We start from the raw sequence: 72,089 nt of genomic DNA on the forward strand, positions 1-72,089 counted from the left end.
TAGTGTCAAAGCCACAACTCACAATGCCACCGTGTTTTTACACGGAGTCCGGTCTCGGCCCGACCGGCTAAGCCATCTCAAGTGATACATATCCATATCCACAATTTAATTCAATAATTTCAATACAAATGCCACCATGTGTACAGCATGGCGTCCGATCTCGGCCCGATCGGCTAAGCCATCTCACTTGAGACATAACCTCTTTCAATTATTCACTCAATTCACATTTCTTTCCCATCTTTCATTACATGGCACAAATAGCCTCATTTATTAAGTAGTTCTTGGCACTTGGGAACATTTTACAATTCAAGTCTTTTCCCTTTTTATCCGTTCAAATAACATCATCATTCATGTCGATAAGTACCATCAAATAGCATGATGACATGGTAACCATCTAAAACAATTAAGGAACATGAATCTTTCAATCCAATACCACTAAGGCAAACAATTCTAGTATGATAAAGTTAGAACTTACACCCATTATTCGGACACCAGGAATTCGATTCTAGGAAGAAGAGAGTTAGCCATACATACCTCAATTGCGCTTTTTTAGACTCTACAATTATCCGGAACGCTTAGCAACCTCAATCTATTTTTGCAATATACAAATTGAATCCAAAATTAGGAAAATATTCATGGTTCTAGTTCACTTTTTATTTTTCCCATACTCTTTATCACATGCATGCAAGATGAACAACCCTCATACCCATGGACCATCTTATTAATACCCCATTATAGCTATGTTTGAAATTAAGAGCTGGGGTGATAAAGTCTTACCTTTTGGATGAAGAATTTGGTGCTCTACTTGAATATTCCCAAGCTTCAACTGATGATTGAAGATCAATTTGATGAAAACTTAGGTCCTCCCTCTTGAACCCTCTCTCTCTCTCACTCTAGAAATATCAGAAAATGAGCTCAAAATAGACCTAAGGGGTATTTTAACGGAATGGGGGTCGGGTTTTAAATTAAGAAAAATGGTGCCCCGACACAGGTCTGCGGTCGCATATGCGACCGCATAACGGTTATGCGGTCCGCAAAGTGACCGCAGAAATGGCCCTCAGGGGCTTGAACTTACAGCTCAGGTATGCGACCAGTATGCGGTCGGCATACTCGTTCTACGGTCGCATAATGCACCGTTGAACTCCCTCCGCAAAAACCCAAGAGGGATTATGCGATCGATATGCGGTCCGCATAGTGGTTATGTGGTCGCATAATCGACCACAAAGCTGACCTCAAACTGGCCAACATACTGCTTCACTCTACAACCATTATGCGATCCGCATAGTGATTATGCAGCCGCATAATGGACCGCAAAAATGCGTTTTTCTGCGAAACATTTTCCTCTCAGTATGTAGGGTACTGTTTAGTCCAAAAAGTCCGAACCGAAGAATTTCTACTATAGTAATGTAGGAATCTATCTTGGCACCACAAAACCCCGAGTATTTTGGTTAAAACTTTTACGGGTCCTTACAGAAATGGCATATGTATTTTCCATATGAAGGCGATCACTTCTTGTTCGCATATTTGGGCGAATGCTCCTCCTTCCACCCATTTAGAGAAATAATCAGTTAAAACCAAGAGAAATCATACGTTACCTCGTCCCGCCGGGAGGGGGACCACGAAGTCCATTCCTTATTTGATGACGGCCAAGGAGAAGTTACTGAGTGTAGGTGTTCGCCTGCTTTGTGGATCATTGGGGCGTATTTCTGGCATTGCTCACATTTTTTCACGAAGTCTGCGACCTTCTTTTTCATGGTGGGCCAGTAATACCCCTCTCGTATGAGGCACCTAGCCAAAGCTCGATTACCGGAGTAAGCTCTACAATGGCCCTTGTGTACTTCTTCAAGGATGCGCCACGTCTGATTTGGACCTAATCATTTCGCCAGAAGGCCGCCATATGTCCTTTTGTACATATCGTTGTGAATGATGTCGCATCTGGCTACTTATATTCGCAGCTTCTTAGCCTCTTTTATATCGTTGGGGAGTACGCCGTTCTGCAAATATGTAATAATACGGTTGTGCCAGTCCCAAGTCAGGTTTATGGTTCTTACCTCGATTTGGTCTATCGACGAGTTGAATAGGTGGACCACATTTTGGTCTCCGGTTGTAATGTTTTTGGTGGTTGCTGCTAATTTGGCGAGGCCGTCCGCCTCGATATTTTGTGTTCGAGGAATCTGGTCGAGCTGACATTCATCAAACTCGGGTAGTAGTTGTAGATTTTGGTATGGTATTTTTGTAACCTTTGCTCCTTTATTTGGAAAGTCCTTGTGACTTGGTTAACCACGAGTTGAGAATCACAGCGCAACCTTAGCTGCCTCGCCCAGTATTTGAGTGCTAGTCTTAGTCCTGCAATTACGACCTCATACTCGGCCTCATTGTTAGTCATGTTCAGGCACCTTATGGATTGGTAAATCACTTTGCCTGTTAGGACTTCGAGTACGAGTCCCAGCCCCCCGACGTGTTAGATGCGTCGTCGGTGTATAGAACCCAGAGGTCTTGCATTTGGGAAGAAGCATGGACAGCTTCCTTTTTGACTTCGTGCAGTATATGCACACTAAAGTTGGCGTCGAAGTCGGCGAGGACCTGAGACTTTATCGTCGTTCGCGGTCGATACATAATATTGTGCTCGCTTAGTTCGATGGCCCATTTGGCCAATCTGCCCGATAGTTCGGGTTTGTGTAAAATTCTTCTTAAGGGGAAAGTCGTGACGACCGAGATGAGATGGCATTGGAAATACGGTCTAAGCTTTCGTGAAGTTATGACTAAGGCCAGAGCTAGTTTTTCAAGATGGGGGTATCTATTCTCGGTGTCGACTAGTGTCTTGCTAATGTAATAGATGGGAGATTGCATACCTTTATTTTCTTGGACTAAGACTGCGCTCACAACTACTTCGGACACAACAAGATAGACGAGGAGAGGTTGTCCTGGTTCTGATTTTGAGAGCAACAGTGGTGAGTACAAGTATACCTTTAACTCCTTCAGGGCTTGGATGCACTCAGGGGTCCATTGTAGGCCATTCTCCTTTTTGAGTACGCCAAAGAACTTGTGGCACCTATCGGAGGATCGTGAGATGAACCTCGAAAGAGCGGCGATAGGACCAGTTAGCTTCTTTTTGGTGGTCAAGTGCTCTAGTATCCAGTCGATGGCCTTGATTTGGTCAGGATTGACCTCGATACCCCGCTGCAACACTAGGAAACCCAAGAATTTCCTTGAGGCCATGCCGAATGTACATTTTTCAGGGTTCAGTTTCATGTCGTATTGCCTGAGTAAGCCGAATGCTTCTCTTAAGTGGTCGATGTGATCTTCTTTCCTTTTGGACTTGACCAGCATGTAGTTGATGTATATCTCCATCATTTTTCCGAGTTGTTATTTGAACATATTTATCACCAACCTTTGGTAAGTTGCTCCCATAATTTTCAATTTGAAAGGCATGACCCTGTAGCAGTACGTCCCTCAGTGGGTGATGAAGGTGGTCTTTTCCTGGTCCTCTTCCTCCATAAGGATCTGGTTGTAGCCCGAGTAGGCATCCAAGAAACTTAGCAATTCGTGCCCGACTGTCGCGTCGATGATCTGGTCGATATGAGGTAATGGAAACGAATCCTTGGGGCAAGCTTTGTTCAGGTCGATGAAATCTACACACATCCGCCACTTGCCATTCTTCTTTTTCACAATGACTATGTTGGCGACCCATTGGGGGTACTTCGACTCTCTGACAGTGCCATTTTCCAATAATTTTTTCACTTCTTCGCACATTGCGTCAATGATTGCGAAGTTGAACTTACGTCGAACCTGCCTCACTGGGGTAGAGTGGATTGACGTTTAATTTATGTGTGGTGATCTCCTTTGGGGTATCTGGCATACTTGCATGGCTAAAAGCAAACAAGTTCGCGTTAGCAATTAAAAATTCACGAAACTTACCCGATTCTTGAAGTTTGCAGCCGATGTGAGCTTTCTTGCTGTGGTCGTTGATGTCTAGTTGAACGGGGTCAAGGTCCTCTATGGTCGATCTTGTGGCCTCGGCTATATCGGGGTCTCTGATGATGTCCCCGCTGTCATGCCTTATCGACCTCGACCCTGTTGATTAATATGCCTCTTTCTCTCTCTCTCTCTCTCTCTCTCTCTCTCTCTCTCTCTCTCTCATTTGTTCGGTGGCCGTGTAGTCTAGAGTGATGTGGTAGCACTCTTGGGATGTGCGTTGCTCCCCACGTATGCTGAATATGCCCATGGAGTTGGGAATTTAATGACTTGGTACAAGCTGGAGGGTATAGCTCTCATGGTGTGTATCTGTGGTCGCCCTATTATGGCGTTGTATGTCGTGTCCTGGTCCATGATATGGAAAGTGGTCTCCAGAGTGTAGCCACCCACCAGGACGGGGAGTGTGATCTTGCCAGATGTTCGTTCAACTACATTGTTAAAGCATGTTAGTGTGATGTAGCGTGGTACTATCTTGTCCTCGAGTTTCATTTGTATGAGTACTCGGGGATGGATAATACACATGTCGCTCCCATCATCTACCATAATTCGTCTTATGTTGGTATCTAAAATTCGTAAAGTAATAATGAGAGCGTCATAGTGAGGGAACATGCTGGCAGCTGCGAGTACCAGGTTAATGCACTGCCCGTGAGGGTTTCGCCGAATTTCTTTAGCATAATGGAGGATACTTGTTCTTTGGCGAGATCATTGCCTTTCACGGCGGTGACGTAATGGGTCACATGATCCTCGGGGTCGGTTGTGCCATCGTATATTTTCAGATAAGGCGGCATTTTAAAGGTCTTTGGTATGGCATGTGGGGCAGCGCTATCACTGTACGGTTGCTCGACGAACCGACCGGCATCTCTCTTCGGCAATAGCTTAGGAGAGCCTGGTATTTTATCGACCCTTTCTTGGTGCTCTCTCATTTGATCCCGAAGTTTCTTGTTCTCGTTTTTCATTTCCTCCATCCTTTTCAGAATAGTTGTGAGAGCGTCGTCACCTGCATTTTTAATAACATTGTGAGTAATACCCGTCGTCGTGGGTGGAGGAGGACGATGATCATATTGCTCGTCCGCTAGTGGTGCGGCACAGGTTCTCGCCTTTACTGCAGCAGCATCCTGAACAGGCTTATGGAGGACGTTGGTCAGTGTGTCAGTTAGCCAAGCCTCAAGGAGCTTCTTCATCGCTGGTGGTGTCTCCTCTCCCACAGATGTGGAGGTTGTCTTGCCATGGGATTTTGTGATGTTGTAGTGGGGAGAAGGTGATCCACCTCACCTAGGAGAGGCATTGGGCGTTGTGTCATCGTTCACTGCTTCAGAGCTTTCATGGATGATGTCCATGAGGTTGGTTGGGAGGTCACTCATTATTCTCGTTGTTTCTTCTTTGTTACCTGCTATGTTAGATCTATGCATACAAAGAGAAGAAGGTTATTCTATTTTTTTTTTTGCGTCAGTAACCAGTGTCGGTTGTAGATCTAGAAGAACTAAAAGACTTAGCTAGAAAATCTCCACAGACGGCGGCAAATTGTTTGACCAAAAGTATAACTTTCAGTTAAAGTATTAAATTATGTAACAAGGGATTAAATCTAGTTAAGGATAATAACTCTAAATACTAATCTTGAAAACGTACAGTAGATGGGACAGACCCCATGAATGATTGATGACAATAAATGTAAAATATTCTCCAAGCCTAAACATTAATGGAGATATAACTAACAATAAATGACATTTAAGTAAATAAGGAGAAAGATTAACCCAATAATAAGCGGGTTGAATGAATATTTCTCCTGACAAAGATGAATGACAGATAGGTCCAAGATTCGTATAAACAATCATCGGATCTGGTAAAAAGGTAAGAATAATATGGACAAGAATCTTTATCAAAATGTAGTTTTTGTATTTTTGCAAGAGAGAAAGTCTTCTTCCCAAAAGTATTCTTATCAAAATCCATATTACATGCCCCTATCATTGCCACTTCTTTCTATATATCTGGGGCCGGTTTCCTAGGAAACCCTAGTAGTACAAATACAAGGAATATCCACTAGAATATTCCCTTTTAGTGCCTTATCCTGATAAATTAGCCGTTACAAGTCTTATCATCAATAGTCAATCTCGACCTCGACCCTTGTTGACATCTGGACTGCGATCCCTGTTAATATCTCGATTACGGCTCATGTCGGCACCTCGGCCAATGACTTCGCTACATCTTGGGCGAGCTCGAACTACTCTTTCTTTAATGCCATATTACGCTAAATATCCTAAGGACGGATTTTGGCCTATACAGTATAGAGTTGATGCTATTATTACTCAACCTATTTGTTAAGTTATTCATCGAAGTCTAGCCGATTGTTATACTTTTGCTTTTCAGGTATTTTTCTACCGAGTTGGTAAAGTTAATGCTACATTTACTCTACTTATCTATTAAGTTATTTATTAAAGTCTACTCGATAGGTATATTTTTTTGGGCTGTTTTAACAAAGTGTTTTCGAATTTTCAACTTCTTCTCCTATGTCATGCTAGCAGATTTCCAGCAGGCTGTATTTTTTATTCACCATGGATTGATTGGCACGTGTATTTGCTTGAACAAGCTATTTCCACGTTCGGATCTATGGCGTTTTACATTTATATCTAAGAGCCATCCAAGCTCCTTCTCGCTATGTTTTATTTTATCCTTGCAAGGAGATTGGACTATGCACTAAATTACTACCTCTCTACTAGCTCATGGAGCTGAATTGGTGCTTGACGCATGTATGGCAGGTATTTCCATCAAATCACCCCAAATTTGCTTCAAACAATTTCAAAATTGAAATAAAGTTTCCAAATACCAACACAAACAATTCATAATAGTCAATTTAATCAAATAACATCAAATCAAAAGGACCCACTTTATCTTCTTCGACTATTTCTAAGGTTCAACAATGAAGTTTTAAGATTTTGACAGTAAATCATCAAAATCTGTGTTTGAACTAAAACTTTAAGCACAAATTATCAACATTCAAATGATGAACTAAAACTTTAACCACAAATTATCAATATTCAAATGATTTTAACAATAATCGATTGTTAACTTCTGTTTGTCACCACCAAATAAGAATTTCAAACTTTAAAAATTGAAAAACTATTATGTTCAAGTCAAAAGCGGGAATATTTAACTAAGACAGTAAAAAAGGGAACATTCTGCCAAGAACAGTCCCTACGAAGGACACACCGTGCAAAATTTTGAAACAAAGTGGAATGGAGGGAGTTAAATTAACTATAAAATATAAGAAAATATGGCACGTATGACAACTAGGCCCAAATATTGACATAAAATAGTATGATGTCTTATTATTAGCACTCGTAGCCCCTAATAGCCTTTTAACTAAAACAAATTGCACCTATAGCTATTCTCAATATAATCACACATTATCTTCAACGTCTATCACTACATCCATTGCCCTTCCTCCATTGACTTCATAGGCGAATCCAGGATTTGAAGTTTATGGGTTCCTACCGTAAATTCAAATTAATATGCAATAATAATTGGGTTTACAGTTAGATATTTATAAATATTTAGTGAATTTCTTAATATAAATACAGAATCTACGCAAGAGTTATTAGGTTCCCGGAAACCCATATTCAATGCTCTAGGTCCGCCCCTGATTGACGCCATCAAGAACCACGAAACTACTGTCAAAAACCTAGCTCTATCGCTCTTCTCAAGTATTTTCATCTCACATTAAAGAAGACCAGAAGCAAAAACCAAGAGAAGAAAAAGAAAAGGCAGATATCAACTTTCCTTTCCTTCCTCTTTTTTGGTTGGATTGAGATGGTGTTTGGTATTGTTACTGTGATATGACTGATTATGGTGATTTTATGGTGCTAGTACGGCGGAGGTTGTGTGAAAATAGAGAAAGGGCATTTTTAAGGCACTGTATATCTATGTGTATCCCATATATATTACCCTATATCATATATATATATATATATATATATATATATATATATATATATATATATATATATATGATATACTGGTATACACACGTGATATACATTCTCGAGGTGATGTTTTTCAGGTCACTTTCAAATATGAATTTTCACTCCAAATATTCCAGATCACTTCCAACATATCTCAGATTTTATATATAGCTTCGTCTAGGTGCCTCCAATGAATCTCAATTACACTTACTCAAAAAACTGCTAAAATTCATATCTGAGTTCCAATAATTGCTAGCAATTATATATACATGTCAATTTCGCTAAAATATAATATCAATTAAAAAATTGGGGCTGAAAGATTTGGAACCTAAAAGCCTTTGCTTCAACTTTTTGGGCCTTCAGTCGGCCCTGCATGTTGAGAAAGCTACACGAGCAAAAACTCTCTAATTAGGTGAGGCAAAAATTGAGGTGAAGGGTGGCTTATTCAAAATGGGGTCACGGTCAATTGCTAAGCTAAGACCACTTAGCTAGAGCTTTGTGGGTAATGACAAGTATATTGAGTATGACTCCATCCTTTTGTATTTCTGTGACTTGTTATTGTCAAGGTCGTTCCAAAGACAAATGCATGGTATATGAGTTTGTTGTCAGAGATGAATCCCGAATTTAAAAATTTGTTTGTGACATCTCACTTGTCATAGAACCCACAATTCATTCATGTCAATGGATTCACGGGTTATTATATGCATTAATATATACGTAGAACCTAGGCCAAAGTTATTGAGTTTTACCCAAGCCTTAACGTGAATTGTTTGTTGCAGCCAAGCCAAGAATAATGGGAATGTTGAAACTAATAATTGCAAACATCCGGATGATGCAGCAATGAAAAAGCCATTCTTGTGCTAGTCGTCTTTTCAATCCCTTTCGATGTGTAAAGTCATTAAAGTTGCAGCAGCAAATAAGTCTTTTTAAACTGTAAAGGAGTTCATTAAATTCTTTTTAAATGAGAAAAGAAAAGAGACGCATATGGCCTTCCAAATGTGTGAAAATTATATGAATTTGTTTAACATTACAGCTAGCCTCGAATTGTAGGAGTTGCCTATGGAAATATGTTTCCATTTTTGGAGTGCAATAAGAAAACAATAATAACTATATTTTAGTTATAAACAAATTAGAAATCTACATAAATAACCATGTTTTTTTTTAATTTAAATGCATCTCATGTTAGCATTATACATAAAATAAAAATAAAAATAAAAATAAAAATAAAAAGTGCTAGAAGGTTTTTATATTTATTACTGGTTTAAGAATCTCTAATACGAAAAAAAGACTTCTAAAAACTATAGGACCTAATAATGTAAACATAATATCATGACTAAAATATACTCTAAATTAAATGATATTGCGTATATAGATCTTTTTCTTTCACTATATCTTTTCTTTTCGTTAAGTCAACATTGATTATAAGAGATTGTAGGTTTTTCAAGACAACTTTCTTGCATGTGACTTTAGGTTTATCTCGTTCCTTTTTGACACACCTTCCCTCGCTATGGTTTCACAAGTACCGATCAGTGCATCTAGAGGTCAACAAAAGACATTACTGTACTATCTTATGAGACATTTTCTCATTTTTATTATCAATGTAATGATACTTACACCTTCTAACGAACGAGATCATTATTTCTAATCTTAATTAACCGCACATTTGATAATCCAAATCGCGTGCGAGAATACATGGCACTTGGCTAACTTGTTAATAAATGTTGCCTTTTCTTTTAAAAAGACAACTCGCTTGTCGTTTTACCAAAGATCATCGCCATTTGTATGTTGAATCATTCCACTCATATTAAGGAACTTAAATATAAATATGTCGATTCATTCAACACAGAGTTAAATACCATCTGAGGGCGTGGTTGGATGGAAGTGATTTCTCGGTAAAATACATAAGTTACCTCATGAATTATAGATCAAATTTATGTTACACATTTTCTACGGATAAAATTTACGTTGAATATTCAACCTTTTCAAAATGCATTTAAGACACACTACTTTTTTCTTGACCAGTTTGCTAAATTATGTGTGATCTCACCCACCAATTAATTCTTGACAAGTGTCATAACTCAAGAAAAAAAATAAAATACTTAATTTTCATGCTAATTAATATTTTTTCTTTAAAAAAAAACAAAAATAATCAAAGGACCCCTCCTCAACCCGTCTCTCTATCTTTCCCTACCCTACTCTTAGTCAACTTCTCCATTAAAATTTTTTCCTCCATTAAAATCCACTGACATAATCCCTCAAATCATAGGTCCTCCATTTTCCTCCATTATCCTATCATTTCACACCCAACAGCTGCTCAACTCCTCTCTCACCACTACTAGCCACTAAACAACTCAACACCGGTCGGAGTTTCCGACTAGCTAGTCAAAATCGCTCCCTTGCCAATTCCAGATAATCGGATCGGGAGGAAACTGATACGAATTAAAATAGAAGAGATTGGAGCTACTGATGGAACTTGTACAATAGGCTTGAAATGTTGCACCGTGAAGTTAGCGATAGGCTGATTAGTTAACAAGTTTACTTCTTGCAATTTATCCACTTAGTTTGCTTTATTATTTAATTAGCCCATTGTAAGTTTTCCTTATTTCTTTTTAGTCCCTAGGCCCTTGCTCACGTTTTGAGCTATATGTATGAGCTCTATCCTTTCCAGAGGCTTATGAATGAAAACCCTTTTATTTTATTTGCCTTAATTTCATTTCTTCTTAGCTTTAGCTTAGCCTTAGTTAGCTTCTTATTCTCTGAAATTCAGCAATCGTAACAGAAACTCGCCGAAGAATTGTCAGATCTTGGCCGATTCTGCCGAATTTGACAGGAAACGGAGCTTCTCCATCGTTTTTATTTTATTTTTGTGTTTCTTCTTCTCACCTTTTTTGTTTCATCTGAAATGTTGGCCGGAAAATTAAAGACTCCGGCGACCCATAGTTTTGATTTCGTTTGTTTGTTCGTTTCACGGTTGCCTTACCATCAGAGCTCCAACAATTGCCAAATTGCTTATGTTATCGACTGAGATCTTCACATAATACCTTGCTTACATCTCCAACTTGAACAAATCCTTTCTTTAACAATCTGCCAACTGTTAATTTATGGAAATATTAGTGTAATTATAGGTATTAATTATCATTAGTGTGAGAAGGTAAAGAATATAAAGAGTAAACGCCATCCTTGTAGCTGAAATGACTCTCAAAATTTTAAAAAATAAAGAAGGCTGATATAGCATTTTGATAACGGAAAATGGCCAACAATATCCCTAACGTATTGAAAATAACTCAAAAAACATTCGTTAACCTTTTGGTCCACAATTGTCTCTAACGTTTGTTTTTGAGCTTAAACTAAACAGAATGGCCAACAATACTCCTAACATATTGAAAATGACTCAAAAATAACATTCGTTAACCTTTTGGTTCACAAATGCCCCTAACGTTTGTTTTTGAGTTTAAACTTAACAGAAGGGTCAACAATACCTCTAACGTATTGAAAATGAATCAAAAATAACATTCGTTAACCTTTTGGTCCACAAATGTCCCTAGCGTTTGTTTTTGGGCTCAAACTTAACAGAAAGGCCAACAATACCCCTAACGTATTGAAAATGGCTCAAAAATACCCTCGTTAACCTATTGGTCTTCAGATGCTCCTAACGTTTGTTTTTGGGCTCAAACTTACTCCTATATCTAACAGAATTAACCTGGTCAATTTTTTGATTTTAACTTCGCCACATGACATTTTCTTAACCCGCCACGTATATTATATGTATTAAATAAACCCACATGTATCTTTTAAAATACCCAATGACCCTGACCCGCTCTTACATATTTGGACTGTCGGCTAAAAATAATTACATTCGCTAGTTAAATATATTAAAAAATAGACATTTATTATATATAAAAATATGTATATTATACATTAATACAACAACAACAACAACCCAGTAAAATATATTATACATTAATAATTTAATATATATTTTACATCATATTATTTTTAGGAGAAATTATACGGTGTAGTTTTCCCTTCAAATTTTGCAGATCTTAACATGTTTAACAAATATAAATTTTAATTTGCAAACATAAAAATGATAATATTCTATTTATACGATTCTAAAGGAGAAGCAAAGAAACAAATGAAAAGGAAATTATTAAAAACCTTTAATTAAATACATATTCAACAACTTAGCACATTAATAGACTTCACATGATCTTTTCAATGGGAACTAATAGTGTTTTAATATATAACAATAGAGCTAAAATATTAGCAAAAACTATCATTCCATTGTCGTATTTGCTTAATAAAATCGAGTTATAGATCATAATTAATAGAAAAAACTACACCGTATAATTTCTCATAAAAATAATATCATGTAAATATATATTAAAATATTAATATATAATAATATATATTTGATATATAATCAATGTATATTTTTTATATATATTTAACTAACGAATATAATTATTTTTAGCCGATCGTCCAAATATATAGGAGCGGATCAGGGTCGTTGGATATTTTAAAAAATACATGTGGGTTTTATTTAATACAAATAATACACGCGGCGGGTTAAGAAAATATCACATGGCGAAATTAAAGTAAAAAAAATTGATCAGGTTAGTTCTGTTAGATATATGGATAAGTTTGAGCCAAAAAACAAACGTTGGGGGCTTTTGCGGACCAAAAAGTTAACAAGGGTATTTTTGAACTATTTTCAATACGCTAGGGGTATTGTTGGCCCTTTTCCGTTTTGATAATGGTTCAGACCCAAAATATTTAATTTCACTCGCCTCTTTTATGTGTAAAACATGCGCGCGTAAGTTGTTAAAAGTAGTGTGTCTTAGACACACTTTTAAAAGGTTGAGTGTATAAGATGATTTTCGTCCGTAAAAAATATATAAAAGTGATTTGGTCCATAATTCATGAGTAACTTATATATTTTGCCCATTCTTAATAAAAGGTTTTAAATTCAAGATTCGATAATAAATAAATCATTGTGATATTTAATATTTTATGTTTAGGGTCAATTACATCATCAACTCTCGTTGTCAAAAAGAAGGTAAATCGTAGCACAATATTTTAAATGATAATTTGAATGAGACACATCACTAACTCATTATGTCAAATCACTTAAAAGGACAATAACCCTATTATTTTATCAAAGATCATTGACCTCAACATGTTGAATTTTTTCATTCGACATATCATTTTGTGAAACTTAACTATTACAATATGTTGAATCATTCAACATCTTGAAATACAATTTTTTGCCAAAAAGGTAATAGTATTAATTTTTGATGGAGCTGTATTGTGAATGATAATCTAAATACTGGAATTGGATTTAAAGCAATTTTCGTTGAGAAGTTATAATTTTTTATTCTCCACGTGAATTTCTCCTCTCTGATTGTTATTTATTTTTTGGCCACATACTCCTAATTGAGAATACTTTAATCTTTTCAATTAAGAACTTTTAAGTGTTAAAGTTGATTTTGTAAATAAGCGATTAAATGAATACATACTTTTATAAAAGTGTTGAAATCGATAACAAATAGTTGTAGAGTTTGATCAAATAACATTCTTTTAAGTACTTTTCTATTAAAATAATAAAAATATACACAAAACTATTTACAGAATATATATGTTTAATTAAAAGCATTCTCGCATGGAAAGGACAAATGGAAGAAATGTAATCGAGAGGGAGTTAGGAGTAACGTTTTGAGAAGGATCCTTTGGGAATTGCAAAAAATACATGGATAAAATAAAAAAATAAAAAATACTTATAAACTAAAAAATAAAGTTGAAATGACCAACTAAGAGCCCATTTGGATTGATTTATTTTAAGTGCTTTTAAGCCAAAATAACTTTTAAGTCATTTTATAATGTTTGAATAGAGTAAAAAGGTGTTCTTAAGCACTTATTTTTAAGCTAGAATGATAAAAAAAAATCAAAAGCCAAAATCTAGAATTCCTAACTTATGACTTAAAAACTATTTTGGCTTAAAAGTCGCTTAAAATAAGCCCATCCAAACGAGTTCTAAATACCTTTGCATCATTTTGGCTTATAAACATTTTTAGTGTTTAGAAAACTATATTAAATAGTACTTACACATCCGATAAATGGCAAAAATGTAATGTCCGAAATTTTATTTCAAGGAAATAATTTGGGAATTACAAAAAATATTATGGATAAAATTAAATAAATTTTTTTCATAAAAACAAAAGCGCTTATAAAGCATAAACTACTCATAAAAAAATCATAAGTTTGAAATGACAAATCAACTAATTTTAACTTATAAATACTAAATCTAACAACTTATGATTAGCTCACTGCTTACCCAAAACACCCTCTAAATTATCCATTATAAATAAACTTTTTTTTATATTCTGCAGTCTTCACCAAACAACTAGTATAAGACCCGTGCAATGCGAACAATTCTAAAAAATAATTATCATGTCAAAATGTGATTTAGTTTATTTAAGCACATTAGATCATATTAATTTTGTAAAATTCTAACTGTCAGCTCGTTTCTTAACTCAATCTATGATAATTTTTCATAACAAAATTATAATTGATTAACTACTACAATTATTTAAGTAAATATGGTCTCTTAAATTATATTACAAATATACCACTATTTTGTTGATATATCACATACAATAAAATCATACCATATGGTATATGTTGTATGATAAGAATATATATATAATAAATACATACAATATATGGTTATATAATATATCATGTGCCCAAATTTAATTAATTAATTGGTATATTATAAAATAAAATATTAAAAATGATAAAAATTTATAAAGATGGTACCACTTGACTTTTAAAACTATTTATGCTATTATCGTTACAAATAAATCTTTCCAATTGTCTGTTATATGATTGTTCTAACAAATGTTTTAATTAAAATACTTTGAAAACGAATTATATAGTTAGCAAATAACTTGTATGGTTTTATTTTTATTTATGACATTACAATCTGCATATTATTCTAAATTGTTACTCCATGTTGTTGAATAAGGTTGTCACATTCTTAATATTACAGTTCACCACACCCGTTTTAATATAATATTGATATATATTTTTGTTATTCTTGAAATATACTCTTTTCGTTCACTTTTACTTGGCACATTTTAATTTTTCACGTCCCTTAAGAAATAATAAATAAAGTGCATAATTTACCATGATACTCATATTAATTGATGCATATTTTATTGAATTTGAAAAAATAATTTAAAATGAGTAATAAATAACCATGGGTATAACAAGATTTTTTTTTTGTCATTCTCTTGATATGCGTAAAGTGATAAATAAAAATAAAAATATATTTTTACTATTATGTCAAATAAAAGTGAACGGAGGAGGGATAATATTTTTAAAACTTTATTATGTAGTTCACAGTTCTCCACTTGTCTATATTCACAAAACAATTTCGCTGAATAAGCCTCTTTAAAAGTAATTTTGACTTTTCTCCTCCAATTTTCCAGAAAATTACGTCATCGCTGACGAAGCTCCATTTTCCACTTTCAAAATTATTATACTCCCACTACTACTACTACTACATTATTATTTTTTATTTAAAAGAAAACAGAAAATTTCAAAATTCATTTGGATCCACAAATCATTATTCTATCATGAGAGTTGAGACAACACTGAACACCGAATAATATATATAAACTTTGCATAGAATCTAAATACCTTTTTACTACTGTCTCGTCCTCTCCGTAGAAAGCATCTAAAAGGTATCTCTTTTTCTTTCCACTCGCCATTTGAACGCTATCTTTCCTGCAAATCTGGTTGCTTTATTTTTCCTATTTCTTTGGTATGTTTTTTACTGATTTCTCTGTGAAGTTTCAAAAAGTATACTTTTGTTTGGTTCATTTTTTGAGGTAATCTAATACGAGTATTAATTTAGTTTTGTGATTACTTATGTTAATTGCATTATGAACTATTGCTTAGTAGCCGCTTCTGGGATGATTTTTGTTTATTTTTGGACTTGAATAGCATAGAAGTTTGTTGTTTTATTTTTATCTTTTATGATTGATATTTCTGAAGAGGTTGACTTCTACATTTTCTTCCCAAGACTTCAAATCTAGCTTATTATTTTGCCTTTTTTTCTATAAATATAGATGTTATGACTTATGTAGTTCCAATTTCAGAAATTGTCCTTTTGCTGGATTCATATTTTAAGGTGATTTACGGTATGCGTGATTATGCCTTTTTGTTTTGTTTTTGACGATGGTGATATTCGAGCCAGCTTGTGAGCACCTCGACTATTCCACCGGGTACCTGCTACCTCCCACCAGCATAGGCATCTTGGTAACTCTCCACCAAGGCAAATGGAAAGAAATTACTTACTGTTTTTTGCCTTTACCGGGATTTGAACCTAGACGTAATGGTTCTCCTTGCTATTCATTGACCACTAGGCCACACCCTTAGGTACTATATGTGATTATGCTAATTGTACTATAAACTGTTTTCTATTGCTTAGTAGCAGGTAGGTAACTGCACTGCTGGGAGGATTTTGTTTTTTGCATTGAAGGATTCTTTGAACTTTTATTTGTGTTGCTTTGAGATTATAATTACGAATCAGTTGACTTCTGCATTTTTTTTTTCAAGACTTTAACATTTTAATCTAGCTTATTATTATTTTTTGCAAATGATGTTAAATGCTGAAAATAAATTGATGTTGTGAGATTCCTATTTGTGTGGAAAACGAAAAGATATAGATAAAGATAATTCATGAATTAACTTCTCAAGTTAGGTTTGTATTGGGAAAGGTTGATCTTCGTTGAAAAATATACTCAGGGAGCAACTAATTAATGACTAGAGGTGTATCCAAGATTTTAACTAGGTGCGGAGTACATGATATCCATCACAACTCTCCAGCAATTGGTACAAATCTAGTTTAAGTATATAAGTTGTCCTATATAAATCACTGATCACGCCCAACTCTAGTCCTAAAAAGGATAAGCGGTCCCTTCAAATATAATTCGGTCTAAGAGTCCGGAGTCGAATCCCATAGAGAACTAAAGCTTAGCTACAACTGCTCAATATCGCTAAGAAACACAAGTTCAAACAATTTTCTAGTTATAAAGATTGTGATTTTTATGTATAACTAATTAACTAACAAATATTAAAGTAGTAAAACTATCAACTAATATACTAACGGTTGGAAACAAGATTAAGGAGGTTTAGAGTTATGATTTCCCAAATTTTCGGAATCCTTCCCACCAGGTCTCCTGCAATTTTGCCCAAGTATTCCCTACTGATTGTGAGCACTTCAGGTGTAATTCTCTTCCGAGCAACTACAACAATTTACTAGATATATTCTCCCGAACTACGTTTGCTGGCACTATCTTACCGCTCACTATGACCATGTCAAGGCTTTGTTATTCCTAAACCTACCTTTAAACCCGCCATATTGATTCCTCACATACCTTAGGAGTGACGTTGTTCAACAACCACCTAAATATGTACCCTATCCCAAGCAATTCATAATAAATAGGCACTGTTAATTGAGAGCTTTTCAATTAACTAAAATAAGCACGTAGTTGAACAAATAGAGAAATCTAAAAGCTCAATTATAACAAAACATATCAAGAATTCATCCGACAAAAGGGTCCATCAAAACCCTAGAAAGAAATTTAGCTACTCATAGTCATGCTAACAACCATGATAATATTCGAAAGCATTCAAATAGAGATTGAGGAAGAACGGAGAGAAAACTCTTGTGATTCCTTGCTTCCAAGTGTTGCCGTAGCCTTCTTGCATCTACAATAATGTCTCCCCTCTAAAAAATAGGTTTAGAACCCCTTTTATACATGTTGGGGGCGTGTAGGGTCGCAACTACCAAGTCCTAACCGAAATAGGAAAAATTCTCGCTTGGGCGCCACGGAGGGCGCTTGGCGCAAATGCCGGGCGCCCAACTCTGACTTGTGCTGTCTTTTGCATTTTGAACAAAGCCTGGCTCAAACCTGGACGCTAAAAATTATACTCCCTCTAAATTCTTTCATTTTAGCTTCAATTTGCGCACAATCCTTTCATATCACCTCAGATTGACCCCTACACATATAAGTATCATTGTTAAGCTCGAGTAACAAATATTTGCACTAAAGTTAACAGGATCGAGGCATAATGCAAGGCAATTTACATGCAAAAACATGAATTTTTAGCCAAACATCAATCATCTATTGTTGTTTTAACTTTTGCCAGGATTTGGACCTAGACCTCATGGTTCTCTTCGCTTTTCATTGACCACTAGGCCACACCCTTGGGTGGTATGTGTGGTTATGCTAATTGTACTGTAAACTGTTTTCTATTGCTTAGTAGCAGGTAGGTAACTGCACTGCTGGGAGGATTTTGTTTTTTGCATTGAAGGATTCTTTGAACTTTTATTTGTGTTGCTTTGAGATTATAATTACGAATCAGTTGACTTCTGCATTTTTTTTTCAAGACTTTAACATTTCAATCTAGCTTATTATTATTTTTTGCAAGTGATGTTAAATGCTGAAAATAAATTGATGTTGTGAGATTCCTATTTGTGTGGAAAACGAAAAGATATAGATAAAGATAATTCATGAATTAACTTCTCAAGTTAGGTTTGTATTGGGAAAGGTTGATCTTCGTTGAAAGATATACTCAGGGAGCAACTAATTAATGACTAGAGGTGTATCCAAGATTTTAACTAGGTGGGTGCGGAGTATATGATATCCATCACAAATCTCTAGCAATCGGTGCAAATTTAGTTTAAGTATGTAAGGCGTACAGTATAAATTTTCAACTGCATATGTGTAATTATAGCCGAATGCAGTGGACTGGGCGTGAACCTACCTGCTGCCTGAACTCTACATTCGCTCATGTTAATGAGTTGACCTATATCTTGCAAATAAAGCTGAAAAATTTATACTGCACTTGTCATTGTCAAATTATTTCACGACTCTGAATAGGGTGAAATGTGCTTGATACGCTGAGAGCAATAAGCTTTATATTCTTGCAGGACAAATACAGAGGTGATGCAGAGGTACAGGATTTTCATTTGAAGGAGAGGCAGAGTACAAGAAAGTATTGGGCTTGTAGAGGGTTACACGGGGTATCGTTAACAATGGCTTTCAAGCCATTGGATTGGTACTGCCAACCAGTGGCAAATGGCGTGTGGTCAAAGGCTGTCGAAAATGCCTTTGGTGCTTATACCCCATGCGGAACAAACACTCTGGTTATCTCTGTTTCTCATCTAGTCCTTTTAGCCTTGTGCTTATACCGACTATGGAAAACGACAAAAGACCTCACAGTCCAAAGGTTTCGCTTGAGGTCAAATTACTATAACTACATGCTGGGTCTGTTAGCTGCTTATTGCACTGCTGAACCTTTGTTTAGATTGGTCATGGGAATGTCAGCCTTGAATGTAGATGGACAACCTGGTCTTGCCCCATATGAGGTAGGTCTCTTTCTATGATATAGTGTGTGCTTAGATTAAATATGCGGCTTGTGCGGCTTGTGAAGCTAATATTATGAATTTTAAAATTCCTTTAAGGGTATGAGTCCGGTATGCTAGTACCTAGATAAATAGATTTTCTATCAGAGGGGACGTATACAGATATCTATGTGTGAATTTTGCCACTTCTAACTTCTTGCCATATTATCATTCTTCAGATAATTTCTTTGACTATCGAGGCTCTTGCTTGGTGCTCTATGCTGGTGATGATTGTTCTCGAGACGAAGGTATATGTCCGTGAGGCCAGGTGGTCTGTTCGGTTTGGAGTAATATACAGTTTGGTAGGGGACGTGGTGATGCTTAATCTTATCCTGACTGTGAAAGAGTACTATAATGGGTATGTTGTTCCCCCACTTGGATAGTTCTTGAACTGATACAATTTATGAAGGTTTTTGTGTTTGTGTGTGTGTGTTGGGGGGGGGGGGGGTTCTTATTTTGATTTGACTTCCCTGTCACGCCCGCCCCCAGTTACGGTTTTTAGTGAGCGTGCTTTGCATTAGAGTTATAACTGCATCCTAAGCAAAATCTTTTGAGTCATCCATGAGTATATTTTCTCATTCAAGGGCTATGATTTTATCCCCCAACCCCCACCCGAAACCCTAACACTAAAAATAAAAAGAAAAAGGAAAAAAAAAAAGAAGAATAGGGGGAAAGAATTAAAAGTATAAGTAAAATCTCATTGTGAGTTAAGGATGGTCCCTGCTTGTCAACAATAATTCCTTCACGGAAAAAGAAAATAAAAAAGAGCAAGTCCTGAATATATGCTGCTGCTCTACTTCTGATGAAGGTCTTTATGGGAACAAGCTAAAAAATAGTGGGAGCTGAGCAATATCACTAGTCAATGGCTCAATGCCTGCCGCTTCCGGTTGATGTTTAGGTGGCATATCAGGGGTCATTATTTTCTTTGTAGATTTGAGTTCTAAAACTCTTAAAATTCTGATATGAACAGATATACTCACCAGTTTTGAACAATCTCATTCACATCTTTCTCTTTTCTTGCTAATCAAAGCTGTCTATCTTTATCTGCAGATCAGTACTGTATTTGTACATCAGTGAGGTTGCTGTCCAGGTTTGTTGCTTTATCATCTTTCATGTGCTCTAGAGTTCATATCATGTAAATAGTCAAGAAATGTTACTTGAGCGTATTTGTGGAGCATATGCACTAATAACATTGATTGTCTCCTTTCTCGTACAAGCCATAATGCGATAGTCATATTCCCAACTCGTTTTACCTCTTATAACTTTATCTTTAAGTCCTGGTTCTACAATAATGCCCACCATTCCTATTTTTATCTATCCCACAATACCATAATTTATAACCTGTGTTACCTATCTCTCTAGTTGCCCTGTCCGTTTAGTTTCCTGTTGGCATGCAGTATCAACTTTCCTCCTTTTTAGGGTATCCACTAATTCTGTCGACTTTCCTGTCAAAGTGCCTATGTTCGAGCTACCTACCCGAATCCGACCTTAGAATAAAAACAAGGGAAAGTAAGCTTAATGATTGGACTGAAGTTTGGAACTCGCTGCAGTTCATTCGTGGAGCAAAAGTTGCTTTACCTTATTGGAGTCTTAATCTAACTTACTTTTATCTTCTTCCATTTCACAATTTTCTTTGTATTTCATGCTTCTGGAATTTTCTCAGAACAGAGGAATTTTTATAACTTCCTGTGTTTATAGTTCATGAAATATTCCTGAATTCGAAAAGATGGCAGGGTTAGTCCTTTTCTGGTCTCTGTGTTAAAACTAGCTAGTTGCATAGTTAAGAAACTTCATTTTTGTGAATGGTTTAGGTTTTACTGATGAAATAGGAAAATTTGGAATCTGTGAGTACATTAGCAGTTATTTTCCCTCAGAATTGAAGCTTTTCTTGGTTTGTTATGATAAATTTACTTAAAGGGAAATAAAACACAAGTTCATCAAATAGGACCAAGAGCATGAGAGAATATAAAATATGTGACTGGCAATAAAACTCCTTTATGGTGTCACCAGAAGGTCCCAATACTTTTAAAGTAAAGTTTTTTCCCCTTGAAGTTGGTTATAAGCAATGGGTAGCAGACATTCTACTCATGCTACAATTGTGTGTAATTTCACAAACTATACATCTTTTTACATAGACAAATTCCGAAGTTTGATGTGCCAAATTTAAAATTGTTATTGCAACTACTACCTCGGTTTCAATTTTTGAGTCTTTTCTTTTTGATCTGTTTCAAAAAGAACGCCACATTTTTATATTTGTTAAGTTTTTATTCCAACATTCACATTTTACCCTTTATGCATTATAGGAATGACATGACATGTCTAGGACCAAGATTCAAAGGATAATTTTGGTATGTTACACACACTTTTCGTTAAGACCACAAGTTTCAAAAATCTTCTTCTAGTCAAACTAAGACACATAAAATGAAATGGATTGTATATTAGATGTGGGGTATATGTTCACTAATCGGTCTTCCTTGATATTCCTTATTAGCATTGCCAATATATTGTCCCAAACCATGCAGTGACTGTTTAGTTACCAATTCTTGTGAGACTGTTTTAGGTCTCGTTCCCTACTTTTGATATAAATTGACACTTGTTGTCATTCTAAACTATTAAATAATAAAAAATTGTTCTCGATTAATTTGAATTTATGCTTGAAATTACCAAGACTTCACAGAATGATGCCACTGAATTGAAGCCCAAATTATGAATTCTCTTTACACAAACCTGGATCAAAATATTATGAAGATTGAATTGAATGAAGCTTGAAAACTAGAGGAGACAAATCCATCATTCCATGTAGGCACCTCTATGTTTGGAGTGCGCTGTGTCTATCCCTGAGGCTAAATAGATAATTCAACTTTTCATTAGTAAGATAGTTAGTAATTTTTTAAGCATGGGATTGACTCAAGTTTTGATTGCCAATTTGCACTCTTGAAGTTAAGGGTGCATTCTTATGAGGGAATTATTGGATCGCATGGTTTTAACTTTTAAGTAAAGGATTAAACTGAGTCCAGTCTTATTGTTTCTTATGTGTAGGTATTGTTTGGATTGTTGCTGCTGTTTTATATTCCTAACATGGATCCTTATCCCGGCTACTCCCCACTTCGAAGTGAATCTTTCGACAACACTACATATGAAGAACTTCCTGAAGCAGAGCAGATTTGTCCGGAGAGGCATGCCAACATATTTGCCAGTATGTGACTAGATATTTTTTTAAGCACTTAATAATTTAGGTTTTAACGTCCTTCATAAGTTTAATTATGACATGAGCACAGATTTCAGCTGATATGGAATTCGGGTACTTCCCAACTGGGGGCAGATCCTGGGAACTTGAGTACTTGACCAGATCACTGATGCATCAAACATCCGTCTAGTAATGTGATATCTATCTATGGATGTATATGTCCACCTATGAACTTCAGCACACTTGCGTCTCGTTGATAAATTCTACTTTGACCTCTTCATTTCTTATTTCTTTGGTGAGAGGGGGTATGGGGAGCTTTAAATTAGTGTTTGCTGTGATGGGAGACTACAAATATGTTATTAGCTCCCAAATTGGTAGTTTCATCATGCACAGATGTCTATTCATATTGGGCATAACATTAGCTTCAAAGTGTAGAAAGAGTTGGATATAAGATTGGCACAGACAAAGGGATGGTGAACAAGTTGGAGGAAGGAGACACTTAAAAGGGTAAGCAAAGTAAATAAGGAGAATTCTAGGATTTCTAGAATCCCAGATTGGTTAAGGAGAGAACTTTACATAACAGTTCTTGCAGAAGGAAAAGCTGGTGTGTAAACCCATGCCTGTGGTGCCAACGAGCCGTGTCTTTCAAAAGTTTAAGTATTACTCTTCTCCAAAAATGGTTACTGGGGCATCAAAGTTCCACTTATATGGGGAACTCTTTTTTTAGTATGTCCTTCCTGCTAATACAATTGGTGTACCTGATGGTAACGTAGTTAGTCAGAGATGGCCGAAAACCCATTAAAATTTTGAATTTGATGGAGTCGATTCCATCCAGGTTCAAAGGCTGGCTTTAATTTTTTTTAGATAGTTAGACACAAATATGCTTGTACAGGTAATAAAATCAAAGGTTGACTTTAATTTGTGTATTGCTGAAGGAAGCTACAAGCTTGCTTTGGATGGGTTTGTGGAAGGGGATAATGTAAGAGAAGTTCATCTTCTCAAATTCATTTACTCCCTCCGTTCCAATTTATGTGAACCTGTTTGACTGGGCATGAAGTTTAAGAAAAAATGAAGACTTTTGGAATTTGTGGTCCTAAACAACAAAAAGGGGTCCAAGGTATTTGTGTGGTTATAAAGGCTTCCCATTAAGGGTGGAATTGGGAGTTTAAGCTAAATTGTTTCCAAATTTAGAAAGGGGTCATTCTTTTTGGAACGGACCAAAAAGGAAATAGGTTCACATAATCTGGAACGGAGGGACGGAGGGAGTATTTTGAAGTGGGGAGGGTAACCGCATTCACACTTGGTTCGATGCCTGTGGTTTGGCAACTTTGAAGATTCGTGCTCTTGGATCTATGTGATCATGCATCTGTTATTCTTGCGTTATTGGAAAGAAGAGTATGCTATGGAAAAGGTCTAAGAGGAAGACGCTCGAAGCCAAATCTTTTTTATGCATGCATTTTCAAAGGAGGTCACCCAAGACGTATATGGAATTCCATCTGGAAACAGGCGCCAACGGAGGTTTCTTTTTGGAATGGGCTACCAGAAATGGTCGTAGCAAATATCTAAGTAAGAAGAGGATTGTCGCGAGCTGGCGCTTTATGTATAAAGTCATTATGAAGATAGAGATTATTTGCTTTGGTACTCTGCAGATGTACAAATGAGTTGTAGATTGTTCTTTTTCTTATTCAGTATAGCATGGTATTGTATTCTTCTCAAAAATAGCATGGTGTTGTATAAGAGGATACTCTGGTGAGTGGAGGTTGAAGAAGATAGAAGATAGAAGTAAGGAAGCATGGAAAGTAGGCCTACCCTTTGCGCTTAATGGTTAATTCGGAAAGGGAAGAGCAACGAGGTTCTAAAGCTGTCGACAGTTTCTCCATAGAGCGTGAAGAGTTACTTTGTATCTTTATTGTACTTTTTGTGGGAAGAAAAGATACCTTTGCTTATAATAGTTAGATTCTTCTGAAGCTCACAGCTAAATCAATGTAGTACAAAGCTTTTGATTCCATCTTGGTGTGCCTATTGATGAAATTACCTTAACTTACTTAAGAAAGAAAAGTATTCGTGAAATAACTTGTTCAGGAGAGGATAAATTAATAGCATATCTATAATCAATTATTTTCCTTTTGATCAGCATCCAGCTGCAAGGGACCTGATATTTGCCGCTCACTTTCTTATGCAGAAATTACTTTTTCATGGATGAATCCTCTTATGCAACTTGGTTATAAAAGACCATTGACAGAAAAGGATGTGTGGAAACTGGATACTTGGGATCGCACTGAAACTCTGAACAACTCGTAAGTGTGCTCCCTTCCTTCTTCTTTTCATCATTTAAGATTTAGTTTAAATCCCAGAAAGTGACTAACTTATTGGGGAAAAGAAAGTCAAAACCGAATTTGGTGAAGCAGATATATTATTATTCTTATAAACTATTTAGGTTTCAAAAGAGTTGGGCAGAGGAGGCTCAAAGACCTAAACCATGGCTTTTAAGAGCTTTAAACCGTAGTCTTGGTGGAAGGTAAAGATGTTTGCCTATGTTTCATGCTTCTGTTTTGCTGATTTTTTCATACCAAGATATACATTGCTCGATCAGTTGATATTTTATGTTACTAAACATTTTTCCATCTTTCTATGTTTGCAGGTTTTGGTGGGGAGGCTTCTGGAAGGTAGTTGATTTCATTTGTTACGTCTTAGTTGGTTAATAATAGTTCTTGAATTAATCAGATAATAATTAGAATGCATCACGTAAAAGCTCTATGCTCTGTAATTTTATGTTACAAGTTTAAGGAAGTGGACAAGCTTGCTCTTTTGGACTTAGAAGGCTCACTTCTGGAACCATATTTGTATCTTCTTGTTATTACATTGAAGTCTAGAATATGTTGCATGATTGAATATGCGTATGCGTATGTGCTAGTAACTGTTCCTTTGATCGTCAATGAAAACTGATGTCCAGAAGTACACTATATGTGAAGCATAATGTCATTAGGTAATGGTATGCTTTCTGAAACTACCCGCAGAAGTTGCAGGGCTTGAGAGAGAGAGAGAGAAAGGAAGAAAGAGAGTTAAAGATGTAGAGGGAGAGGGGGAGAGATAGTTAGAGAGAGGGGTTCTTATATATCATGATTGCTCCGCTTTACATGGGAGCACTTGTAGATGTTTATGAGTGTTTTGGACTTTTACCACCTCTTAAGAGTGGTCTGTTTGTCAAAAAACCTTCTTTCTGAAGCTCTGCTTCAGATGGGAAGTTGACATATCTGTATCCGTAAAGAATTTATGTGAGTTATAAGTAGTAAAATGAAACGTGCTGAATGGAGCCAAATGGATATAGAGGAATTTATAGTCAACTCTGAACTAGTTTGTTGTATAAGCTATTATTGTTATTTAGATGTTTGCTTGCATCAATAATATAGGGATGTAGAGACACATGTTCACGTGCGCACATGTATAAATTTATGTATGCAGCACACATTCATAGTTCTATATCTGTACATTTCTTTTTTCCCTTCTCTCTTCTACCTTACATAACTTTTTACTTTCTGAAATACGTGTATAAGATAAATGTGTTTTAGTTAATTTGACTTTGTAAACACCAAAGTTTAGGCATGTGTTGTCTTACAAATTTTATGTTTTATCTACCGGAAGTACTATAAGGCATACTGAAGACATGTTTTTGAAGTAACATTTGTTTTCTTATATCATGAGTATTTAGTTGAAATAACAAATTTGTAACTTCTCTATGTTTCTTTTCCAACATGTAGATTGGAAATGATGCTTCCCAGTTCATTGGACCACTTATTCTAAACCAACTCTTACAGGTAAAAAGCAATTTCAGTTTTGCACATTCTGTAAATTGATGCTTGTAAGGACTTTTATCCAGACCCCTTTTGTGTCCTGAGAAAAAGATGGTATACCAATATCTTCTGGTATCCTAATTTATTTTATACTTGCTTTGATGGCTAGAGTAGTTGTGGATCTGGTGATGAGGTTTTTGTAGCTCCCAACTAGTTTTAGGTGCCATCTTCCTTTTGTCCTTTTATATCTGCACCTTTAAACTTCTTAAAATGATCTCCACCAAAATTATCATTTATTGGCCTTTGGAATGCAGCAGTAAGTACATAGTTTTTCTTTTTGACAAGAAAAGTGGGATAAAGGCTGCAACCTAGATGATAGGATACGCAAGGAGCACAATTATAGTTTGTTAGTTGGTGCTTCATGTATTGGAGGCAAGTAGGGATGTGGTAAGGATATCCTTATCTTTTTCTGATCATGCAGCAGGCCTGTTGTGAGGTGTGACTCCGTATTGGTTTTTATTTGGAACTTTATATGGAGGAGTTTGGAAAAGTTTTGAAGGGATTAGCAACTTTCCTGAAGCCTAAGACTACCATTTGGTTATCGTTATTTTGGTAATCATCGTTGCCATTAGCTTCTCTTTTGCTTTGGTTGAGTACAAATCTTATTTTATATGCTTATAAAAAAATCTTAATTTATACTCTTTGAATTGCAAGTCGTTTAGTTTGTATTTGATATGCATCGATGCATCCTTGGTGCCAGGCACCAAGATGAATTAATATTTTTCCAAAAGTAGTGATATTTCTTATTCATTGTTTACATTTCTCTGATGTGCATAATTAGGTTAACAAAGTCAATTGTGATCATGATGTGAAAATTACCCTTTAAAAGTGGTAGTTTTCAATACAAATAATGTCCACGTCTGACATCATAATGTTTGGAGATGATCTGATAATGGCTTGTTAGAATTCCTTCCATTAGATTTCCCTCTTGTTCTTTTTTCTTTTAAAATTTTCTGACATCTGATCATTGTCTCTTTTATCTCCATCCAACAGTCTATGCAACGAGGTGATCCAGCATGGATAGGCTACATCTATGCATTCACGATTTTTGTTGGAGTGGTATGAATTCTATGCCAACTTGTGAATACCAAGATACTATAATCTGGTCTCTCTGTATTTGACTATTTCAGAAAATGTCTTCAGCCTGCTTGCATATTGGACTTACTCTGAAAAACCAAATCTTACGCAGTGGTTACGTCAAATTGAATTGGCATGCATAAAGGTCCTAGTACCTGCTATATGTTTGAGGCCTTTTTGGTCTGACTGAAGAAAATTTATGCAATTAGCTGGAGGCCATATATTTAATCTCCCCCACACACACAAAAGAAATATTCTTTTTGACATATATAAAATCTGCCTTTTCTTCCCTTTTTCTAATTTAACATTAGTGTTCTTTTCGCCTATTCCTGTGACACCTACTGAGAGTGTGATTAGAACCTTATAGTTTTTTCTTTTCAATAAACTTTAATTAACTTTCTTCCACCATTGGCCTCTGGCTGGCTCTGTTTGATATGCAACTGTGAAACTGACATTATTTAAGCACAAATTCTCTTCTAGGTGTTTGGAGTTCTGTGTGAAGCTCAGTATTTTCAGAATGTCATGCGTGTTGGATTTCGCCTCAGATCTACTTTGGTAATTCAGATTCGTTCTTTATTCTATCGTCCTCTCTTCTTTCTAGTGTTTGTCCAAGCCTCCTAGGTTACATTTAGAGGTGACATAAATTTCTGTAATGTTGGGATTATGTAACACAATGGGTATATATCACCAACCTTCTTCATCCTCTCTTTTTCCTTTTTCTGTGCTCGCTTATGTATGAACTACAATTTCTATTGATAGCTGATATCTCTCTATGAGGTTTATTCTTCTCCCTTTCTGTTTTATCCTAACATGCAAGACTTGGATCTCAGGTTTGTCTTATTTTTAATAGCTATCAGGAGTCGTTTGAATCGCTGGCTCCTGTACTTGTAATTATGTTTTGGCCATAGTCCTTGTTTTTTTGCATTAATTTTCATGACAATAATCATCCTGCTGGATAGAATATTTTACGATCACCTAACACAAAATATATATATATAGGTATATGTTAGCAGTCGGGAATTTCTTTTACCCGTTAAAACCAAGTTATGTATGTTCAATTTTGGTAGTTCTACACTTGCATTGCAGAGGTGCCGGAGATCAATTTCTACACTAACCATTAAATATGATTCATATTGGAAATACTTTTTTAGGTTGTCTGTTAAAACTCTCTTTTGAGTGACTATTGATATGAGTTAAAGTGATTTCTTGATTTGACTTGTATTTGTGCATTGTCCTGGTTCTTGTTTTTGAGTTACTCTGGAGTTAGTTTAGCTGCTTGTAGCTTCTTGTAGACTCTGTATATGTTCAGCTCCATCAGTCTATGTCCTTGCTGGTATATAGAGCTCATCAACTATTTAACTTTATAAATCATTGTTGATGCACTGATGGTATGATTATGTTATGTTTTAACCCCAATTGGCTTTGTAGGTTGCAGCAGTTTTCCGGAAGTCTTTGAGGTTAACCCATGAAAGTCGTAAAAAGTTTGCATCAGGAAAGATAACCAATTTGATGACAACAGATTCTGAAGCACTTCAGGCATGTCGGTTGCACTACTGCTGATATTATTTAGTTCATCAATCTTCTACAAGTTGAATATTCTATAACATTTACTTTCTTCACTTGATGAAGAGATTTTGCTGATTTAAGGAATGGATTCCTCCCATTGATATGCCAATTTCTGAAACATACCTGTATCATAAGATATATAACATCATTAAAAAGGATGCGTAGAAAAAATGCTTGAGAATGGACAATCATTGCTTATTAATGAGAGACTAAAAGCATGCTAGAAGCCCCAATTTTAATAAGATAATGTAGAAAAATCGAGTCACAACAGTACGACAAAAGAGTAATGACAATTAAACTGAAGACTTTAAAGTAATTTTGTTTTCATCTCACTATCAATATCACCATCAAATCCGGCATGAACCAACCTGAATCAGATGCTATCCAACAAAATTCAGAATCCTGAACGTATTATACAAGGGTCGCAGAATAGTTATTCGTATCACAAGATACAATTGAATTTACGCACTAAATACATAAGGTCATAAGTTATATGGCACTGAAGACTTGCATCGAATTGTATCTTTAGATACTGAGTTACTGACTACTTTGGTTGTGCTATCTGGTATGTAATTTTCTAGATTGCACACTTGATGATAACTCTCCTTTGGGAGCATAAAAGGTTGACCGAATACATTGGTGAAAATACTGTGCTTAAGATAAAAGGATCAGATCCATATGTCGGGGGTCATATTATTCCCTTCATTAAAAGTTAACATCTTGAGATGAAATGGTACCCACCATTCTACAGAACATAATATTATTACTATTTGATGCATTTTCGTAGCACCAGTGAGTGACATTTTAAAAAAAAAAGAAAAAGAAAAACTGAATCAGTCAGTGATGTTCATTGAAATAGAGCAAATATTGGAAATTCTAAAACAATTTCACCAATTCCAACTCACAAAACAACCAATAAGTACTATGACAAAACTCTGTCCCCTATAGGAGACCACACTAACTACCACCCAAATAGAGCCCCCCCCCCCCCCCAAAAAAAAAAAAGCTAAAGAAAAACCCATATCCCTTATCAACCATAGTAATCATTCTTGTCCTTCTCTTGACAGCAAGACTTTTGCAGAAGAAACAAAAGCCGGAACCAATCATCCCCTCAACCCCCAAAACCATAGAAAGTCCTACTCTCTCTCTTGATCACATACACAACAATCCATAGAAGTCACCATCTTCCTACGAGCATGCTCGATATAGGTAACAGCATTATGAATCACATTCTCTAGAAAACACATATCTGTATCCTCATAGATAAGCCCACTGATACGGTCCACTCCTCTACGAACCAAATGCCTAATGGCTGCCTTTGTGATACCTTGAATGTTATCATGGAGGACCTTACGATATCGTTTTGCTCCTTCCTTTGAAATCCTTTTCCTCCCTTTCCACGACTCAACATTTCGATCAACCACTAATTCTCTGCAATTGGAAGCTTCTGGATCTCGAAGAGTACCAGAGATGGCAGTGAACGGCCTTTTTACAAAACGGAAGCATTATTCTATGTATTTCTCAGTGCCTAGATTAATTAAAATCCTGTTTAAAATATCTGTTTGTCTTTTAGATGTAATTTTTGCTGTGTTGACATTGATGCCTTTTTTATTTCTCCAGCAAATATGTCAGTCACTTCATACTATTTGGTCAGCTCCTCTTCGAATTACCGTTGCATTGGTTCTTCTTTACCAGCAATTGGGGGTAGCAGCACTTCTTGGTGCACTTATGTTGGTTCTTATGTTTCCAGTACAGGTAAGAAGCTTTTCTCTTCCTCTTCTCACTTTAAAACTTTTATACAATTTTCTTGAATATATTTCCATTTTTTTGTTATATACCTGAATATGGAATATACTGCTTGCTTGAGGAAGAGCACTTTCGAGCAACAAGAAGAAAGAGAGTTGTTTCTGTAATTAAAGGCAAATGCTTTTACGCCCGAGTTCTTTTGGAGCTAGTGGTTATGCTAATAGAATTATCCAAAATGGTTTTAATTCAATTAACAAATATAAGATTTTTCTTGATGAGGTTAATAAATATAATTGTATAATATGGAAAACCACAAATACAAGTTGTATAAAGATGATAGAGAATCTTACGCAACATGAGTCATTATGAAATCATGACTGGAGTAGGACATGTGCTCCAAAAGTACATGAGTAAAATCATTTAAAGTAATGGTAGTTACTTTTAAGGCACAGGAATGTTTGTAACAGCTGGAGTATCACATGTGCTCCAGAAAACTGGTCTGATGCAACCCTGTACAGTAAAAGAAGAAGGATATGAGTACTTGATGTTGAGGTTAATTACTTGTGGCTATCATTATCCCTCAATAATCCAAATTAAATAAATTATTGAAGGATAACGATAGCCACAAATAACCATTATATTTTCCATTTTGACTGGAATCAAAGGTGCTGATAGTTTGGTACTGATGGATTTTATGTTTTGGAGTATTCAAGAAGTGAAGAATTTCTTTTTCTTTTGTTTTTTTTTTTTTGGGGGGGGGGGGGGGTTGTTGTTGCGCAGATATAGAACATCCATTAGCATAACCTGTGCACTAGTATATCCATTACCTGGACTTTGGAAACTTTTACCCATAATTTCACTGGTAAAGGATTCACCTGCCTAATGTCGCTTCAGGGGAGACTGCATAGAGTTTGGGTATCAAACTATTTATTCTGTGAAGTCAGTGTCCATTTTCCCATGTGGTTGTCTTGACACTGTTTTCTTTTTCTACTTGTCTCATTTCTTTGTCTGCTTAGAGTGTGCACAGCTATTCTTAATACCTTCCATTCCCATGTCACAGGAGTCTCTTGCTTAAATAAGTTACTGTTGCTATTGTCTTAATGAAAAAATATTTGGGTTATGCAGACATATGTAATAAGCAAGATGCAGAAACTGACAAAAGAAGGATTACAGCGAACAGACAAGAGAATTGGTCTCATGAATGAAGTATTGGCTGCGATGGACACAGTAAAGTATAGTTCATTCGCAGAAGCATGTTTGTAACCCCTAAATATACTACCCAGCTTAATGATTTGTGACTCTAGTGATATGTATTTTTCAGATCTTATGCATGGGAGAATAGTTTCCAATCTAAGGTTCAGGGTGTTCGGAATGACGAACTGACTTGGTATAGGAAAGCACAATTACTAGCAGCGGTATGTTATGTTAACCAGAAGCATGAATTGTGTTTTTCCGGAAGGAAATGTTATTGTGCCTTCCGTGGATGTCAAAACAAAGGTGCATTACGTTGTATTGCCACAAGAATAAAGCTTGAATCAATTTTACTACCTCTCATGCCCCTAACCTAAGACCATACACATACACATTTATTTTATTTTTTTTTGGTAAAAAAAAAAAAACAGTTTATGACATACACATTTATATATATGGACAAGACTGCATGAATGAAAACAGTTTGCTTCACCTTGGCTTATACGGGGCTGCGGGCAGAAAGAAAGGACACCAATACTGCAATATAAAATTTACTTGTTCTTGTTTTTTCCTTCATTTTTTCCTCTTGGCCTGACTTTGATATCCTCTTCATTTTTATCTGTTTCAGTTGAATAGCTTCATTCTGAACAGTATTCCTGTTGTGGTGATTGTCATCTCATTTGGGGTATTCTCGTTACTCGGAGGAGATCTAACACCAGCAAGGGCATTTACATCTTTATCCTTGTTCGCGGTGTTGCGTTTTCCGCTCTTCATGCTTCCTAATATAATAACACAGGTTTCAAATGTTTCTTCACAATCTCATATGCTGATAATAAATAGCTTTACTGCTTTTTCAATTGTTGAAAAACCCTCAATTTGCTGATATCTGACTTTGAAGAATCGCTGTTGTAGCATTTATTCTAGACTGTTAGAGAGAAGAAAGACTACTTCCTCGGAAGTTCATTAGTCGTGCTTGAGTATTGTTTCATTTTCTAATTGACAATCAAATTTCTCACCTAACCACCCTCCCCAGGAAAAATAAAGAAAATGAGGAAAAGAAAGCAAATTTATTATCATTTCTAACCATCTGAGTTGAAGGGAATAGCTAGAATTAGTCAGCAATGATGATCAGGGGCGGATCTATTGAGGCCCGAGGGGGTGGCACGCCGCCCGCAAGGTTCGGTAGAAATTCTATATATATATATATGTGTGTGTGTGTGTGTGTGTGTGTGAGAGAGAGAGAGAGAGAGAGAGAGAGAATGCACTGGAGAAGAATCTATTTTTTTAACAATGATACAATGAACCCTATATATAATACATATTTTACTCCTACCACATATGGGGCTATGACATATTCTACTCCTACTACATATGGGACTAGGACTATTTACACAACTATCTAACACTCCCCCTCAAGCCGGTGCATACAAATCATATGTACCGAGCTTGTTACATATGTAACTAATACGAGGACCAGTGAGTGACTTGGTAAAAAATCTGCAAGTTGATCATTCGACATACAAGGCCACTAGATTCCCCCTGAGCAACAAAACCAAGTGGTTGCTGATAAGCAGAAGTTGATCAAAAGGTCGCCGGAAAAAATTGAAAATAGTGAGGCTAAGCCGAATTCCACACTACAAAATAGGTTATAAAACACCACCAGAAAACATAAACGTTTCTGGAAATTACTATTCACACAGGGATGAGTAAGTTGTCCTGAAGAAGTTGTCAAAAGTGGCCGGAATGGCTCACATGCGCTGGAAAAGTTACTGTAGCTCGCCGGAACCCTAGTTCTGTTGGCGCGTGGAGGCTCGTGACTTTATGCCGGAGTGATTGACTGGGGTTTTGTCGCCTTACTTTTCCGAACAAGATGACAGTGTTGGTTTTCGCACAACACTTACCGATGAGGAGATAACGCAAATCATCTTGAGTCGTCAACCGGAAAGACGCACGTTGACTGGCATTTCTGTTCAGATGGGACTGGAATTTCTGAGGTTTGGTCGCACAAGGGTTTCGGATCTGATGGTGGTACTGATATATGCACAGTACCACTATAGCAGTGATGAACCCTGGGAACAAGATGAAGTTGCCGGAAAATTGCACGGCGATGAGATCTTTCTTCCCGGTTGTCGCTGGAATGACGCACAACGATAATTTTCTCACTGAAGCTCTGATACCATGTGAGAATGCGCGGAGAAAAATCTATTTTTTTAACAATGATACAATGAACCCTATATATAATTACATACGGGACTAGGACATTCTACTCCTACTACATATGAAACTAGGACATATTCTACTCCTGCTAAATATATGACTAGGACTATTTACACAACTATCTAACAATATGTATATATAAGCAAGACACATGATAAATAAAAGAATTGCCACCTGGAATTATAAAAGGTGCCGAGGTGACACTGGTAGAGGCACGTAGTTTCTTCCTTCATGGCGGGGGATTGAACCATGCTGGCTACGTTTTTGATCTGTTTTCGCTTTCTACATTAGATAGACAACATAGCCACAACAGGTTCGATATCTAGGACTTTTTCTGTTGATGTCGAGGATTTAAAATCAATTAATAAGTTTCCTAGAGCGCGTGTAATTTGCTCAAGCCTAAAATTCGTAGTCCGTTACTTGTAATTTGACTACAAAACCTTAAAATTATACTTCCTTTCTTTCCTTTTTTAAAAAAATTTATTTGGGTTAATCAAGGACTCCATTATTATTAGTAGGAGTATCACTGTATCATGAAGTTCATGATTCTTCGTTATTGTCAATTCATTATATTCTCTTAGAATTATAACATAAATGTTAGGAAAATTAGCATGCAAAATATTATAGCTATGTTACGTAGTTTAAATAAGAAAATAATTTATGTAAGCTTGTTGGAATTTAAAATTTTAAATATTAGGACTTTATGCATACCTCAAATTAAAAAATAAATAAATAATTATAAAAAAAAATAATAATAAAAAATATATATATATATATATATATATATAAAATAATTAGCTTCCTTCTTCCAAAGATCTTCTCTCTCCCGTCAGAACAAAAACCCTCATCCCGACAAGTTGTCATAATTAGTTTTTTTCCGCTTAATTTATTTGTCTGTATAAATCGAAAGACAAATAATTCGAGCTGAAGTCCAAAACTGATCAAACCGAATAAATACTTACTCTATTTGGACCGTATAAATAACAATACGTCTACGTTCAAAATAATATGGCATCTACAACCTCTAAATCCTAGATCCACCTCCGGTGATGACATTATCAGATACTAAAATTTTGTGGTGAGGTGAATAACATTTAAGTGTTCATTCTTGTATAACTGTCCCAATATCCTTAAGTCTATTTCATTGCTGGAGCATGTGACATTCAGTTTCTGGGCAGGTGGATTAGTAAGCAGCATTTCAATATTAGCACATCCTAAGCAGAATCTTAGGGCCTGTTCTCTTTGATTATTACTTCGTTTCTGATTAAATCAATGTTGTTAATCTGGTTATCATGTGAGAAAATTACTTTCTAAAGTAATATATTTCTCCAGTTAAAGTGATTATTTTTAATCACATCAGCATCCCCCAGATGCAACAAATATGTCATTTTGAAAACTCGCTAGAATGGCCAATTTGTCTATATTTATTCTTCCTTATCACCCAAAGTTGGCTTGTTAAATATGCCACCTCCGATTTCTTGACTTTTAACTTTTTATTCTGTAAAATTTCTTGATTTTAACAATTTCAATTATTTTCTATTTTACTCAAGAAGCATTGTGGTGGATAATATTTGGTATGCACTTTGTACCTCAAAAAGGAAAAAGTTATAAACACGTCATTAATTCTCAGGTCCGGAGTTTTACCGTTAAAGTAAAACATTCCATGCCTTTTGAGAAAAAAGAGACTAGCATCTTTTTTTCCCTTTTCCTCCTTTTTTTAAAAATTTCTATGTGAGCAAGAGAGAACATAATCTATCTATGGGATCTTCTTTCATTCTGCCGTTTTGCTTAACTTACATGGTTGCACCTATTTTCTGCTGTTGCAGGTTGTTAATGCAAACGTATCGTTGAAACGTCTAGAAGAGCTTCTCTTAGCAGAAGAAAGAATACTTCTACCCAATCCACCTCTTGAGCCTGGACGTCCAGCCATTTCAATCAAGAATGGATGCTTTTCATGGGAATCAAAGGTTTGCACATTAGTCGATATCTTCTTTTGCCAGAATAAGTACACTTAGCCATGCAAACATAAATGTGGTAGCCTTTAGCCTCCTCCTATGTTTTTACAGAAGTGGGTAAAGACATAACAAGTACTTACAGTTAAAGTTTATGTAGATTGTAGATATGCATTTATCATTAATAGGTAAACCTCCCTCTTTTCCTTTTTTCTTGTTTCATTTCACTCGTTAAAGAATCTGTTCATAAATGAGAAATCCCATCCTTTTCAGGAAACCTTATATATCTTGCATATTTATTATTGCTTTCCAGAAAGATTCTTCTCCAGGTAGTTTAATCTTTCTTCTCTTTAAAAGTGTAATCTGACCTCGACTTTTTACTGCCACAATTTCGATTACTTGGTAGCACGTTACATATTATTAATGAAATTGGTTTTTGTCAATATTTGGGGCACAAATAAATGTGAAAATAATCTGTAGTCTAAAACTTGGTACTGTAGCCCCTTGAAAGGGATCTGGTATGCTTGGGCAGTGATGCAAATGGAGTATGCTTGAGCAGATAGCTAGTTGCTTTGTGATTAAGCCATAGTTTCCTAAGAGAAAGGACAGTGATGCTATATTTTACCACATTAGTTGGGTGCAGGATATTTGGATGGCCCGAATTTAGTGCGGTCTTATCTCACATCTGTTAGGCGGAGGAAATTTGAATTATGTAACTGTACGATTTATGTACAATTTGTTGCATAATTATTTGACAAACGAGGATGAGGCTAGTGGAATGAATAATTTGCACCGACACTGAGTTGTGTTGGCAGCTAATGGTACCTCTGCTAGGTTCTTGGAGAATCTCTGAGTCCACCATACTCATCTTTCAATTCGTCTCTTATGTCTATATCGTTTCCCAGAAGGTTGTCATGCTCCTAATTCCACTTATGTCCGAAGGAATTTCTGTTTTGGAGTATTTTCATTTTTGAGAAATCTGAAAGACAGAGAAGCTGAAGAACTAGCAATTTTGTTGGTTCTTTTTCGAGCTTCTATTTGTCATCATCTGGTTATAAGGTTGGACTTTGGACTACTTGGTTTATTAATTTATAAATCTTTTTAGCTGGTCTCTCTTTTGTACCTAGAGCATTTCTTTTGGGTTCATTTATCACTTGATTGATGTAGTGTGTGTAGACAGAACTATTACACTTACTCCCAGCTGATCCAAAAATGCCTCTTTGCTAGAGATGTATGGTGGAGAATATTCCTAAATTGAGGAACAATACATATTTGGAGCAGCTCTGAGGAATCAGTTCTTGTAATATTTTCGTTCTGGGAATAATCATGATCCCTTGGAAGTGCTCTAAGTGTACTTTTGGCTTGAAAAAGCATTCTATAATCTTCCACAGCCATTGAAGTGCTGATTTATTTTGTATAACTTGCTATTGAGCGTATGGTTTAGAACACAATCTCCAGCTGTCCCGACCTACAAAAGTGTTGAGCAGCTTATTGGATTGAGTTGCTAAGTTCCTTTTAGGATTTCTTCTGAAGTTCTCTTCTGCTTCTATCTTTATCAATCAAAAAGTTTAGAAGTTTCTATTTATCAAGAAAAAAGAAAAAATAATCAAATAATAAAAAAAAAAACAGATACACTTTTAATAAAGAAGGGGGCTCTTCAATACCCTTTTCCTGCTTAATCTTCTATGCAGTTGCTAAGTTTGGAAATTAATAGGCTTGTCAATTCTTTTCAAGGCATACGGGAGCTGGGAAACTCAACTGTTATCTTGATGTGCAGGTAGAGAAACCAACATTGTCAAATATCAACTTGGATATCCCAATTGGTAGTTTAGTAGCTGTTGTTGGGGGCACTGGAGAAGGAAAGACATCGCTAATCTCAGCAATGCTTGGAGAGGTTCCTTCCGTTTCGGATTCAATGGTTGTCGTAAGAGGAACAGTTGCTTATGTACCACAAGTTTCATGGATTTTTAATGCAACAGTAAGTAACCATGTTTATTCGTTACATACATAAGCATTAAGGTTGATCATGTGGCTGCCTTTGATTAAAGAAATTTGGTATCATGGATGACTTGAAGTGCATAATTACGTTCTACAGGTACGTGAAAATATACTGTTTGGTTCTGCAATTGATGCTGCAAGGTATGATAGGGCCATCGATGTGACCGCATTACGGCATGACCTTGAATTGCTTCCGGTAAGCATAGCTGCAAAAGGTGTCTAATCAATATATTTTAGACAGTTTATTCTTCTTTATGATCTTTCTTTATTTTTATATTATTATAAGGACGATATTTCTTTAATGTGTTGCTCAATTTTTAATTGCCTTTGTTCTAGGGTGGTGATCTCACTGAAATTGGTGAACGGGGTGTGAATATTAGTGGAGGGCAGAAGCAACGAGTATCCATGGCTAGGGCTGTTTATTCCAATTCAGATGTTTGCATATTTGACGATCCATTAAGTGCTTTGGATGCTGATGTAGGCCGCCAGGTAAACATTATACTATGATGAAATGTGCTCTTTTTAGTTCCATCCAGCATCCAACGCAAGCTTCTTTCACTTGTTGGTTTTGTTACATTTTCCTGATGCAATATGTTACTGAAATGATCTGAATCGCATCATTTTGTGGAAAATAATTTTTTTTGTGTAACATTCGTTGTAATGTATTATTACCAGGTTTTTGAAAGGTGCATCAAGGGAGAACTGAAAGGAAAGACCAGAGTTTTAGTCACAAACCAGCTACACTTCCTGTCACAAGTAGACAGAATCATACTGGTGCATGATGGTATGGTGAAAGAGGAAGGAACCTTTGAATATCTCTCAAATAATGGGGTACTATTTCAGAAGCTGATGGAAAATGCGGGGAAAATGGAAGAGTATACAGAAGAAAAGGAAAACGATGACAATGACAAATCTTCAAAACCTGTTGCTAATGGTGAGACCAATGGGGTATCTAAGGAAGTTGGAAAAGATAGTAAGAAAGGAGGAAAATCTGTTCTTATTAAGCAGGAGGAACGGGAAACTGGTGTAGTGAGCTGGAATGTTTTGGCGAGGTAAGATTAATACTATGATCTGGCTAAAGTTTAAACAAGCTTTTCCGTTTTCTAAATTATTATATATGTATACACACACACATTGTATGTATGTGTATTCATATATAGAGGTTTCAATTTGTGTGGTGAGGTAGTTAACACCTTTCAATACTGAGATACTCCTGTAGAAAAGGTTTCACAGTCAATTATCTCCCAGATTTAGTTTTGACTGATAAATTTGCTTAATTATGAATGAGTTCCATATCCAATCTTTCTGTGTGAAACTAGTTTACCTGAAAGCTGTGGAGTTTATTTTGTATAAAGTAGTTGTAGTTAGGCTTAACACAAAGAGCTGTCATGCCTTTCTAGCCTAATCTGCTTTATGTCAAGAATGAGAACTACAGGTTGAAGCTATTGGCTAGTATGAAGACTTAATTTATCTTCATAGCCATATCGTGAGACAAGGAGATCTTCTCCACAATAGTTCGTCCTTTAGCAAAAGCACCCCTTTTTGCTTAACTATTTTTATAGAGAGAAACTAACTAATTCTTCAAGCTAGAGAGAATTTCATATAAGTTACATTCTCTCCTTCAAATATCCTGTAAATAAAGGTAGGTCGGAATTGGTAAAAGTTTGAATTCATCTGCTCTGCGATATTAGTGAAAATCCAGTTCTTCTAATTGAGCTTGCTTTATGTCAAGATCAAAATTTAGTTAATCTAGTATTAGTATTAACGAGGCAAACATTTTGAAGAATCTCCAAGTCGATTGATGTTTTAGATGCAGCTGCCTTTCGCAAGTAGAAAATGCCTTTAGTTTAGTACACTACAGTTTAAATGTATGTTTGACATCAAATCATTCTAGTTTAAATAAAGAAAATGAGTTTGCAACCTTTACTCTTTCCTTCCCCCTGCTCTTTCTGTAGGGTGGATAGCTTCTTTTACAGAAGGAGAGTATGCTCTTGATCAAGTTGTAGGTCTAAATCGATACATTAAGTGTCTATGTTCATCCAATTGGGATTTCCTTTAGCTGATGCAGCTTTCTCCTTTTCCTTTCTCATGAATGTTAACCTTCTGCAGCATGGTGGGAAGTAAAGAGAATTGGAGCATTCCTTGAACTGAAATGCTTTATACGAAAGCATTTTCCAAGCCTATTATTGGTCACATGCTTTTGTGTACTGATTTAGCTTGTTTTTAACTCATATGTTGCAGGTATAAAAATGCTTTGGGAGGTTCTTGGGTGGTTGTGATACTATTTTTGTGCTATTTCTTGATAGAAGCTCTCCGTGTTGGGAGTAGCACATGGTTAAGTTTTTGGACTGATCAAAGCAGTTCGACGAGATATAGTGCTGGCTTCTACAATCTGATTTATTCGCTTTTATCTCTTGGTCAAGTATGTAATTATTATCTCTCTTAGCTTTTGTTGCTTGCTGCTTTCTCCCTACTGATCCAAGATATTTGATATCCTTGTATGCTGAATAAGACGGTGGAACTCTTCATCTGATGAAGGGGAAAGAAAAGGAGACTTCTAATTACTGTCTATATTATCTGCATATCAGGTTATGGTAACTCTCACGAATTCATTTTGGCTGATCACGTCAAGCCTTTATGCTGCCAGGAGGTTGCATGATGCTATGCTTAATTCTATTTTAAGAGCTCCAATGGTCTTCTTTCACACAAATCCACTGGGGAGGATTATCAATAGGTTTGCCAAGGATCTAGGGGACATAGATAGAACTGTTGCACCCTTTGTAAGCATGTTCCTGGGCCAGGTGTTTCAGCTTATCTCAACATTTGTCCTGATTGGTATAGTGAGTACCATGTCTTTATGGGCAATAATGCCGTTGTTGGTCTTGTTTTACGGAGCCTATTTGTATTATCAGGTATGTGGAAAACTATTATTTTATTTTGTTTTGTATAATTCATGTTTCTTAGATATAATCTGAACTGCTCTATCAATTATGTATCTGATATGCCCCTGCACTAATTTTATTGAGGTCTAAGCATGGGGTCGAATGGTCCACCTCTTTCTGAAACAAAACAAGCTATTGTCATTCCTTAGGATGCATAGTACATACTTTATCCATAACGTATTTAATTCTTTGCGCATATTATTTGTAAAAAATGCTCCCCGGCATGTCCAAGTCATGTTATGTGCCATGCTCGAGTCCTCTAGTGGAGGAGAATGAAAATAATTTTGGTTCACGAAAATGGATCTGTTACCTTAACCTGTGTCTGGCTGATTTCATTTGGTGAATGGATTAACTTCAATTAAGCCTCCCCTTTGGGTTTTTCTATTTGATTTTTTCCCTTTTCTATTTTAGTTCTACTTATTGTTTGCTCAAAACAACCTGCTTCTTGCAGAGCACTGCTCGTGAGGTGAAGCGCTTGGATTCCATCTCCAGATCTCCTGTCTATGCACAATTTGGTGAAGCGCTAAATGGTCTTGCAACTATTCGTGCATATAAAGCTTATGATCGAATGGCCAACATCAATGGGAAGTCAGTGGATAACAATATTAGGTTTACACTTGTGAACATGGGCGGAAATCGTTGGCTTGGGATCCGTCTCGAGACTGTGGGGGGTCTTATGATTTGGCTTACAGCAACATTTGCTGTAGTTCAGAATGGAAGGGCAGAAAACCAGCAGGCCTTTGCCTCAACAATGGGTTTGCTTCTCAGTTACGCCCTAAATATCACAAGCTTGTTAACTGCTGTACTGAGACTTGCAAGTTTGGCTGAGAATAGTTTAAATGCTGTCGAGCGAGTTGGAACGTATATAGACTTACCATCAGAAGGTCCCGCCATAATTGAGGGCAGCCGTCCTCCTCCTGGATGGCCTTCAGCAGGATCCATTCGATTTGAGAACGTTGTCTTACGTTACAGGCCCGAACTTCCTCCTGTTCTGCATGGTATATCCTTCACAATTCCTCCGAGTGACAAAGTTGGAGTAGTTGGCAGGACTGGAGCTGGAAAATCTAGCATGTTTAATGCTTTGTTCCGACTTGTGGAACCTGAAAGAGGAAGGATATTAATTGATGATTGTGATGTTTCAAAGTTTGGACTGACAGATCTTCGGAAGGTTCTTGGTATTATACCGCAAGCACCAGTTTTGTTCTCAGGTATTTTTTGAATTTGTTTTTGATCTCCATTTTTTGGGATGGAGGCTTGTCTTTATAGATGTCATTATCTTTATAGTTCAAATCAAGTTGCATCTAGATAATCATGCACATGTGATTCTGCTATAGTGCTGGAGGCGCTTATTACTGTAACTGTGAACAGATGTTCGGAGAGTAACATGCTAGTGACTTGTAGGAAGTATATTGTCAACCTTTCACATTCTGTCTGTTGCCCGTCTGACTTTGGAATCTATCTTGATCCACAAAGTCCATGGACATTGTCAAATAGTTTTTGTTAGTGGATACGCTTTGATGACTTTGAGGTTAACTGGGGGTTGAGCACTGTACTTAACAATTAGTGTATATATTGCGATGGACTTAGATTGTGTCTGATGCTTTTTCTGTAGCAGAGAGCGGGGTGTGAAATTCATGCCAAAATAAGATTCTTGTTGAAAAGAATATTTCTTTTTTGATGAGCGGGGTAATGTGCACTGCAAGCCCTAATTAGCTTTTTGCTACTATGTACATTTACCAAATTAATCTCTCCTTCAAACTCTTTTAACATTTTCCCTGGAAAAACTCTTTAGTAAATGGCTAATGGTAGAATAATAGAAGAGAACAAAGAGATAGAGAGCTCCATCAGACCCCTCGCCTCCTCTTGTTCTTCTTCCTCCTCTTTTGTCCCCCTCACAAAAAGCTTTGAGAACTTTTTTAACATTTTCCCTGGAAAAACTCTTCTGTAAATTCTGTTAAATGGCTAATGGTAAAATAATAGAAGAGAACAAAGAGACAGAGAGCTCCATCAGACCCCTCGCCTCCTCTTGTTCTTCTTCCTCATTTGTGCCCCTCGCAAAAAGCTTTGAGAATTTTGCAAAGAGCTGCTATACAATGCTAATTCACTTCTCTCTTGCCTACTTCATTTACTACTGGTTCTGATCTCACATTTCTAGCTTAGCCACAAGCAACTTCATATAATCTGAGTTGTTCTCTTTCTTTCGACTTTTGCTGACAAATCAGTCTGCTCTTTTACCAGTCTTTTATTTGATGGTGCAGATGGTCATACAAGAGAGATTTATAATTTAGAAACAAAAAGACCATGGCTACTCATAATATTTGTGTATATTGCACAAATCTAGTCCTATTCTAGAAGTGTTTAGTACCTAGCATAAACTTTGCTTATGGGTTGTAATCAACATGATGGACATGGGAGAAGAAGGAGCTGCGGAATCGGGAGGGGAGAGAAGTAAGAAGTAGGGGGAAAAGAAGGGAAGATACTTCTGATGGGCCTTGGGTTGCAGGATCTATTATTATCTTAACAGTCGCTTGTAGCTTTTCTTTTCTTGCGTTATCTCCTTCGCTCCTTCAGACAGTTAACCGAGAACGTTAAATGAAAGATCTCCAGGACAATCTTTAAGAAGTTGTAGAGGGTAAATGCTAAAAGAATAAATATAGGAACATATGATACTATCAAAATCTTTGAGTTGGCCTGCATTTTATGTCATATTAAATATGTCCTGCATTTTCGGTGTTGACCTGAACTAAACAACAACTCACCAACCTACCATTAAAAAAGTGTTTATCTCAATAGTCCTCGTGTATTTTGGCCAGGGACCGTGAGATTTAACCTTGATCCATTCAATGAGCACAATGATGCTGACCTCTGGGAGTCTTTGGAAAGGGCGCACCTAAAGGAAGTTATCAGGAGGAACTCTTTGGGTCTCGATGCCGAGGTTTGTTCTTTGTGTTTTGAATTGTTTCAAATTGTTTGACATCATTCCGCTAATAATATTACTCTTTATGACTTTCACTACTTTCAAGAATTCAGATTCGTTTAATTATTTAATTTAAACTTTGATATGATGTTTTCTCTATCAAACTAACATTTCAACGACTACTTTAATATTTTCTCTCTATACCACTAGCATAATAGATAAGTCAATATAAAATTTGAACTTCATGCCCTGTGATAAAGTGAAACAATGGCATTTATGATTCTAAAAATGTGAAACATTAGTACAAAGTGTCTTTAAAATATTTTGGCAATATAAAGTCTATTTAAACTCTGTAAAGTGAACTTTGTTGAATAAAATGTAATACAGGGGCAGTATCACTAATAAGCACGAGGACTACAACTAAAGGGAACAGCTTGTAAAACACATGGAAAGGCACAGACCTTCCATTTTTATGGTAGAATCAACTTTTATGTTATTGGATGTTACTGGGATTATTGCTTATCAAAGAGGAAAAATTGGACATATATTTGTTATGCTTTGTTTCTGTTGTATAATGGTTATGCTTTATCCAAATGCACCATATTACAAGTTACAAACCACGTTTCAAATAGTTACTGTTTTTGCTAGAAAGAAAACCCTTAACACCTATTTTTAGTTAAATTAGCATGTTGCACTATTAACTAACTCTGACCTTTCGAATTAACTAGATAGCTTAGAGGCTCAAGCCTTTGTGTTAGTATAAATTTAAAAAGTGAAAATTCTGTTACGTCTATTCTCTTGATTTTTCTATCTATACTATCATGGTCAAACAAATTTCAGCTATAGCTAACGAAACATTACTTTGATGTATTAAGGTGTCGGAAGCTGGAGAAAATTTCAGTGTTGGACAAAGACAGCTTTTAAGTCTTGCTCGAGCATTGCTTCGCCGGTCAAAGATTCTTGTTCTTGACGAAGCAACTGCTGCTGTTGATGTCAGAACTGATGCTCTTATTCAAAAAACTATACGCGAAGAATTTAAGTCATGCACCATGCTCATCATTGCTCACCGTTTGAACACTATCATCGACTGTGACAGAATTCTTCTGCTTGATGCTGGTCAGGTAGAGTGCTCACCCTTCAATCTTAGTCTTGTGAACTCACTTTGATAACAGGTCATGCCTGATTGCAGGTTTGAGGGTCTATTTGTTGGGGTTCCAATACAAAAGAGGGATTGCATCTTTTTTTTTTAAAACCATTTTTTCTCTATGGGTTATTTGAATTTACCTGTTGTCTGTCTCTTTTCAGGTACTGGAATATGATACTCCAGAAGTATTGTTACAAAAGGAAGAAACTGCTTTTTCTAGGATGGTTCAGAGTACAGGAGCTGCAAATGCTCAATACTTACGAAACTTAGTATTAGGAGGGGAAGAGGGTAACAGTGTAGGGAGGGACAAACAGCTAGATGGGCAAAGGAGATGGCTTGCCTCTTCACGTTGGACTGCTGCAGCACAGTTTGCACTAGCTGTTACACTTACTTCATCCCAAAATGACCTTGTGCAGTTAGAAATTGAGGATGAGGATAATATCCTGAAGAAAACAAAGAATGCCGTAATCACTCTGCAGGGAGTATTAGAGGGTAAGCACGACAAAGAAATCGAAGATACCCTGGATCAGTACCAGGTTTCCAGAGACAGATGGTGGTCTTCTTTATACAAGATGGTTGAAGGTAAGGACTACTGCAAATTAAACTTTTCAAAAGCAAAAAATTACTTTCATGGTCATCTTCTTTGAGAACCGTTATTTGTCATGGTCACCATTATTGTCGGTATTGATGAAGAACAAGATTTAGACAGAGACAGGCACACGTGCCCTAACAAAGGAATAGGATGTACATGGATAAAATGTATAATTTTACCTACTTCCCTTTGCCACCATTTTTAATGCTTCAGACATCCGGTGTTTGAAATCCACTGGATCACTAATTCTGATTCGCGAAGGTAGGGCTCCGTAGAGGGGATAATGTGCTCCCAACTAGGAGTTCCTCTATTTCCCGTGCTCGAACCTGAGACTTTTGGTTGAGGGTAGAGGGATTCCAACCATCCCACCACACTCCTTGGTTTTATTTTTTGGTTTAGGCATTTTGTTATCTGGGTGAGTATGTCTTTGTGTGGTCTTTGAGGCCTTTACTTGGTCTCCAATTGTTTCTCTTTAAGGAAGCAGTGCTGTTAGTATAATGTTCTCATCTTGTATGATTTTTTTAATCAAATATTGGTTTTATTTATGGTTCTGGGCTTTTACACTTTTCAGGTCTCGCGATGATGAGTAAGCTGGCGCGCAATAGACTTCATCAAGCAGAACTTGAGGTTGAAGAAAAAGCAATTAACTGGGATCGCGCTGAGATGTAGAAGTCTTCCAGCTGCAGCAGATAATGGAATGGACCTTTTTTACCTTATTTTATTAGATTTCACAGATTTTTGGTTCTGCCCCCTTTATCCCATGAGAAATTTTTGCTGTGCCTTTTCTGAAGATGATGATAAGGTTTGTTGTAAAATTAAGGAGAAATGTAATTTTGAATGCAACTACCACAGATACAGGGAAATGGCATAAGAGTGGCTTTTTGTTATAAGAGATCTCCTAGTTCTGTGCTGCATTGCTAAAACAACTTATTTTTGGATCCTATCAAATATTATTATCTAGCTTCTATCTATACGCACACACACATCCATGCACCACTAATAGTAGCGTAGGTGATGTCTTTTTACAAGCTAGTCATAGTTTTGCGCTAAGATGACATGAACAAATCGAGAAATGGTACAAGCCAAGGGTGGTTTATGTTCTTAACTTTTTTATACCTTGTTTTCCCTTAGTATTGTTTAATTGCACAGTCCTTAATAGAGAAAAAATATTCTTAAGTATAGGACTTAAATTAAAATAGAGCTCGGTGTTTTTTTCTTTTAAGTGGATTTTATTTATTTTTGATAAGCAACTTAGGTAAGTCATACTTTTAGTAGAAAGGGCAAAAATTTAGATGCAATTATATTTTGAATTCGTAATAGAAAATAAGTCACATTCAAAATTAATTGAAATTTAGCCACTTTTTTCAACCGAAAGTAATACCTAGACAAAAAGACCCCTAAAATCCTATGCTTCCTCTCCGCTTCTTCGTTACTCAACAACAGATGAAATTGGTACATAAAAACTCCCATATAATATGCTGGATTTCAAGTTTTTGCAACTAAAATTTCAGCATATTGTGTTGGAGTTCATGCAAGTTTTCTTACGTTTCTACAATTTTTCTAGGAACTCCTCTCTTATCTCAAACTCTCTATGATAGAGAGTCACAATATCAGTTGTTGCAACAACAATATGTGATGTTGTTTCGCAGTTGCCACTTCAGCTAATCAAGTCTAGTCATCTGGCTAAGGATGTTCATAGTTCAGTTTGGATAGGTTTTTTTCTTCAAAGAAAACCAAAACAAACCAATTAAGTCGATTTTTTCTCGATTCGGTTTATGTCGGTTTTTCGGTTTTGTTGTTTTTTCTTAAAGATGAGACATACACTACCAAACTCATATTCCAGCGACTATATTTTCAACGTAACATATCAAGCAATTGCACTTTCTGCATAGTTAGCCACTAATAAGAGATGTATTTACTTTTAAGCCACTGTTTAATACCCCTCTTCTATAATAATTTCGCTGAAACCTACGCTCCTTCGCTCAACTTATTTACGTGCAGAGAGTTTAGGAGAGAAACCTTCGCTCAAACTTTACCTATTGCATAAACCTTTGATCGTCCAAATTACAGAAGGTTTTCTCCTTCTTTCTCCTCCTATTTCAAACTAGAGAATTCAATTTTCTCGTCTAAATTTTACCATAAAATTACAGTAAGTTCTAAAATTTCAGATATCTCTATATGCTTTTGTGTGTTTGTGTGGATTTTGATTTCGTTACTGGAGAATAAGATTCAAGGGATTTGATATTTTTATTTTCCTTTCCTAGATTGCATTGTATTGATAAAGTTTCCTGTATTTACAAGTTGTATTGATTAAGGTTTAGGACATCGTGTCCCTAATTTTATGACTGCTGTGTAAATGTAAAGGACAAAGTGTCATGTATTTGCAACTTGTATTGATAAAGTTTAGGACATCGTGTCCTTAACTTCATGATTGCTGTGTAAATATTAAGGACAAAGTGTCCTGTATTTGCATCTTATTCAGGCGTTCGGCCCGCTCCAAAAGAAGAGATGATACTTTATGAACATCCGATTTAAAAGTTATTATAAGGCTAATACACAAATAAGCACAATTTTTATTAACGGTCAAGTAACCCGCCAAAAATAAAGTAAGTGAAATTCGGTCTTTTACAATTCTTTTATCAAGTTTCAATATAATTTAGGCACTTAAATTAACAGGTAGGGTGCAAACATTACAAATATTTCATGATTTGGGTCCTAAACTACCCGGGCATAAGCATAATTAGTAACTACGGAAGGATTCTCATCACCTCATGCATTCGTAGCCCCCACAATTAGTAGCAAATAGTAATTTAAATCACCTATGGGGTAAATTCCCTTTTACAAGGTTAGACAAGAGACTTAACTTATCTCAACGCTCTCTTTCCGGCCTCGAATTTACTCTAAAGCCTCAATTCAGTGCCGAACAATCTGAAACTAGTCAAATATTATATAAAATAATCAATACATGTTTGAAAGTTCGTAATCTAACTATTAGAGTAGTTACCCAACCCCTATTGGAAGATTTCTAAGATTCACCTTAGGCCCACGTGCCCGGATTCTGAAAATTTTCGAAGATAATTGTTACGCATAATCTCACGAATTCAAATATATAATTTTCACCAAATTCCATAACCGTTTTCGTGGTTAAATCCCATTTTTATCAAAACCTAGATTTTTTTCATCTAAACCCATAATTTTCACAATTTTACATATTAAAATCTACCCATAATCAATGTATTTAACTTACATTGGATAGAAATCACTTATCTCCAATAGCTAGGTGAAAAACTCCTCTCTAAGAAGGTCCAAAATCGCCCAAGAAGTGAAGCAAATGAGTCAAAAATGGCATAAGTCCCGTATTAAATAAACCTCACTACCTCCAGGACTTCCGCTTCTGCGGCTCCATCACCGCATTTGCGGCTCCACTTCTGCGGAGAAAGCCTCGCAGATGCGACTCTCCCTCAGTTGGCCTCTTCCGCATCTGCGGACCACAGGCCCGCTTTTGCAGGACCGCTGCTGTGACTTGCGTGCCGCACCTGCGTCTTTGGCCGCTTCTGCGATTGCTTCCATCGCACCTGTACTTTCGCAGGTGCGCACCATATCCCGCATCTGCGATTTTTGGGCTGCCTATGCTGGGCTGCTTCTACGGCTGCTGGCTCGCACCTGCGGTTGGCCCTCCGCAGGTGCGATTGCACCAGAAGCTTGATGTTTGAGCTGTTTATCCAAGGCCAAACGACTTACACGCATCGTCCGAATGGCATCCTTGGCCCCGTCCAAACATATCAATAAGTTTGTAAACATAAAACGGACTAGCTCGCACCCTCGGAATGCGGAAAACAACATTAAAACTAAGAATCGCAACCCAAAACCAATAAAATCAACTTATGAACTTCAAATTCTTCCAACTTACTCCGATCGCGCCGATTCATACTTAAACTACTTGGAATGACACCAAGTTTTGCGTGCAAGTATTAAATCACCATACAGAATAATTCCCAGGCTCGGAATCCCAAATGGACTTCGATAACACCAAAACCTACTTCAAACCAAATTTAAAGAACTTTAAAACCTTCAATGCGCCAACTTTCAACGTTTTGCGCCGAAACTCTCCCGGGTCATCCAAAACCCGATCCGAACATACGCCCAAGTCCAAAATCATCATACTAACCTATTGGGACCGTCAAATCCTGGTTCTGAGGTTGTTTACCAGAAATGTTTGCCCAAGTCAAACTTACCCCTTTAAAGCCAATATTAAGGAGTTAAGTGTTCCAATTTCAACCCGAACCCTTCCAAATTCTGAACTAACCGTACATGCATGTGATAAAACAGTAAAAGAACATACATGGAGTCTTATTTAGGGGAACGATATCTAGAAATAAAATGACCGGTCTGGTCGTTACATTCTTCACCTCTTAAATAAACGTTCATCCTCGAACGGGTCTAGAATCATACCTGAAGTGCTGAATAGGTGTGGATATCTGCTCTGCATGTCCTCCTCGACCTCCCAAGTCACCTCCTTGAGTGGTTGGCCCCTCCACTGAACTTTACAGTAGAAATCTTCTTGGACCTCAGTTGGCGAACCTGCCTGTCAACAATGGTAGCTGGCTCTTCCTCATAACCCAGGCTCTCATCTAGCTGAATAGTGTTGAAGTCTAACACATGCGACCTGTCGGCATGATACCTCCGGAGCATAGACGCGTGGAAAACCGTATGAACTCCAGATAGACTGGGAGGTAAATCAAGCTCATAAGCAACTTTCCCAACTCATCTCAACACCTCAAATGGTCCTATGAACCTTGGGCTCAATTTTCCCTTCTTCCCAAACCTAATGATTCCCTTCATCGGCGAGACTTTCAAGAGAACTTTCTCGCCCACCATAAATGATAAATCACGCGCCTTCTGGTACGCGTAACGTTTCTGTCTGGACTGTGCTGTGCGAAGTCGCTCCTGAATCAACTTTACCTTTTCCAAGGCATCCTTCACTAAATCGGTACCATATAACTTAGCCTCACCGGGCTCAAACCATCCGACGGGCGAACGACATCGCCGACCATATAAAGCCTCAAATGGAGCCATCTCTATGCTGAACTGATAACTGTTGTTGTAAGAAAACTCAGCCAATGGCAAGAATCTATCCCACTACCCTCCGAAGTCAATCACACATGCTCTGAGCATGTACTCCATAATCTGAACCATTCGCTCAGATTGTCCGTCGGTCTACTGCGGATAAAAGTCAGTGTTGAGCTCTACTTGGGTCCCCAACTCACTATGTACGGCCCTCATGAAATGTGAAGTAAACTGGGGGGCTCTATATGATATGATGGAAACATGCACACCATGTAACCGAACAATCTCCTGAATGTAAATTTGAGCCAACCTCTGTGAAGAATACGTGGTAACAACCGGAATGAAGTGTGCTGACTTGGTCAACCTGTCGACAATGACCCAAACTGCATTAAACTTCCGCAAGGGCCGCGTCAACCCAAGTACGAAATCCATGGTAATGCGCTCCCATTTCCACTCAGGTATAACCATCTGTTGGAGTAGGCCACTTGGCCTCTCATGCTCGTACTTAAACTGCTGGAAATTAAGGCACCTCGCTACATACTCAACTATGTCCTTCTTCATCCGCCGCCACTAATAATGCTGCCTCAAGTTGCGATACATCTTCGTAGCACCTGGGTGAGTGAATAGAATATCGAGAACTGTGTGCCTCCTCTAGAATCTTTTACCTTAATCCATCAACATTAGGGACACATAGGCGACCCTGGAGTTACGTAACACCATCCTCCCTGATAGTAACCTGTTTGGCACTACCCTGTAGTACTATCTCTCTGAGAACCAATAAGTGCGGATTATCAAACTGACGAGCCTTGATCTGCTCGAATAGTGAAGACTGGGCAACAACGCATGCAAGAACTCGCCTGGTCTCTGAAATATCCAACCTCACAAGTCTGTTAGCCATGGACTGAATGTCCAAAGCTAGTGGCCTCTCCTCTGCTGAAATGAATGCCAAACTACACATACTCTCCGCCTTTCTGCTCAAGGCATCCGCAACAACATTCGCATTGCCTGGATAATAAAGGATGGTAATATCATAATCTTTTAGTAACTCAAGCCACCTGCGCTGCCTTAAATTGAGTTCCCTCTGCTTGAACAAATGCTGCAAGCTGCGATGATCGGTGTAAACCTCACAGGATACACCATAAAGATAATTCCTCCAGATCTTAAGAGCATGAACAATCGCGACCAACTCCAAATCGTGTACATGGTAATTCTTCTCGTGGGGCTTCAGCTTTCATGAAGCATATGCAATAACTCGCCTCTCCTGCATCAATACACAACCTAAACCAATGCGTGAAGCATTGCAATACACAGTATACATCCCAGAACTGGAAGGCAACACAAACACTAGTGTTGAAGTCAATGCGGTCTTGAGCTTCTGAAAGCTCACCTCACACTCATCGGACCATCAGAACGGAGCACCCTTCTGGGTCAATCTACTCAAAGGTGCTGCGATAGATGAGAAGCCCTCCACAAACCGGCAATAATAACCTGCTAACCCCAAGAAGCTCCTAATCTCAGTCGCCGTGGTAGGACGAGGCCAAATTTGAACTGCCTCAATCTTCCTGGGATCTACCTTAATACCCTCGCCTAATACAACATGCCCCAAGAATGCTATGGAATCCAACCAAAACTCACATTTGGAGAACTTAGCATATAGCTTCTGTTATCGCAAGGTCTGAAGCACCACTCTCAAATGTTGCTCGAGCTCCTCCATGCTACGCGAGTAAATCAAATGTCACCAATGAAGACAATGACAAACGAATCAATACATGTCTTGAACACCTGGTTCATCAAATCGATAAAACGTCGTCGGGGCATTAGTCAAACTGAAGGACATCACCAGAAACTCATAATGGCCATATCTAGTCCGGTAAGTCGTCTTTGGAACATCCGAAACCCGAATCTTCAACTGATGGTACCCCAATCTCAAGTCGATATTAGAGAACACCCTAGCACCCTACAACGGGTCAAATAAGTAATCAATACGCGGCAACGGGTGCTTGTTCTTAATGGTAACTTTGTTCAACTGGCGGTAATCAATGCACATCCACATAGTCCCATATTGATTCTTCACAAATAACACTGGTGTACCCCAAGGCGATACACTTGGTCTGACGAACCCCTTTGCTAGAAACTCCTCAAGCTGTTCCTTCAACTCCTTCAACTCTTTCGGAGCCATGCAGTACGGTGGGATAGATATAGGTTGGGTACCTGGAGCCAAATCGATACAAAAATTGATATCACAATCTGGTAGCATGCCTGGAAGATCAGAAGGAAACACATCGGAGAACTCTCGGACCACATGCACTTAATCAATCACCGGAGTCTCTGTGGTAGTATCCCGAACATAGGCTAGATAAACCAAACAACCCTTCTCGGCCATGTGTTGAGCCTTCTGAAAGGAGATAACCCGACTGGATGCACTGACAGACGATCCCTTCCACTCCAATCTAGGTAACTCTGGCATTGCCAAGGTAACAGTCTTGGCATGACATGATATGGAGACAACCAGTCCATGCTTAGGATTACCTCAAAGTCGGTCATATCAAGCAACAGAAGATCCACTCTAGTCTCATAACCACAGAAAGTCATGATACATGACCGGTAGACCTGATCCACAACAACATAATCGCCCACTAGAGTGGACACATAAACATGAGTACCCTAGGACTCACGAGGAACTCCCGGGAAATGAGAAAACAAAGATGAAACATATGAATATGTAGACCCTAGATCAAATAGTACCGAAGCATCCCTACCGCAGATAGAAATAATATCTGTGATCACGACATTTGAGCCTACTACATCTAGTATGGCTGGAAAGGCATAGAATCTGGCGGGAGCACCACCTGGTTGGCCTCCACCTCTAGGGCGGCCCCTAACCACCTGTTCTCTGCCTCTGTGCAGCCGGACGGCTGGTGGGGCAGCTGGTGGTGTAATCATAGGCTGCTGACCCTGATGTACTTCCTTGCCCCAAAGCCTGGGGAAGAACCTCCGCACATGACTGAGATCCCCGCACTCGAAACAACCTCTCAATACGGTGGACTGCTGACCTGAAGTCTGACCATGATGTCCCAAATACCCACTGAAGGAACCCTGAATAGCTGGTGGGCGGTAGAAACTCTCTAGCATGGTGCTGAAATAAGGTCATACCGAAGCACCCCGAGGAGGAAACGGTGCTGGATATGTGGGCCTGCTTGAGTGATCCCTCACAAACTGACCTCTACCCACAGTTGGGGCACTCTAAACTCTCCAGAATATCGAAACCTCTTATCCCTCGTCGTCTGCTCTTGACTACGCTGGCGTACACCCTCGATCCTCCGAGCTATCTCCATAACTAGCTCGTAAGAAGTCCTCATCTCAATCTCTCGGGCCATAGTGGCCTGAATACCAGAGTGCAAACCTGTAACAAACCTCCACACTCTCTCTGCGTCGATAGGAGTATTATAAGTGCATGGCGAGATAACTCGGATAATCTCGCCTCATAGTCGGTCATCGACATCTGACCCTGCTGGAGCTGCTCGAACTGAAATCGCAACTCTTCCCTCTGAGAGGGCAGAATATACCTATCCAAAAAAATACGGGTGAACGGTCTCAAGTCATGGGAGGAGAATCTGCTGGTCTGCCGAGGAGATATGACTGCCACTACCTACGGGCCTTGCCCTCAAGTTGGAAGATGGTAAATTCCACCCCGTGAGACTCCAATATCCTCATGTTGTGTAGTCTGTCCCTGCACCGATCAATAAAATCTTGGGGGTCCTCATGTCGCTTACCCCCAAAGACAAAAGGATGTAGATTGGTCCATCTGTCCAATAGCTTCTGTGGATCGCCGGCCGTAACTGGTCTAGGCTCAGGTATAGTTGCTGCAACTGGCTGAGCTCCGCTCATAGGTAGCGCCCGGGGTCTGATATACGGCAATTGCATGCCCTGGAGCCCGAGCGGTAGGGGTCTATACTCCCCCTCCAGCCTGAGATGTGGCTGGGTCTGCTGGAAATAAACCATCCCGATTCATAGAATCCATGAACCGCAGCATACGACCCATGACCTCCCGGAATCCCGGTGCGGACATGAAATCTATCGGGGCTGGCTCTGCTACAGGCACCTCGTCCTGCTCCTCAATAATAGGATCCTTTATTGGATCCACTTGTGGCATGGATGGAACAACTCTAGGATGCCCTCGTCCTCTACCACGAGCTGGAGCCTTCCCTCAACCTCTGCCTCCGCCTCTAGCAATAGGGGAGCAGCTCCTCCTTGATCGGGTACATCTACCACGCGCTTTCTCACTATCTGTGAGAGAATAAGAGAAAGATACTTAGCACAACATTAATTGTACAATAGGAGATGAAGAAAGAGTAGTTTCCTAACACCCTATAGCCTCTCGAAGATAAGTACAGACATCTCCGCACCGATTCGCAAAACTCTATTAGGCCTGCTCATAACTTGTGAGACCTACGTGAACCTAGTGCTCTGATACCATGTTGTCACGACCTAATTTCCCCTATAGGCCGTGATAGCGCCCAACATAGCCGCTAGGCAAGCCAACAGTGAACTAATCCATGTTATTTCTCTTTTTAATAAGTTTCCAAGTAATTAAATTCTATTTATTAAGAAATTAAGGAGTAGAAAATTTAATAAATAAAACGAATACAACTAAGTGGCAATCATAGTGATATAAGTACTCCAAAATCATAAAGTCTACTAGTGTGTGTGCCAAGAACTGGTGTCATAAGTGTATGAGCAACTAGTAGAATATACAAAACTCTAACTATTGTCTAAAATAAAGTGGACAGAAAAATAGATACAAAAGATAGACTTTAGGTGCTGCAGAACAGCTCAGGAAGTGGCTCACCACTAGGCTTCAGGGTAACGAGGGTGCGCGCCGTTAAGACTGCCAGATGCACCTGCCTCAGATTCTGCACGGTTAGTGCAAAAGTGTAGCGTGAGTACATAAACAACATGTACCCAGTAAGTATCTAGTCTAACCTCGAAGAATTAGTGACGAGGGGTCGACATCGACACTTACTATGGGCTAACAATAAAAATACAGAAATTCTAAATAAGCATGAGTTATGTACATAATAATATTAACTCAATAACAAGCAGGAAATAAATAATTTTTTCACGAATGGTAAATCCCAAGTCAGTTTCTGTCATATGAAATTCTTAACCTTTCAAGCCATAAAATAATATCAAATATAATTCAACTACGAGTATTTTCACGCACGATTATGTCGAGGTCGTACGGCCCGATCCAGAATAATGTGTACACTGCCGAGGGTCGTGCGGCATGAACCATAGATGCATCTATCTACTGCCCATGCATTCGGCCCGCTCCACAAGAAGAGAGTATACTTTATTAACATCCGATTTAAAAGTTATTACAAGGAGAATACACAAAGAAGCACAATTTCTATTAACGGTCAAGTAACCCGCCAAAACTCAAGTAAGTGAAATTCGGTCTTTTATAATTCTTTTATCAAGTTCCAATATAATTTAGGCACTTAAATAAATAGGTAGGGTGCAAATATTACAAATATTTCATGATTTGGGGCCTAAACTACCCAGACATAAGCATAATTAGTAGCTACGCACGGGCTCTCGTCACCTTGTGCGTTCGTAGCCCCCACAATTAGAAGCAAATAGTAATTTAAATCATCTATGGGGTAAATTCCCTCTTACAAGGTTAGGCAAGAGACTTACCTTATCTCAAAGATCGCTTTCCAGCCTCGAATTCACTCTAAAGCCTCAACTCGATGCCGAACAATCCGAAGCTAGTTAAATGTTATATAAAATAATCAATACATATTCGAAAGTTCGTAATCTAACTATTAGAGTAGTTACCCAACCCCTTTTGGAAGATTTCTAAAATTTACCCCCAGGCCCACGTACTCGGATTCTGGAAATTTTCAAAGAAAATTGTTACCCATAACCTCACGAACTCAAATATATAACTTTCACCAAATTCCATAACCCTTTTCGTGGTTAAATCCCATTTTTATCAAAACCTAGGTTTTTTCATCTTAACCCATAATTTTCACAATTTTACATGTTAAAATCTACCCATAATCTATGTATTTAACTTACATTAGATATAAATCACTTACCTCCAATAGCTAGGTGAAAACCCCTCTCTAAGAATCTCCAAAATCGCCCAAGAAGTGAAACAAAATGAGTAAAAAATGGCCTAAGTCCCGTATTAAATGAACCTCTCTGCCTCCAAGACTTCCGCTTCTGCGGATCCATGACCGCATCTGCAGCTCCGCTTCTGCGGAGAAAGCCTTGCAGATGCGACTCTCCCTCAGTTGACCTCTTTCACATCTACGGACCACAGGCCCGCTTCTGCAGGACCGCTGCTGAGACGCGCGTGCTCCACCTGCGGCTTTGGCCGCTTCTGCGGTTGCTTCCATCGCAGGTGCGCACCATGTCCCGCATCTGCGATTTTTGGGCTTCCCATGCTGGGCTGCTTCTGCGGGTGCTGGCTCGCTTCCGCGAGCTCGCACCTACGGCTGGCCCTCCGCAGGTGTGATTGCACCAGAAGCTTGATGCTTCAGCTGTTCATCCAAGGCCAAACGACTTTCGTGCATTGTCCAAATGTCATCCGGGCCCCCCGAGGCCCCGTCCAAACATACAAATAAGTTTTTAAACATAAAACGCACTCGCTCTCACCCTCGAAATAAGGTAAACAATATTAAAACTAAGAATCACAACTCAAAACTAATAGAATCAACTTATGAACTTCAAAATTTTCCAACTTACTCCGAATGCGCCGATTCATACTTAAACTACTCGGAATGATACCAAGTTTTGCGTGCAAGTCTTAAATCACCATACGGAACTATTCCCAGGCTCGAAATCCCAAACATACCTCGATAATACCAAAACCTATTCCAAACCAAATTTAAAGAACTTTATAACCTCCAATACGCTAACCTTCAACGTTTTGCGCTGAAACGCTCCCGGTCATCCAAAACCCGATACGAACATACGCCCAAGTCAAAAAGCATCATAAAAACTATTGGGACCATCAAATCCCGGCCGTTTACTAGAAATGTTGACCCAAGTCAAACTTACCCCTTTAAAGCTAATATTAAGGAACTAAATGTTTCGATTTCAACCCGAACCCTTCTAAATCCCAAACTAATCGTCCCCGCAATTCATAAAATAGTAAAAGCATATACATGGAGTATTATTTAGGGGAACAAGGATCTAGAAAGCAAAATGACCAGTCAGGTCATTATGACTATTGTGTAAATATTAAGGACAAAGTGTCCTGAATTTTCCCTTTTCTTGACTTGCAGGATGGATACAATATGTATTATAATTACTTTAAATAGAAGATGGACTGCAGACTATAAGTATCTGGATCATCAAACAAAGCTTGTTCTAGTACCTGAGGCAATTCGATTTGAAGATTTTGTCAACTAGGTCTTTGAAGTTATTGAATTGGATAGAGACAAGTTTGAAACAATGATATGGTTTGATATAAACCTGGGAATAAGCAAGGGAATGCTTGTATCCAAAGATTTAGATCTTCACACATGTATAAAGTTACTAAAAAATCATTCACTCTTCAAGGGCTGTCGTTTCATTGTTGATGTTTCGCAAAGAGTTTTTGGCTCTACAAGCACCTTTGAATATGTTAACATAGAAACTCAACAAGGCAATCAAGACAAATGCCAACAGATAATGGAAATAGATGTGGTAGAACCTGAACCAATAATTGAAGAGGTGCTTCAAACATTTAATTCTATTCAAGTGGAAGGACAAAGCATTATTGAGATTGACAACCAACAAGCTTTGGGTATTCAAGTCTTAGAGAACGTACCAGTAATTGAAGAAGTTGCTGAAAAATCCTCTACTCAACTAACCAGACGAAGGTCAAAGTCAAAACAAAAATAATCCTTAACTACAATATTGAGAGAAAATGCTTCGTTGGATGAAATAAAAGTGGAATCAATATTTGATAAAAAGAAGAGTATAATTAATTGTTTTTCGAATATAGCAATTAAAGGACATTTTGAATTCAAGGTTGTTAGATCAAGCTCAACAAGATATTCTTTGAAATGCAATGATAAAAAGTATGGGTGGTGTGTGCGTGCTTTCAAAATTAAAGATTCAACATTATTCAAGATAGTAAAGGTTGAAAAAAATCATGACTACTCAGTTAACACTATGAAAGTTGATCAAAGGCATGCAACTTCAAAGTTGTGGTTACATTATTGAAAATCTTCGAGACCCAAGGTTTGAAGTTACACCAGCCTTTGTCATGGCATAAATGTAAAAATTACATGGACTAGGCATTGGGTATCACAAGGCGTGGCATGCTATTCAACGTGCTTCAGCTTTAATGAGAGGAACTCCTGAAGAGAATTATGAATTGTTGTCTTCTTACTTGTACATGATGAAAATAAAAACCTGTAAACATACACTAACATCAAAAAGTGTTTATTAATACTGAATTTTGGTTTATTTTTTCAGGTTTCTTTATATGTTTTATGCATATGGATCATCAATAGCTGGTTGGAATCATTATAGACCGGTGATTGCTGTTGATGCAACTTTTTTGAAGTCAAAATATCATGGTATTTTAATGATTTTAATTTCAAAGAATGCAAATAACCAAATATTCCCACTAGCCTTTGGGATTGCAGAATCTGAAAATAACAACTCCTATGAGTGGTACTTTAGTGAGCTTCACAATGCAATTGGGAGCCGTGACAATTTATTTTTTTTATCAGATAGGCATCAATCTATTGCACATGGCATCACAAAGGTATATCCTGAAAGCCACCATGGGATTTGTATCTATCATTTGGAGCAGAACCTAAAGTGAAGGAAAGTGCAAAGTGAGGTCATAAAACTTTTTCAAAGTGCTGCAAGAGTATACAGGTGCAAAGAATTTGATCTCTACATGTCAGAGATACCAAAAGTTTATAAGAAGACTTTTGACTACTTGATAGAAGAACCACCGGAAAGGTGGGCGCGTTCTTGTTGTCCACGACGAAAATATGACATGCTCACAACAAACATAGTTGAGTCAATGAATTCTGTGCTATTAGAAGCAAGGGAGCTGCCTATATTGAGAATGATGGATTTCATCCAAGTGAAGCTACAACGTTGGTTTTATGAAAGAAGAAATGAAGGAGAAGGAACTTTTATGATGTTTCATGTTGGGTAGAAGAGGAATTGAAGAAAAAGATAGATTTAGCTTTTTACTTTAAATGTAAGTATTATGTTCTTACTTTATCTTATCATTTTAATGATAATTTAACATAATGTATTAACTTATAGTTTTTCAACTTTGAAGGCCTTCCCTGTTGATTCATGGCGTTCTAGAGACGAGGAAGAAGGATATACTTTCTTGTTGGACTTAAACAAATGAACATGTTATTGTTTTCAATTTCAATTTGATGAATTACCAAGTATACATGCAATCGTAGCTATCGAGAAAAGAAACATCAAGAAGTTCAATTTCTGCTCGGACTGTTACTTAAAGGAATCTTGGCTGAAAATATATGAAAGACAAAGACATCCTGTAGGACATACAGATTCTTGGATTGTACCAGAGAGTGTTAAGTCATAAATCAAATCTCCATATTTCAAGGTCCCGCCAGGCAGAAGGCAGAAGAAAAGGCATATTCCAGCTACCGAATCATCAAAAATAACGTTCAAATATTGTCGTTGCAGAAGAATTGGTCATAATGGAACATCTTGTATATATTCTCCGGCAGTCCACCCATTTTCAAGGAAGCATAGAGAATTATAGATATCCACTTATGTTTATCTAGTCTTTTAAGTTTTTGCTATAAATTGGATTCAATTAAATTGTTTTTATTTGAGCAAGTAAGCTTTAGCAGATGGTTATATAAAAAGTATCTTGAATTTTCAATGTTTCTTTGTGCTTACGTGCTCTTCGTTTCTTTTTCTTTTGTTGGGAGTTCAAGTTTTCTTTGTCGGGCCAATTATTATTTATGGGATTATACTCTTGCCATAAGTAAACAAGAAAGTCATTTTTCTTTGTAAAACTTGACGCCTGCAGCTTGCTACATCTTATTTTGAAAATGAGTTGGTACAAGTAAACTTCAGGACATAATTTTTTGAAACGTCCTGAAAGTTTGAAGTATGAATTTAATATTAAGGACATAAATTTCTAAAATGTCCTTAACTTATGAAAATCTTAGTTAAGTGTCTAGATTTCCAGAAGTTTAGAACATTTCAGAAAAATACGTCCCGAATATCATTTTCATCCTTCAACAAATCTGGACATTTATGAACATTATGTCCTGAAGTTCTACAACAATCAATGTGTATTGCTTTGTCTATTCCATCTTGGAAATGAAATTGCCCTGCACTACCAACGAAGTTCAACATTAACATAGGGGAGAATGACTGCAGCTTTTCACCTGCTCAGGTGTTCACAAGTGGATTCAAAACTGTGGATTTTCACCTGCTCAACTGTTAGCTTAAGCCTGCAGCTCTCAACATATAATACATGAACTAACATATAAGAATCTTTTGCAATAGCTCTACAGATTTGCAAGACTGTGCAAATCTACAATAAACTGGATGGAATCTAAAACACTTTCGGACAATTTAATCAAACAGTGCCAGTTTAAAACTGTGCAAAAATGGACAGATCAGTAGTTAACAGAAAGAACCAAATTGGACTAATGAAATTGTCAATTATCAAGCTGCAAATTTCATTAAAACTGGGTAAAACTTCTGAAACAAATACTGGACAAAACTGTAATTGTGCACAACTGAGTTGTCGAGGCAAGTGAAGCTGTTAAACTCTTCAATTCAATCCACAAGTGCTATCTCAATATCTTCCCAGAAAACTAGAAATCAGTAACTACTTTGGAACCCTGCTAACAACTTGAAATTTCTGTGGGCAGAATTATTGCTCAAAAGTGCAGAATTTTCAGTTGTGCAGAATTCTTCCCAAAAACTACAAGTTGAGCTCAAAAAGGCTCACAAGGTTCAGCTCAAAGATCAGAAACCAGTTGTCAAAAAAGCTGATCACAACATAAGCAGAAATTTACCTAGACAGTAGCTACTCAACTGGGCACATTGACCAATTTTAGCAATTAAAAATTCAAAAAGGTCACATTGACCAGCAAAAAAAAGGGAAAATATATATATATATATATATATATATATATATATATATATATATATATATATATATATATATATATATATATATATAGAGAGAGAGAGAGAGAGAGAGAGAGAGAGAGAGAGAGAGAGAGAGAGAGATTAATAACATGATAGCAACCTCAGAAGAATAAATATGAAAACCAGCAACATTCATTAAAAGCAACGGATTTGGCTAAAGGTGTCGCCTTCATATTACTGTTGAAACTTTTATTTGTCAAAGTTGCGACCAAAATATTTTGCTATGCAAACAAAATAAAGTGGCTTATGAATAATTTACAGGATATTTCAGAAATATACTACTAGCAATTCCACTACAGCTGACTTTCTATACTACTACACTATAGCTCCTTTGGGCAAGAAGTTTTATTTTCACTATCATAGTCGTCACCGACTTTTTCTGGTGGTGTTTAATAACTAGAATTTCTTTTTCACTCTCCATGTGCCCAAATATTTGCTGCAAGTTCTTTTCTGAAATTTGATATGTCCTCAGGTTAGAATTTCTCCACATCCTTTCCCATCATCAACAACTCGGCATACTTGATTAGGAATGCACCACAATCAATACTAAAATAATTTTAAGGTAGGGATTCAATTAAACAATATCTTTAATAAATAAATCTAAAGTACATATAAATTATATAGCAAATAACAACACTTACGATCCGGTTTGTTTCAGTGATCTTTGCCACTGAATATCAAATTTATTGAATGCATTTCCAAAATACATTTCAGTGTGTTTCAATCAATCCTCATATGGTTCACTATATATGGAATCGTACACATCAATCTTTTTCTCATTCAAGTCCAATATACCCAAAAGAAAATGTGTCACGTCATCATTGTCTTCTGAAGGTAGCCGACATGGAAAAAAGATTTTATCAACCTCTGTCCAAGCAATTTTACATCTCCGATTGTCAACCCCTACACATATGGTATGATAAACAATTGATTATCAACACACCAAAACTCATTTGAAGCATTTTCATTGAAATCCTTATACACAAGTATTATATAGTTATCAAAAACTATATCTGTAGTTGTACAACAAAGTGGATAGGCGCAAGGGTGGTAGCATTCCTTCTTTCTCAAATAATACAAGGCAATGTCAATATGCTTCATAAAAAGGCAAAAAATAAAATAAAAATCCATGAGTCATAAATAATTAAAAAATACTAAATTAAGAAGAAAGAAAAGAAATGCCTTGTAAATTATCAAACCTTATCATCAAGTACATAGCTACTATTTGAAAGCTCAAGGAAGAATATTTTGCTACTGACTTTTTGATTGTACAATTTATATGGATTCGTTCTCATACCATTATCCTCAGAATAAATATCAGTTTGTCCACTGAAAATTTAAAATATTATCAAAGTTAGAAAGCTTATAAGTTAGTCCTCAATTCCTAATTATCAGTGCATAAGTTCATAAATTAAGGACACTTGGTCATGAACTTAGAGTTGGAAGTTCAAAAATTAAGGACAGGTAGTCCTTAACTTAGAGTTACAAGCTCATAAATTAAGGACACTTGGTTCTGAACTTAGAGTTGGAAGTTCAAAAGTTAAGGACACTTAGTCATGAACTTAGAGTTGGAAGTTCAAAAATTAAGAATACTTAATCCTGAACTTAGAGTAACAAGCTCATAAGTTAAGGAAACTTGGTCCTTAGAGTTGGAAGTTCAAAAATTAAGGACACTTGGTCCTGAACTTAGAGTTGGAAGCTCATAAAGTAAGGACACTTGGTCCTGAACTTAGAGTTGAAAGTTCATAAATTAAGGACACTTGGTCCTGAACTTAGAGTTGGAAGCTCATAAATTAAGGACACTTGGTCATGAACTTAGAGTTGGAAGTTCAAAAATTAAGGACACTTGGTACTGAACTTAGAGTTGAAAGTTCAAAAATTAAGGACAGGTAGTCCTTAACTTAGAGTTACAAGCTCATAAATTAAGGACACTTGGTTCTGAAATTAGAGTTGGAAGTTCAAAAATTAAGGACAGGTAATCCTGACCTAAACTTAGAGTTATAAGCTCAAAACTTTAGGACTCTTAGTCCTGAATTTAGAGTTGGAAACTCAAAAATTTAGGACACTTAGTCCTGAACTTAGAGTTGGAAGCTCAAAATTTTAGGACACTTAGTCCTGAATTCAAAATTAGGAGTTCAAGACCCAAATGTAAGCAATTAAGAAATAATAAATACATTTAGGGACTTACACTTTTTTGCGACCTTTCATTTTCTCCTTGCCCAACCACCCAATGAATTTATTCAATAACTTTTCATCATCTTTGGCATAATGAAAAATACATGTACGAGTATATTTTGATTTTATCCAGCCCGTATACTCGGTAGTATTTTCATTGTGCGCCATCGATGTTCCTCTTTTGTTTATCTGTTCAAAAGGAGATTGCAATTTCCAACTATGCTTCTTATTCCCTTTCCCTCGACCAAGCTCTTCTTCAATATTTCCTTTAATATCCATGGACAAACCCTCATCAATGCTCGTTTGTGTAGTCGGGGGAGTAGGAGTAAGAATAGCAAATGATGGACCATCAAAACCAATACTATCTCTCTTCCTTTTCCTAGTATATTAGTTAACAACAACATTTTTGTTTTTCTATGCAAGCAACACTACATATACATTAGTTTGCTGCAAGACCTCAATTCTAAGACATATTGTCAAATGAAGAAACTAAAAATCAAGACATAATTTTTGAAATGTCCTGACAATTTGAAGTATGAATCTAATATTAAGGACACAATTCTCCAAAATGTCCTTAACTTCTGAAATTTCACCTGTAGAACTGAACCTAGTACCTGTGTTGGCCACCCTATCTTCTTGTATTTCATTAACAGACAACGGAGCTGACATATCGCTTATGCTTGTTCCATCCATTGCATTTTCTTTATCTTGCAATTGTTCTCCATGTTCTTTGCTTGCAAGTTCACAAGATTTTGCAAATATTTAAAAGAACTAACATAATTAATATTTGTTACTAATATTTGACTAAACTAACATGTATAAGACCAAACATGTCACGACCCGAAATTTCTACCTTCGGGAACGTGATGACGCCTAACATTTCACTTGCTAGGCAAGCCAACGTTAGAAAAATCTTAACCATTTTTAAACAAATCAATTTAAGCAGAAGTCAATTACTGAAATAACGTGCGGAAGACCACAACAACCGAATCATCAAAATACATCCCCGAATCTGGTGTCACAAGTGCACGAGTTACTAGGATAATACAAATAATGGTCTGAATAAAATTCAAGTTGTTTGAAATACAATACAAAGCTAAGATAAGATAGAAGGGGACTTCAGAATTGCGGACGGTGTGTAGTTATATCTCAAGTCTCCTCTAGGTTGCTGAATCCCAGCAAGTCTATGGTACATCGCTGGGACCATCTCCAAAATCTGCACAAGGCGTACAGAGTGTAGTATGAGTACAACCGACCCCACGTACTCCGTAAGTGTCAAGCCTAACCTCGACGAAGTAGTGACGAGGCTATGACAGGACTCGTACGTAAACAACCTGTACACGTATATACAAATACGAAGCAACAATAATAAAATAAATAACACTTTATAAAAATTTGGGAGGGAACATGCGAAGGGGAATGATATAATTAATTCAGCAGGAGAAGTATCACTTAGCAGACAATTAATTCCTCAACAATAAAATGAACAACTGATAATATGAAAATGGCACGGCACCACCCTTCGTGCTTTTACTCTCATTCTCCCATAATTTGATAAATAAATAATAATAATTGTCACGGCATCGCCTTTCGCGCTTTAACTCTCTTTTGGCATGGCATCACTCTTCGTGCTTTTACACTCTCCGAAAATGGCACGGCATCACCCTTCGTGCTTTTACACTCAAAAATGATACGGCAACACCCTTCGTGCTTTTACACTCTTTTTCACCATGACAATGATAGTATAAATAATAAAAATAGCACGGCATCACCCTTCGTGCTTTTACGCTCTTTCTCTCCATATTCAACAATATTTAAATCATTAAAAATTCCATAAATAATATTCAAATAATCAATAATAAACTTAAGCAGGAATATCTTCAGTAAATAAATAATTATTCAAAATAAATTAAATTCCTCCAACATGCTTTGATTCAACCACAACGTATTAGTACTCATCACCTCACATATACGTTGTACCCGCACATTAAATCACGTAGCGAATAAACAAATAAATCCTACTCCCTCAAGTCAAGGTTAACCAGGACACTTACCTCACTTTGCAACAAAATTCAAGATTCCAATAAACCTTTGCCTCACGAATTTGTGTCCGAAATTTTCAAATCTAGTCATAAATAATTCAATATACTCAATACAAATCGTAGAAATTAATTCCATATGAATTTTCTAATTTTTCGGATTAAATCCGAAATTCATCTCAAAATTTAACAGTGGAGCCCACGTCTCGAATCTCAAAAAAAACTTACGAAATCCGAGCACCCGTTCCGAGACGAGTCCAATCATACAAAAATTATTAAATTCCGATGTTAAATGGACCTTCAAATCTTAAATTTTTGTTTTTGGAAAGTTTTACAAAAATTCTAATTTCTTCCATCTAAATCCGAAATAAATGATGAATATAGATATGGATTTATGAAATATAATCACTTTTGGTTATAGAACACTTACCCAATTCAAAGTCGTGAAATATCCCTTTGGAATCGCCTAAATCCGAGACCCAAAACTCAAAAATGTCTAAAAATGGTTTACTTCCAATTTTATGGGTTATGTCTAGGCTTTTTCGCATCTGCGGACACTTAACCGCATCTGCGGACACTTAACCTCATCTGCGGTTCCACTTTTGCGGAGGATAGGGTCGCTTCTGCGGTCTGCAGACAAGAGTCCGCTTCTGCGGACTCGCTTCTGCGCAAGGCTGTCCCTTCCCCCTTTACCCACATCTATGATGCGTGTGCCGCTTCTACGGTCGCTCTTCTACGATACCCCGTCCACTTCTGTGGACAGTCTACTTCTGCGAGGCATGGCTCGCTTTTGCGAGCTCGCACCTGCGGTCTAAAATCCGCAGGTGCGATTACAACAGAATCCAAAATTTCAGATTTTCCTCAAGTCCAAATTTTGATCCGTTAACCATCCGGAATCCACCCGAAGCCCTCGGGACCTCAACCAAATACACCAACAAGTCCTAAAACATCATCCGAACTTTGTCAAGACCTCAAATCACATCAAACAACACTAAAACCATGAATCATACCCCAATTCAAGCTTAAGGAACTTAAGAATTTTTAACTTCTACATTCAATGCCGAAACCTATCAAATCAAGTCCGATTGGCCTCAAATTTTGCATACAAGTCATAAATGATATAACAGACCTATTCAAATTTCCAGAATTGGATTCCGACCCCGATATCAAAAAATCAAATCCGTGCTCAAACTTTGGAAATCTTTAGCCTTTAAATTTCTAGTTTTCGTTAAATAGTCATAACTTGAGCTAGGGACCTCCAAATTAAATTTCGGGTATACATCCAAGTCCAAAATTACGATAAGGACCTACCTGAACTGTCAAAACACTGATCCAAATCCATTTGCTAAAAATGTTGACCAAAGTCAACTTAATTGAGTTTTAAAGCTCTATTTCACATTTTAATCATTATTTTCATATAAAACTTTTTGGAAAATTATACGAACTGCGCACGTAAGTCGAGAACTGATTAATAGTTCTATTTGAGGTCTCAGAATACCGAAATAATTATTAAATTTAAAAATAACCTTTTGGGTCATCACATTCTCCACCTCTAAAACAAACGTTCGTCCTCGAACGGAATTAGAAAAGTACCTGAACTGGTGAAAAGGTGTGGATATTTACTCTGCATGTATGACTCGGATTTCTAGGTAGATGTCTCAATTGATTGACCTCTCCATTGCACCCGAATTGAAGGATAACTCTTAGACCTTAACTGTCGGACCTGCCAGGCTAGAATAGCTATCGGCTCCTCTTTGCAAGTAAAATCCTTGTTCAATTGGACTAGGCTGAAATCTAACATATGGGACGGATCACCATGATATTTCCGGAGTATAGACACATGGAACACCGGATGAACCGCTGATAAACTAGGTGGTAATGCAAGCCGGTAGGCTACTTCGCCCACCCTTTCAAGAATTTCTAAGGGTCCTATATATCTAGGGCTCAACTTGCCCTTCTTTCCGAACCTCATTACACCTTTCATAGGTGAAACCCGAATAAATACTCTTTCTCCAACCATGAATGTAATATCACGAACTTTATGGAAATTGTACATTTGCTCGTTTATGGAAATTGTGCATTTGCTTATTTCGTTTGTATCGTATTGATCATGCCAAAAAGAAAGAAGGGATAGCCTTAACATACCTGGAGTAGGGAAAAATCCATATGATATTCTTGAAAAAGGTTGCACCGTACTCCCTTAGAATCGCAAAATCCGTGCTATTAAGTGTAGAACATGTGGCAGTGAATTGGTTCATCAAGAAACAGTCTTTGGTTGCATCGCCATTTTTTAGTATCAAAGTGTAAAGAGATTCCAGCTGCTTTGAACTTGTACAAATTTTCAGTTGGTTTAATATAAGAAGGATTTTGTTCTTTGCTGACATTGATATTCAGGTTGTGAACATCAAAAGCTTGAAGAGAGGCAAATTAGGCAAAAGCAGCTGCTCACTCTCATGGATATAAGTTTCAATTTTTGGTCTTGAAAATATTAGAAGGAAAATGTCTTGTATATAACATGTTAGGTTGCCACCTAATTATAAAGGACTATGAGTCATGAATTATGACTAAGAGTCATACGGTTTGTGTAGTGGCTTGCTGCCACGTTTTTGTAGTTCAAGCTTTATCCAAAATCACCATTAATTAACCACTAATCTCATGATTAATTGATAATCTCCCACTATCTGATAATTAACTAATTACCCATATAATTAAGAATTATCTCAAATTATACACCTTACTATCATGGCCATGTGGTACCTTGTATGGTACTAGTCCATAAATATCGGGTATTTTAGCTCGGGCCGTATTTTATCCCAAAATATCAAACTTTGACGAAATTTATTTTCTTCAATTTGCTTACCCTCTCGCCTTCACGAATTTACTCATCACTTGTTTGAAATAATATAATGCTTATAATCTCAAAATAATCTCATTCCCGAACTTACGTCGATTAACTTATGACGAAACTTTAACATACGAAAATGCAGGATGTAATATCTCATTTCCGAGCTTCCATCAATTTACTTATGACGTACTTTCGCGTACGAAAATAGAGGGTGTAACATCATTCCCCCCTTTGGAACATTCGTCCTCGAATGTTGACTGATACACTTATCATTATCATAACGCCTAACTCTTGCGAATACTTTAATATTGTTCTTTCTATTTAGGCAACTGTTCTGTAAATAATTTCAAAGGCCAGGGAATTTCCCCCTTTAGGCCTCTTTCTCACACCACGACTTGTGGTCGGAATCCTTCCAATCTCGTAATTGTTGCTATCTTTTATCACGCAGCCTGTACGACTCTTTCCTTATATGTGCGCCTATGCGACTCTTCTCTCCTCTTTCCTCCAGCTTTTAGCTAATCTCTAGGCTTCATTTCGCAAACATATACAGAGCTTGATAAAATGTCCCTCTAGGCATCTGTAGGTATACTGAAGTTCTTCGCTCGATACTTTGTCAAACTTCGAATATTGTTATACCTTATTTCATAGATCCGTTTATCCATTCGTATGACTTTACTGCATCTAGGTAGGTCATACTATTGCATAACTCTTACTTTGATTTATCGTTACTGAGGTCTACTACCGAACTCCAGGTTACTTTCGTTACTTATCCCGTATGTATAAATCTAAGTCCTTTAATGCTTCTTCATTACTTGTTCATCTTAAGAATGACGGCCTAACCTCACCTCATTCTTTGTGACTTGTGTCCATCCATTGTTGATTCACCTCAATATTGATCTACAATATACCACTGATAACTTGAAACCTCTTACGTAATCACTAGGGCTCATGTTGCATTGTGGAACATTTGAAGTGATTTTTTGATCCACCTGGGGTGATAAGATACTATACTTCCATAACCGTATTTCATAGTATCCCAATGTGATTCACTTACGTGGGTATTTTAATCCTGTACAACTCTTGAAATCCGTTTATTTATCACAATTACACCCTCATTCTATTACCAGGGCAGCATTCCATTTCTTCTAAATGCTACTAGTCTTAGACTTCTTTGAATTCATTCGGCTATACTGAGCTTTCTACAACTTAGAGAAACCGTCAACTCTTTTGTTTACATGGGCTTAATCCTGGGGACTTATCCATTCTCGTCACCTTCTCACTTGCCCTTTCTTATCCTTACTCATGTCCTCCTAAAACCTTGTCGCTTTTTCATACTTTAGCTTGCGACCTATACATATCTATTTATACTACTTGTAACCTTTCTTCAACTTGCTTGCACCATAATTTTCCTTATGTTATTATGGAACGTCAAGCGAGACACCGCATCGTCTCTAACTCTTCTTTACTCTCTTAACTAGATCTCTAGATACTTAGAAACCATGGGCTGGAAGGTATGCCACTAATGACACTACTATTATTCCTGGATACTGGATCCTGATGCTTCTATCCCTCTATCTGAAGTACGGATTATTCACAACCCTCTGCTTTTGAGTATCTCGTACGTTGTCCACCTTTACCTTACTTACCTTAAAATCTCGCGTAATATTGTTTATCTCTTTCATGTCCTCTCTTCCACATAGGTATAATTCACCTCTACGACTTGAAGCTCTATTATAATACTTGTATCTTTGGTGCATACACAATCCGGTGGGAGATTTATACGGACTTCTTATGAGGCTGGTACTTTTCTAACTGCTTTATTGTAGAGCCGTTATAGAATATGGCTGTTGTACTATCTCTCTGGTACCTATGATATTAAGAGTGGTCCTGTAATGTTTTCAATCACGATTTCTATAATTTTCTGAGTCCAATAATTAGACTCCTAATTTACTTAGTTGATGTAACTCTTTAGTTTCCTCTTCCCTCTGATCAACCTTTATGTAGGTTTAAGCTATCTTCCAATCTGCGGCTCATGGTATTAGTTATTACTTTAGCTCTCCATGGATGCTATGGAATATCCATGATACAATCTTTTAACAATTCAATCCTTTGTCTATGACCTGGACTCAATTCCTTCTTTTAACTTATATCAGAGTCTTCTACGTCTGTATGATTGTCAACATATATGCTTCATGTATAAAACTCCGAACTCTTAAGTGCGTTCATAACGTACTCTGGGTCATTAAGTGAATAATTCCTTTCGTTCCTTCTCAGCTTTCTTTAAATGTAAGCAATTACTTTTCCTAGTCTTTCTGCCCCCTTGTTGCTCGCATACTTAGCTTACCTTAGTGCCCACACATATTGAAATTCCAGACAACTCGTATGATCTTGAATATCACTTCTGATTTTACCTCCCGTTCATTAGCCACGGTCGGTGTCATTTTCTTATGGAGTGAACACAATGTTATTGTGAGACTGTTGTTACAAGATCATTTCCTCCTTAGGTTACTGAGCTTAGGTTGAAGCCTTCTTCCTTACTTCCTCAGCTAGTCTTTCATTATAATATTTAGGGAGGATCCTCTGACTCTTGTAAAGCTGTGAGCTTATTACATTGTATACTTAACGAAATCTTGATGTCCTTCCTCGCCTATAATTATCTTTAGTTACTCACCTTCATGCCCTTGTGCTTGTAAGATTGCTTCCGAACTGATATTTTGACTGTCTTCCCAGTGGCACTCTCTCTTTTATTCCCGTAATACTCATACGGTACCTTTAACTACCCCATCTCCTATCTGAATATTTCTCAAGTATTATAATGACATTACTGCGAGGCTGAATTCACTATATTGGGTTTCACTATGTTTATCTTGCACGATCTGCTGACTCATCTGTAACCTCCTGTTCAGCCATAACTAGGCTCTTCCTGAATCAATTACTAACTACTCGTTGGCCCATTCTCATATCAATATTCAGCCTAATCTTTCTTGGGTTATTT

The 72,089-nt window shown here is 37.1% G+C and overlaps 1 protein-coding gene across 6 annotated transcripts; it reads left to right on the forward strand.

The window, feature by feature from the left end:
• The first annotated feature begins 15,542 nt into the window (after nt 1-15,542).
• LOC107792562 (ABC transporter C family member 2) lies at nt 15,543-46,682 on the forward strand. 6 transcript variants are annotated; one of them, XM_075230670.1, is made up of 29 exons: nt 15,601-15,679; nt 16,195-16,376; nt 18,937-19,374; nt 19,590-19,768; nt 20,461-20,500; nt 22,450-22,606; nt 24,780-24,894; nt 25,035-25,115; nt 25,239-25,263; nt 26,356-26,412; nt 27,442-27,507; nt 28,006-28,080; nt 28,954-29,061; nt 30,712-30,846; nt 31,963-32,069; nt 32,159-32,252; nt 32,657-32,824; nt 36,072-36,212; nt 37,975-38,175; nt 38,293-38,391; nt 38,532-38,684; nt 38,871-39,247; nt 40,437-40,617; nt 40,784-41,107; nt 41,589-42,345; nt 43,951-44,072; nt 44,930-45,175; nt 45,360-45,780; nt 46,362-46,682. In XM_075230670.1, exons 3-29 carry the CDS (start codon nt 19,042-19,044, stop codon nt 46,457-46,459), a joined length of 4,860 nt encoding a protein of 1,619 aa, XP_075086771.1. In that variant the 5' UTR covers nt 15,601-15,679; nt 16,195-16,376; nt 18,937-19,041; the 3' UTR covers nt 46,460-46,682. The 6 variants fall into 6 exon arrangements, with proteins under 6 accessions (XP_075086770.1, XP_075086771.1, XP_075086773.1 ...); XM_075230669.1 differs by lacking the exon at nt 16,195-16,376 and having other exon boundaries at nt 15,543-15,679; XM_075230672.1 differs by lacking the exons at nt 15,601-15,679; nt 16,195-16,376 and adding an exon at nt 15,707-15,759.
• Nucleotides 46,683-72,089: the final 25,407 nt, after the last annotated feature.

The sequence above is a fragment of the Nicotiana tabacum genome, chromosome 15 (genome assembly GCF_000715075.1).
Source record: "Nicotiana tabacum cultivar K326 chromosome 15, ASM71507v2, whole genome shotgun sequence".
Taxonomy (NCBI): Eukaryota; Viridiplantae; Streptophyta; class Magnoliopsida; order Solanales; family Solanaceae; genus Nicotiana; species Nicotiana tabacum.

What these genes read in the sequence shown, in the direction of transcription:
- LOC107792562 (XM_075230669.1), top strand. Translation starts at nt 19,042, where the DNA reads ATGGCTTTCAAGCCATTGGATTGGTACTGCCAACCAGTGGCAAATGGC. An exon ending in TCAGTGAGGTTGCTGTCCAG is followed by an intron (nt 20,501 to 22,449) that starts GTTTGTTGCTTT and finishes TCTTATGTGTAG; the next exon opens with GTATTGTTTGGATTGTTGCT. An exon ending in CGCTTTTATCTCTTGGTCAA is followed by an intron (nt 40,618 to 40,783) that starts GTATGTAATTAT and finishes TCTGCATATCAG; the next exon opens with GTTATGGTAACTCTCACGAA.